Consider the following 72,089-nt stretch of genomic DNA (forward strand, 5'->3'; position numbering starts at 1 on the left):
GGCTATTACCAGACATACCAGAGATGACATGTTTTATGAAGGTAGAGAGAGATGATAACCCTGGTACAAGTCTGTGTCAGGTTAATTAGTAAAACCGTTATGGAAAAGCATCAAAAACTAGAAACAGAATTATTACATGATCTTCAAGCACCATTGCATGGTACAATGAATATGAAATCCCAGGGAGGTGTCCACGGGATCTACAGTCACTGTAGCAAACACCTCTGCAGTTCCTTGTTCATTTAAAGCACCGTCATTCAAAAGAGTTCACACATATGATCCAGTGACATCTCATGAAAGCAAGAATGGAAAATGAAAGAAATGGCCAAAGTTACATTTTAAAAGGAAGTTTAAGCCGGCACCACGGCTCAATAGTCTAATCCTCCACCTTGCGGTGCTGGCACACTGGGTTCTACTCCCTGACGGGCGCTGGATTCTGTCCCGGTTGCCGCTCTTCCAGACCAGTTCTCTGTTTTGGCCCGGGAGTGCAGTGGAGTTTGGCCCAAGTGCTTGGGCCCTGCAACCCATGGGAGACCAGGAGAAGCATCTGGCTCCTGCCTTTCGATCAGCGTTGTGCACCAGCCACAGCATGCCAGCCGCGGCGGCCATTGGAGGGTGAACCAACGGCAAAAGAAGACCTTCCTCTCTGTCTCTCTGTCTCCCTGTCCACTATGACTGTAAAAAAAAGGAAGTTTATAAGCAGTACAGAGTAAGAAATTCTGTAATTTTGGACAACTTGCATGATCCTGGAGAATAATATGCCTAGGATAATATGTCAGCAAAAGTACACTCTGCTAACCATCCAGGCCAGGAAGACACATAATATGTGATGCTACCTGCGTGGGATAAAAGCATGAACAATGGTCAATCATGAAGATTCAGATCTCTGAATACTGGTGTTGTGTTTGCCAATGTTTTATGGAGATGATTAATGAAGGCAGTGCACTCAAGGCTTGGCAGCTAGAACCCAGGAGCATGGAACTGCATCAGTGTTCCCACCTAGGAGATGGGGCCTCATAACAGATCCATCATCTACTGTCTTCCAGGGTTCATTGTCAGTACAAGTGTGGTGAATGTGTAAATGGGCTCCATCGAGCACTGTGATATGCAGCCTGGGTGTCTCCCTCTCTAAAACTGATCTAAGACTGCAAATGGATTGATGACGCCAGTTAGTACAGACTTGGAGTGAAGAGTAGGGACACTGGACACATGGTCTCTGGGACTGGCTCTTCCTGCAGCTGTGATTCAGCCTCAGGACACTGGTCATCATGCTGGAGACACAGACACAGCTCCCCATGATGTGGACTCCAGCCCCAGAGTGCACAGCCACTGTGTGTCCCACTTTCTGCTCTCCCTCAACCACAGAGGTGCAGGGGGTCCCATGACACTGGAGCAGAACCAGATCAGCTGGAAGTGCACACCCAACACTTTACATTCAGTTATGACCTTGACTGCTGATGTCCAGTGCATTTCCCTCCTGAGTTCAGGCAGGGAGCCCCCCAGGAGGGTCCCAGGACCTAGAGGATGAGGAAGTCCCTGTAGGCTTCCCAGGTGCCTGCAGAAGCTCAGCCTGAGACACAGCTGAGCTGCAAGTACATTCCTGAGTGCTGTGACATTCACACAGGGACCACAGACTGTTCCAGGATTAAAGGGAAAATGGAGATTGGGTATAAAATCTTAGAACGTGAGGTTAGAACACCCACAGTTAAAATAAGACAGTTGGTTCAGGACAGCACACGTGCTGCTCTGACAGGAGGAGTGGGACGACTTATAAAACTGAGGTAACAAATCAAGACTTTGTCTCGGGTCTGTCTGGGTTTGAAGGAAAACTAAAATTGTGCTAAAGTCGGCAGTGCCCTGAGAACGCTGTCCTGAGTCAGACAGGCAAACACTCACGAGGTCCCCAGATAGTCCTGCATCTCTGACCCTGGTGACCACTGTCATCATTCAAGAACCTGAATGTGTCCGTTTAGGACTTCTTCCTGTTCACATCAAGCTTCTCTATGTCAGTGACGTCAGTGGAAAGGACAGAATCAGGAAGTAGATTCTTGCCGCAAACCTACAGGGGAACAAACACCAATTCCATGACAGGAAATCAGGGCTTCATTTCCCTCTGATTCTGAGCGGACCAGAATTGGGCTCAGTACGTCTTTTGCGCCCCCTGGTGGAACCGCACTCCCGTGCAGGGAGGTTTGTGCCTGGGCTCAGCCTGAGGGCCCCTCCTGTGTCTACTGCACGGAAATACCTGGGCGTGTCCGGGGCAGTTAGACTGTTCATTTGCAGAGACACCATGTTCTGGGCGTTGTCTCTGGAGATGGTGAATCCGCCATTCACCCAGCTCGCGTACCATGTGCTACCACCACTACTAATCCATCCGATCCACTCCAGCCCTTCCCTGGAGCCTGGCAGACCCAGCTCATCCAGTAGCTACTGAAGTCGATTCCAGAGGCTTTGCAGGAGAGTTTCAGGGATCCCCCAGGCTGGACCAGAACCCCTGCGGACTCCAACAGCTGCTCCTGACACTGGACACCTGCAAACACAGACGTCCTGGTCAGGAAGCTGTCACTCACACTCTCTGTGTCTCTCACTCACATCCTCTCCCAGACTCAGTGCCCCACGTTCTCCATCATTACCTTTGAGCACAGCGACCAGGAGAAGCCAGCGCAGCCCAGTCTCCATGGTGAGCGTCTGTGTTGAGTGCGATCTCTGAGTGGACACCTGGGAGTCCTGGGGCTGGAGCTCCTGTGCCAGAGCTGCAGGGTGAGGGCTGGGCTGGTTTTCATGGGCAGAGTTAGGCCCTATTTGCATGTGCTGCCCCTATATAGCAGGCATGGTGTCAGATGCCTCAGACAGGAGAGAGCTCAGGGCAGACGTGGTGACCTGGGTGTGTAGGGTGATGGCTATGATACGATTCAGATCATGTGAATTTTTATGTTATCATTATTTTAAAAAGTTGAAGGCAATTTTCTCTCTTGGAAAGGATGAAGTACTGATGAGGACAGCCAGGGGGAGCCAGGGAGGGAGGAGCTGGGATTCTGGTCAAATGGTCCAGGGCTGGCTCATCACGCAGCACTGATTCAGCTCACCAGGTGGGTCAGTGTGTGGCAGGCCCTGGCACCCAGATCCCAGGGATGGGGACTCTGGCCCCGGAGTCAGGGCCCTGGACTGTCCCCCTCTGTTCACCCTGAGAGCACTGCAGTCAACGGATTCCACAACACTGGAGCAGAAACAGAACCTGTAAGTCCACACCACACACTTTCCAAACAGATTATTCCTTGAATACAAATGTCCACCTGTGCTTCCCATGAGTTCATGCAATGAGGTCATCTGAAATGTTTCAGGGAACTGAATGCGGAATTTCATGGTGTTGGGGAAACTTGAATGCACCTAAAATAATTCATCATGCTGTCATCTCACACCAGTATCCCAAAGAGAGTGAACAGGATGAAACTCTTAAAGGCAAGTCTCGAGACTATAAAGTTCTAGAGGAAAACACAGGACAAAAGCAAGTTCCCATTGGTTTGGGCAATGATAGTTTGATAATCTCCAAAGTACAGGCAACCAAGATACATGGACAAAGAATAATGAATCCAACTACAGATTCTGAGTAACAAAGACAAAGATTGAAGAACAAGGATATGATCACCGATGGGGAGGAAGTATTTCAGATGACACCCATGGGGGCCAATGTTGTGGCCCTGCATGTTATGCTGACATCTCTATGCATGCATCACACAGGAGCATGGGTTCAGATTCTGCTTGCTCCACTTCAAATCCAGCTCCCTGCTGGGATCCAGACCTGGGAACTCTGTCAATGATGACTCAAGTGTGTGTCCCCTTCAAGCCATGTGGAAAACTTTAGGAAGTTCCCAGCTCTTTGCATTAGGCTTGTCCAGCACCACCTTTGCTGACATATAGGAAGTGAACTAGTGGATGGTCTCTTCCTCTCTTGCTATAACACTGCCTTTCAAATAAAAAATAGATTTTTTTAAAATGGAAAGATTAATTATAAATATCATTAGGAGCCTATTTCCTAATGTTGAATGACCACAAACAACTGAATCCCAAGGGAAGAAATCAATTCTTTAAAAGCAGTGATGATAAGGTGGTGTCAGGTGCAGCACTGGAGTGAGCCTGTGGGATTGCTGCCTCCCGTGTCAGGATGCTGAGTGCTGTGTCCTAGTTTGGTTCCAGTGTCAGATTCCTGCCTAAGCCCCTCTGGGAGGCCATTGTGAAGTTCCAGTACTCACATGTGGATACCTGGACAGAATTCCAAAAACCTGGCTGTCACCTGACCTACCTGAAGCTTTTGTAGCCATCTGGGAAGTGACCCAGGAGTTAGATCACTGTCAGCCTCAGTCTCTCTGTGGTTTTGGACAAATACATACAGACAAGGTATTAATAAAATGATAAAGTTTAAAATTTATGTCATATCTATAAATTTAAAAAGAAATATAAAGGTAAACATATAAAATACACAGGTGCCTGGGAGACGTGGAATGGCATCGTCTCTGGGGAGTGCATCCAGTGACGACTCCATGCCATGAGTGGATTCAATGTCAGGGCCTCATGGACGAAGCTGAGGTCTCCAGTGCCCTGAACAGGACCACACGGAATGCTGGGAGCAGCCTGCTGGGGGTGGATGTGGTTTGTCCTCACAGCATCAGTGCTGAGCATGGCCCCAATGTGATAGCACTGGCAGGGGGTGCACGGTCTGGAAGTTTACATAAAAAGCATGGAATTAACCAGGATCTGATGTCAGATATAATGTCCTTGTAAAATTACCAAAGGAAACATAGGGCAAAATCTCCCTGATGTTGTTCTCGCCATGATTTCCCTTTCAGAATTCAAAATTCAAGCAACCTAAGAAAACATTCTCAGATGATGCTGCATAACTACAGAGCTTCTGCAGACTGACTGAGAAGTGAGCAGCCTACACACCGATTGGAAGTGACTATTCTCGTATCAAATGTATGATCCATAGCCTGTATCCCAAAGGAATAAAAAGGAACTGTCTGTCTGAGCCATGTTTAGAACTGGTTCTGAGTCTTCTGCAGTCTCAAAATAACTGTGATGCACAATTGGCTTCTTCATCCTGATTGACAGGTTCTGCATCATCAGGCCTACAATGGGTATAGAAGCAAACCTCTCTGATATGTGTGTGGCTCAGTGTTGCTATGGTTTTGTTATGAGAGGAGGAGTGTGGTGGGGGCAAGAGGTGCGGGGTCACCACCAGGACCCCAGGAGTTGGGTGAAAGCATGCCAGAGGCGAGCAGCCCGCAGACTCATTTGTTTCAGTAGGTAGAGCCGCTTATATAGCCGAGGCAGCCAATCTGGTCTAGGGGCAGTTTATGCCTAACCAATCACAGCCTGTTGCCAGGCAGTATCTGAAGCCATCCAATCACACCCTGTTGCCAGGCAGGCTCCATTGCCAGGTGGCATTGAAGCCATCCCTGAGTAACTGATGCTTGCTTGCTAGCAGCCATCTAGGCATGGCCTTCTCATTCCACCACAGCTCAGTGTGTCCCAAAGATGTTGTGTTTTAGATGTGCTCCCAGGAAGACCATGGGAGAAAAGATGGGAGTTCTGGGAGTGAGGCCTAGTGGGATTTGTTCATTCCTGGGGAATCTGCTATGGAGGAGATCACAGTAGATCTCCTGGGTCCCCAGCTTCAGCACAGAGCACAGTGCTGCTAGAATCAGCCCTGGTCTCGTCTGAAGTCCTGTGTGGGGATGGGGTCCCTCCCATCCATGTTCACAATATTAGCCTGAAGACTGCCATGCTCTTTACAATATTATCATGCCTGATGGCACAACATTCTGCAGTCACTATGAAAAACACCTCTGCAGTCCCATGTTCAATTAAAGCAGCATCATTCTCAAGAGTTCACACATATAATCCAGGAAAATTTGCATTTAAGAAGGAATGGATAATGGGACAAATGGACAGAGTTATATTTTAACAGGAAGTTTATATGGTTATAGTATAGAGGAAGAAATTCTGGTATCTTGGATAACATGGATGATCCTGGAATAATATCCAAGGATAATATGTCAGGATAAGTACACTCTGTTAAACTATCCAGGCCAAGAAGCCAAATAATATGTGATGCTACCTACGTGGGATTAAAGGATGAACTCACAAGGCAGAAGTTCAATGGTGAAGACCAACGTCTGAGGGAGGGGGTAACAGAGGAGGTGCTGGAGCAAGGTCAGAGTTTCAGTCCCACAGGATCCACACACTGAGGGATCTACTGTGCAGCATGGTGACAGAGGTTAAGAGAATATAGTGTCTGTAGAATACCAAGACATTAGACAAACTACATTCTACCATGAAAAATGTGGGTTTTGTGATAAACATGTCAGTAAGTCTGACTTCATTATTCCACTCAGTATGCATTCGTTTATTCAACACATATCACTGTACCTCATATGCCTATATTAAATATTATTTACCAAATATTTAATGATAATGAAATGGCCAAAATGGGAAATCATGAAGATTCAGATCTCTGAATCCTGGTGTTGAGTTTGCCAGTGTTTTATGGAGATGATAAATGAAGGCAGTGCACTCAAGGCTTGGCAGCTGGAGCCCCGGAGCATAGAACTGCATCACTGTTGCCTCATGGTGATGGGGCCTCATAACACATCCATCATCTACTGTCTTTCAGGGTGCATTGTCAGTTACAAGTGTGCGAAATGTGTAAATGGGCTCCATCCAGCACTCTGATATGCAGCATGGATGTCTCCCTCTCTAAATAGATGAAAGACAACAAATGGATTGATGATCCCAGTCAGCACAGATACAGAGTGAAGAGCAGAGACTTGGACAAATGGTCTCTGAGACTGGCTCTTCATGCAGCTGTGATTCAGCCTCAGGACACTGGGCATCATGCTGGAGCCACAGACACAGCTCCCTGTGATGTGGACTCCAGCCCCAGAGTGCACAGCCACTGTGTGTCCCACTTTCTGCTCTCCCTGAACCACAGCAGGTGCAGGGGGTCCCATGGCACTGGAGCAGAACCAGATCAGCTGGAAGTGCACATCCAATACTTTCCATTCAGTTATGACCTTGATTGATAATGTCAAGTGCATTTCCCTCCTGAGTTCAGGCAGGGAGCCTACAGGAGGGTCCCAGGACCTAGAGGATGAGGAAGTCCCTGTAGGCTTCCCAGGGGCCTGCAGAAGCTCAGCCTGAGACACAGCTGAGCTGCAAGTACATTCCTGAGTGCTGTGACATTCACACAGGGACCACAGACTGTTCCAGGATTAAAGGGGAAATGCAGGTCGGGTTAAAGTCTGCAGAAAGTGAGTGTGGATCACCCACATGTAAAGTCAAAGGTTGGTTCAGTGCACACTTGCTGGTTGTGGCAGGAGTGGGATGAGTGGAATAGTTGCTGTTTAACAGATCACGGCCCTGTCTCAGCTGTCCCTGGTTATACAGGGAAAACTGAAACTGTCCAAAGCTTTCAGTGCCCTCAGGGTGCTGTCGTGAGTCAGGTTGGAAGAGACTCAATAGTGTCCTCAATATTCCCACATCTCTGATCCTGGTGAGCACAGTCGCTGTCCATGAACCAAATTGTTCATTTAGGACCTCTTCTTTTACATCAAACTTTCTCCCCATCATTGAAGTTGGGAGGGACAGAATCAAAAGTAGAATTCTTCCCTCAAAACTGTCCCCTGACAGGAACCAGGGATTCATCTCCCTCTGCATCTGTGCAGGAGCAGAATCTGGGCTCAGTGTGTCTAGTGCGCTCCCTGGTGGAGCCGCGCGCCCCTGCAGGGAGCTTTGTGTCTGGGCTCAGCCTGAGGGCCCCTCATGTGACTCTGGCACAGAAATAGGTGGCCGTGTCTGAGGCTGTCAGACTGGTAATTTTCAGGTCCACCGTGTTCATGTTGGTGTTTCTGGTGATGGTGGATCGGCTTTTCGCCCAGCTCGCGTAGTATGTGCTACACTACTACCAATGGTTGCGATATATTCCAGCCATTTCCCTGGAGTCTGCAGTACCCAGTTTATTGCATTGCTACTGAGGGATAATCCAGAGACTGTGCAGGTGAGTGTCAGGGTTCCTCCAGGCGTGACCAGGCCTCCCCCGGAATCCTTCAGCGACTGACACGGGACACCTGCAAACACAGACGTTGTGGTCAGGAAACTGTCACTCACACTCTCTGTATCTCTCACTCACGTCCTCTCCCAGACTCAGTGCCCCGGGTTCCCCATCATTACCTTTGAGCACAGCGACCAGGAGAAGCCAGCGCAGCCCAGTCTCCATGGTGAGCGTCTGTGTTGAGTGCGATCACTGAGTGGACACCTGGGAGTCCTGGGGCTGGAGCTCCTGTGCCAGAGCTGCAGGGTGAGGGCTGGGCTGGTTTTCATGGACAGAGGGAGGCCCTATCTGCATGAACTGCTCCTATATAGCAGGCATGGGTTCAGATGCCTCAGACAGGACAGCGCCCAGGGCAGATGTGGTTGTCCTGGGTATGTAGGGTGATGGCTATGATAGGATTCAGATCATACGAGTTTTTATGTTATCATAATTTTAAAAAGTTGAAGGCAAATACATTGTTTCATCTTAATTCAGTGTGTACCCTTAATATCCAGTGTTAGCAATGTCATGTTCCTCATTTATTTAAATACCCATTAGTTCCTTTTCATCTGTATGATAGACATTGGGACAGTGATAGAAAGAGAAGGAGTGAGAGTTACAGAAATGTAGAGATGGACAGAAAAGGTGACAATGGGAAATTTCTGCCTTTGGGTTGACAGCCCCAGACATCCCAAATGCCTATGACATCTAGGAGTTAGTCTTTCTGAACCCTGGAGCAAGAAAATGTGACTGTAATTCCAACGTCAGACAGGGGTTCATTTGCTTGTAGCATCACCTACAGTTTCCCATGATGCATTATGAGGGAAAAGTGTGGGAAGCCGTGAGGCTGGACTCAGTCAGTTCTCTCACGGGAACACAGGTGTCCCTACTGGGGACTTAGCCAATTTTGTCCTAATGCCTGCTTCCCACTTTTAAACAGATGAAAGACTGCAAGTGTATTTTTTAAGGTTAACTATGTTTTGTTTCCTTATTCATCCATTGCCTTAGTTTAAAACTGTTCCTGAACACAGAACACTGCACATGGTAGTGGGGTGTAGTGTGCTATTGGAATCTGTGTGTCATAGAAATGGGTACAGATCAACTCACTGTTGTTCACATTTCCACCTCCTTTCAATCACTCTGAGTTGGGCAGCCCTGAGGCCCCAGTTCTAGCTATTTGTGAAAAGTGATGTGTGTTCTAGTGAACTGGTCTGCCCACTGTGGTGTGGAGCAGAGTTATTCCTCTTGTGAGTGGTGCTTTGTGCCCTGGTATCAGCTGCCCTGTGTTCCCCCCTCTTCCCTGTTCTGTAACCATGACTCTGAGTTCAACTCAAGCACTGGGTACTCACTGTGTCACAATTCACCTGCAGTCCTGCGTTCAGGTAATGCAGCTGTGTTCCCAATAGTTCAGTCTACAAAGAACAAGTGCGCATAAAACAGTGAATGGATTCTTTCCCACTTGGACATGGATATTATTCAGTGTTAAGAAGGAGATTGTTCTGTCATTAGGAAATGTGGGTCAGCCTGGAACATACATACTAAAAGATATAATCCAGGTAGATGTGGACACATAGTATGTGACATTAGTTATATATGCAGTCCACAAGCTTGAACTCACAGATGTAGGCAGTGCAATGGTGATCACTGTGTACCATGACCCAAGTGTTTGTCCCCTTCCAGCCCCGTGGGAAACTGGAGGAAGTTTCAGGCTCCTGGCTTCAGGCTCAGACATCATAGCTTTTGAGCCATTCACGAAGTGAACCAGTGGACGGAAGCCTCACTCTACATCCGTTGGTCTCTCCCTCTCTTGCTATAACACAGTCTCTAAAATAAAATAGATACTTAAAATAAATTGAAGATTAATTATACATATGATTAGGAGCCTATTTCCTAATGTTGAAAGATCTCAAGCCACTGATCCAAAGGGAAGAAATCAATTGTTTAAATGCAGTGATGATAAGGTGGAGACAGGAGCAGCACTGGAGTGAGCCTGAGGGATTCCTGCCTCCCATGTCAGGATGCTTAGTGCTGTGTCCTAATTTGGTTTCAGTTTCAGAGTCCAGCCTAAGCCACTCTGGGAGGCAATAGGTGAAGTTCCAAGTACTCCCACGTGGGAACGCTGGACAGATTTCCAAGCACCTGGCTGTCACCTGACCAAGCTGAATCTTTGGTAGCCATTGGGGAAGTGACACAGGAATTAGAAGATCACTGTCAGTCTCAGTCTCTCTGTGGTTTTGGACAAATACATAAAGACAAGGTCTCAAATAAAATGATAAATTTTAAAATTTATATCATTTCTATAAATTATTAAAAGAAGATATATAGACAGACATATAAAATGCTATCAATTTGGGACCATCATGTATGTCCATGTTAGAAGCACAACGAGACATCCCATCACTCCTGTTAGAATGGCTATTACCAGACATACCAGAGATGACATGTTTTATGAAGGTAGAGAGAGATGATAACCCTGGTACAAGTCTGTGTCAGGTTAATTAGTAAAACCATTATGGAAAAGCATCAAAAACTAGAAATAGAATTATTACATGATGTTCAAGCACCATTGCATGGTACAATGAATATGAAATCCCAGGGAGGTGTCCACGGGATCTGCAGTCACTGTGGCAAACACCTCTGCAGTTCCTTTTCATTTAAAGCACCGTCATTCAAAAGAGTTCACACATATGATCCAGTGACATCTCATGGAAGCAAGAATGGAAAATGAAAGAAATGGACAAAGTTACATTTTAAAAGGAAGTTTATAAGCAGTACAGAGTAAGAAATTCTGTAATTTTGGACAACATTGATGTTCCTGGAGAATAATGTGCCTAGGATAATATGTCAGTAAAAGTACACTCTGCTAACCGTCCAGGCCAGGAAGACACATAATATGTGATGCTACCTGCGTGGGATAAAAGGATGAACAATGGCCAGTCATGAAGATTCAGATCTCTGAATACTGGTGTTGTGTTTGCCAATGTTTTATGGAGATGATAAATAAAGGCAGTGCACTCACCCTTGGCAGCTGTAACCCAGGAGCATGGAACTGCATCAGTGTTCCCACCTTGGTGATGGGGCCTCATAACACATCCATCATCTACTGTCTTCCAGGGTGCATTGTGAGTTACAAGTGTGGGAAAGCGTGCAAATATGCTCCATCCAGCAATGTGATATGCAGCTTGGGTGTCTCCCTCTGTATATTAAAGAAAGACTCCAAGTGGATTGATGACTCATCAGCATAGCCATGGAGTGAGGAGCAGGGACTCTGGACACATGGTCTCTGGGACTGGCTCTTCCTGCAGCTGTGATTCAGCCTCAGGACACTGGGCGTCATGGTGGAGTCACAGACACAGCTCCCCATGATGTGGACTCCATCCCCAGAGTGCATAGCCACTGTGTGTCCCACTTTCTGCTCTCCCTCAACCACAGCAGGTGCAGGGGGTCCCACGACACTGGAGCAGAACCAGATCAGCTGGAAGTGCACACCCAACACTTTCCATTCAGTTATGACCTTGACTGCTGATGTCCAGGGCATTTCCCCTCCTGAGTTCAGACAGGGAGCCCACAGGAGGGTCCCAGGACCTAGAGGATGAGGAAGTCCCTGTAGGCTTCCCAGGGGCCTGCAGAAGCTCAGCCTGAGACACAGCTGAGCTGCAGTACATCCCTGAGTGCTGTGACATTCACACAGGGACCACAGACTGTTTCAGGATTAAAGGGGAAATACAGGTCGGGTTAAAGTCTGCAGAAAGTGAGTGTGGATCACCCACATGTAAAATCAAAGGTTGGTTCAGTGCACACTTGCTGATTGTGGCAGGAGAGGGATGAGTGGAATAGTTGCTGTTTAACAGATCAACGGCCCTGTTTTAGCTTTCCCTGTTTGTGCAGGGAAAACTGAAACTGTCCAAAGCTTTCAGTGCCCTGAGGGTGCTGTTGTGAGTCAGGTTGGAAGAGACTCAATAGTGTCCTCAATATTCCCACATCTCTGATCCTGGTGAGCACAGTCGCTGTCCATGAACCAAATTGTTCATTTAGGACTTCTTCCTTTTACATCAAACTTTCAATCCGCCATTGAAGTTGGGAGGGACAGAATCAAAAAGTAGAATTCTTCCCTCAAAACTGTTACAGGAGAGGAAACCCCAATTCCCTGACAGGAAACCAGGGCTTCATCTCCCTCTAGCTTGTGTAGGAGCAGAATCTGGGCTCAGTGCGTTTTATGCGCTCCCTGGTGGAGCCGCGGGCGCCTGCAGGAGTTTTGTGTCTAGGCTCAGTGTAAGGGCCCCTCACAGTGTCTCTGGCACATAAATAGGTGGCCGTGTCCGCGGCTTTCAGACTGGTCATTTTCAGATCCACCGTGGTCGAGGTTTTGGAGATGGTGAATCGACCATTCACCCAGCTCGCGTAGTATGCGCTACCACCATAACTAATGTATCCGATCCATTCCAGCCCCTTCCCTGGAGCCTGGTAGACCCAGCCAATGCTGCAGCTACTGATGTCGGATCCAGAGGCTGTGCAGGTGAGTGTCAGGGTTCCTCCAGGTGTGACCAGGCCTCCTCCCGACTCCTCCAGCGACTGACACTGGACACCTGCTAACAGAGACGACATTGTCAGGAAGCTGTCACTCACCCTCTCTGTGTCTCTCACTCACGTCCTCTTCCAGACTCTGTGCTCCGTGTTCCCCATCATTACCTTTGAGCACAGCAACCAGGAGAAGCCAGCGCAGCCCAGTCTCCATGGTGAGCGTCTGTGTTGAGTGCGATCACTGAGTGGACACCTGGGAGTCCTGGGGCTGGAGCTCCTGTGCCAGAGCTGCAGGGTGAGGGCTGGGCTGGTTTTCATGGGCAGAGGGAGGCCCTATCTGCATGTGCTGCCCATATATAGCAGGCATGGGGTCAGATGCCTCAGAGAGGACAGTGCCCAGGGCAGACGAGGGTGTCTGGCATCTTAAGTAGTTGATTAATGCCATGAGACCTGGAAATTGTTGTGAGATTATGCACAGAAAAGCATTTCTTTCATCTTTACAAAATTTATATAAATATATATTTATTTATTTGGAGGTAGAGTTATAGATAGTGAGAGAGAGACACAGAGAGAAAGGTCTTCCTTCTGTTTATTCCCTCCCCAAATGGCAGCTACAGCCAGCGCTGTTCCAATCCGAAGAGATGAGCCAGGTGCTTCTTCCTGGTCTCCCATGTGGGTGCAGGGGCACAAGCACCTGGGCCATCCTCCACTGCCCTCCTGGGTCACAGCTCAGAGCTGGACTGGAAGAGGAGCAACTGGGACTAGAACCTGGCACCTGTATGGGATGCCGGCACCACAGAGAGAGGATTAGCCAAGTGAGCCCTGGCTCGGGCCCTTAATTTATATTTTGAACATTTATTTATTTATTTGAAAGTCAAAGTTACACACAGAGAGAAGGAGAGGCAGAGAGAGAGAGAGAGAGAGATGGATAGAGACACACAGAGAGAGAGCGCAATCGTCTTTCCTCTGTTTCACATTCCAATTAGTCGCAACAGCTAGACCTTAGCGACTTGGAAGCCAGGAGCCAGGAGCTTCTTCCAGATCCCCATGCAGGTACAAGGAACCAAGGACTTGGGCCGTCTTCTACCACTTTCCCTGGCTGTAGCAGAGAGCTGGATTGGAAGTAGAGCAGCTGGGACTTGAACCGGTGCACTGTGGGACGCCAGTACTGCAGATTTGGTCTGCAATATACTATGTCCCAGCACTGGCCCCACCTTTACGTTTTTACCCTTCGGACACAGGGCCTGAGGTGGAGAGGCTGGTTTTTGAGCCATCACTCCAACACAGGGTGTGGGCTCCCAACAAGGGCTCAGCTCACTGCACAACAGTGCCTGCCCCTGTGTTGTGTCTGCACAAGCACAGAAATGTGATATTGGCATGAGTGATACCTCCCTTGAACACGTGCACAGTTACTGAAGGAATCACAGACAGGCTGTGCTGTGTCCAGGGGCTCCAGTCTGGTAGGAGGCACCTCCACACTCTACACCTCTGTTCATCACACAGGACTTCCCACTCCACCTAACAGCTCCAGGAGCGATGTGCGCTCTGTACCGTCATTGGTTGTGGTTGTCCAGTTTACCTAATGAATTTGTTAATGTGCTGTGAAGGGTTGAAATAGTGAGTTTTTCATTTATATGATGTTAAATTCTGACTGGGTAGGATTTATGTAAGAGCAGTCTTTGAAGATAGTGGCACATGAATGTGTTTCTTCCAAATTTGAAGTCGAATGTCATTAAAATAACTTTTTTTAAAAAAGCAATTCATGGCTTTTTAGGTTTTAGTGTGTGTGTGTTAAGAATTGAGTACACATCAAAACACCTGTGTGCTGGATATTAACACCAATGAAATATCAGTTATGGACCAAAAAGTGCCAGTCCGTGAACTCCCACCCCAAAAGTTCACCAATCTCATACTTTAGCTGGTGTGTGGCACATTGGGTTAAAGCCCTGGCCTGAAGCGCCGGCATCTCAAATGAGGGCCGGTCTAGTCCTAGCTGCTCCTCTTCCCATCCAGCTCTCTGCTATGGCCTGGGAAGCAGTAGAAGATGGCCCAAGTCTTTGGGCCCCTGAATCTACATGGGAGACCCCAAGAAGCTCCTGGCCCTTGCCTTCGGATCGGAACAATTTTGGCCATTGTGGCCAACTGGGGAGTGAACCAGCGGATGGAAGACCTCTCTCTATGTGTCTCTACCTCTTTTTGTAACTTTGTCATTTAAATAAATAAAATAAATAAAATCAATCTTTTTAAAACAAATCCTGCTGTTGCTTACAGGGAATATGAAGTCTGAGGGATGTGTCCAAGCGATCTGAGGGCGCCATGTCTAGACATTTGCAGTCCCATCTCCAACTACATTGACCTCCATCACAACAGTTAGCTCATGAACATGGAGCACTTTGGCTGGATTCTGTTTTTGATAGAAAGATGCACAGGTGACCAGGTTTCACGCAGGTGCATCTGAGTGTGGTGTTCCACATGCTGGTGTCTGTCTGTTCTTCACAATTTCTCTGCTGGGCAATTTGCTTCCCAATGCTGTCAGGTTGTGATAGATACAGAGGCAGCCCCACATGTTGAAAGTGTGTGGTGAGTGCGATGCGACTCACCTGTGCCTCTCTCACTCCTCATCACAACTACGCCAAGAGCAAATGTCACATCCCACGGTCCTGCCCACTGTCCCTGTGTCACCCTGCCCTGGCCCACCTCCTCCAGTCACATTAAGGCCTGAGCCCCTCTGGGCTCCTTCACAACATATTTCATCCAGTTCAGCGCTGAGCATCATGTAGGTTTCCAGGGGCAGAAGTCGAAGGCCCTGAGTTTGCAAGCCTGTGGGGCACAGGTGAATGAGGGTTTCTTAGTTTTTAACCAAAATATCTGAAAATCTGATAAGAGTAAAACTGAAATAAATTAGAGAAAGTATATTGTATTTGGCACAAATGTGCAGCACATTAATCTTACCTCTGTTAGCAAATTTCATGGATATAAGGTAAATAATAAAATGAAAGTTGCATTGTTTAAGATGTGCACCTCTCCCAAGGGAGTGCAAGGGTCTCACATGTGATTCCCGCACCCAATACCAGATTCCTGGTTTTGCAGCCCCAGGAACCACAAATGTATGGGAGGGTCTCTCTAAGGTTCATAGACCCTTCAATGCAGGCAGAACTTTCATGGACTTGTCCCTCCTTAGAGCCCCTCTCAATGGGACCACTGGGTGGTGAGGTCCCCACATGCATGATGGGAGGCTCCGTGCATCAAGTATGGAGGGTAAGTTCCACCTAACATGCAGCCTTCAGCTGCTCAGTTGGAGAGACCACACACGCACACCAAGCAGTGCTGGCTCTGCTCACGGCTCTGCAGGAACAGCATCCTCAGCCTCAATACCCCAGACCCTGCTCCTCTGTGTCCACTGAGTAGGAAAGTGATTCACCTGCAGGAGGAAACCATCATGACCCATGTCCTGGTGGAATCCTGTAGAAAATGTTCGTGAGCAGAGTCCACCCCAGACACTGTGCCAGCACTGATCCCCCAAGACACAGAAGTCTGCATCTTCAGGGTATGGCTCCACCCCCAAAGCTGAGGACTGGGGAGCAGAACCATGGCACATGGGGAAGTGACAGTCGGGGACAGGGTCCAGCAGCAGAGGGAGAGGACCTGGTGGAGGGGTGGGCTCTGCTGTGCAGGAGGGTAAGACAGGTGGAAGGGCCAAACTGCTGGGACCCACTGCCTGCAGGAGAACACTGAGTCAGGAGGTCTGATGAGGTTCCTTCACCCCGGCAACCCCCACACTGACCACCACTGAGTAAAACTAGCACAGGTGCCTGGGAGACGTGGAATGACATCGTCTCTGGATAGTGCATCCAGTGACGACTCCCACCATGAGTGGATTCAGTGTCAGGGCCTCATGGAGGAAGCTGAGGTCTCCAGTGCACTGACCAGGACCACAGGGAATGCTGAGAGCAGCCTATGGGGGTGGATGTGGTTTATCCTCACAGCATCAGTGCTTAGCATGGGCCCAACATGATAGCACTGACAGGGGGTGCATGGTCTGGATGTTTACATAAAAAGCATGGAACAACCAGGATCTGACATCAGATGCAAAGTCCATTTTACAACTACTAGAAGGAAACACAGGGCAGAATCTCCCTGATAGTTGTCTGTCCATGATTTCCCTTTTGGATCTCCAGAGTTCAGGCAACGCAAGAAAACCTTTTCAGATGATGCTGCATAAACTACAGAGCTTCTCTACTGCAAGTGGACCAATGAGACGTGAGCAGCCTACACACACATGGAAGTAACTATTTTCATATAGAACGTATGATCAGTAGCCTGTATCCCAAAGGAACAAAAGGACTGTCTGCATGAGCTGTGTTTAAAACTGGCCCTGAGTCTTCTAACGTCTCAAAATACCTGTTTTACACAACTGGCTTCATTATGAACAACAGGTTCTGTGTCATCAGGCCTACAATGCGTGTGGAAGGAAACCTCCCTCCTCTGCCTGTGTCAGAGTGTGTCCTCAAAGTGTGCGTGTTTTGGAGTGATTCCAGGGTGACCGTGGGAGAAGTGGGGGAGCTCTGCGAGTGAGGCCTAGTGAGATTTGTTCATGTCTGGGGAATCTGCTATGGAGGAGATCACAGTAGATCTCCTGGGTCCCCAGCTTCAGCACAGAGCACAGTGCTTCTAGAGTCAGCCCTGGTCTCATTTGAAGTTCTGTGTGGAGATGGGGTCTCTCCCATCCCTGTTTACACTATTAGGATGCCTGAACACTGTATGATGTTCACAATATTAGCATGCCTGATGGCACAACATTCTCACTGTCTGATCCTGGACGTAAGCCTCTACAGCTGTGAGCTCCACACACCTCCCCTCTGGGGTACTACATTATGGAACCAACATGCGGAAAAAAAAAAAAAACGGGTGCATAGCAACATACTAGCAACTCATCTGTTCCCACCTGAAAGAGAGACTCTCCTTTGTCTCCAAATTTAGACAGAGCCACTCAGAATTAGTCATTTCTACATCAGCTGAGAGAATTGCTTCAGTTTCTGTAAGATTCCTACATGAGAGAACAATTGCATTTTTGCAGGAGACATTTTGTAAACACATGGGTTGATACATTATCCTGGTGAAGAGCAGAAAATTTGTTCATTCCGGATGATGATAATGTTGAGAATTGCAAGGATAATTTTACTTCCACAGAAGGAGGAGCACGCTTAGAACAGGTGCGGGCAGTCATTGGAGGAAGGAGTCGGGGTCTCTGGACACACAGTCTCTGGGGCAGGCTCTTCATGCAGCAGGGATGCAGCTCCAGGGTTGGATCATTGGTGGGCTCACAGGGACACAGTCCAGAACCACCTGGACTCTAGTGCAGACTTCACTGGGCTGTCCCACCTGCTGGTCTCCCTGAGATGGAGACAAGGCCTGCAGAGTGTGGGGAACAAGACCTCTCCACACCCAGTGTTTTCCATGAGTCTGACCCCTTGCACTACCAACGGCCACCTCTGCCTGCAAATGAGAGCATGTTTGGGGATCCCAGGAGTGGTGAGTGAGGAAGAGCAAGCAGGAGTTCTAGGAGCCACAGCCTGAGCCACTCCTGAGCTGCAGGTTAATCCCTGACCTGGGGTTTGGACCACGTGGACCTCAACCTGTGAGTTCAGGGTGAGGAAGTGAAAGGGAGACGAGGGCACAGCTGCAGAGAATGGACATGGGAGCCCCAGGGACCAGGACCACGGGGTCAGCTCTGTCCCTCGGGGGCCCAGCTGTGCAGGAGTGGAGGGCATGGATGTGAAACACTGCAGCATCCATAGCCCCTGACCGGCTCCACACTGCCCCTGGGCTCTCAGCAGGGTCCCAGATGACATCATCAGAGAATTCCACGGAGATCTCCTCTTTGATTTGGACAGGAAAAGACTCCCCGGGTGCCCAGAGCTTAGTCAGATCTCAGATGCTGGGGACCCCAAAGATGTCATTCATTCTTCCAGAAATGACTCCATTTTCTTCATGTGACATCTTCCCGTGATACCAAAACTTCTGCTCAGTGATCGGTGTTAGGGACAGAATCACCCATCCAGATCGGAACGTAGGAAACAGTTATAGCACCGCAAACCCCAATTTCCTCAGGAGAATTAGGGATTCACCTCCCACTGCATCTGGGAATGGGTCTGAGTCTGCTCAGTGCATCTTGTGTACCCCCTGGTGGCGGTGCACGCCCCTGCAGGCAGGTTTGTGTCTGGGCTCAGCCTGAGGGCTCCTCACTGTGTCTCTGGCACAGAAATAGGTGGCCATGTCCGCTGTTGTCAGACTGTTCATTAGGAGATTCACAGTGTTCTGGGCGTTGTCACTGGAGATGGTGAATTGGCCATTCACCCAGCTGGCGTAGTCTGTGCTACCACTACCAGCATAAATGCATCCAATACATCCAGCCCCTTCCCTCGAGCCTGGCGGACCCAGCTCATCCAGTAGCTACTGAGGGAGAATCCAGAGGCTTTGCAGGTGAGTTTCAGGGATCCTTCAGGTTTGAGCAGGCCTCCCCCGGATTCCTCCTGTTGCTCCTGACATTGGACACTTGCAAACACAGACATCCTGGTCAGGACACTGTCACTCATACTCTCTGTGTCTCTCACTCGCATCCTCTCCCAGACTCAGTGCCCCGCGTTCTCCATCATTACCTTTGAGCACAGCGACCAGGAGAAGCCAGAGCAGCCCAGTCTCCATGGTGAGCGTCTGTGTTGAGTGCGATCACTGAGTGGACACCTGGGAGTCCTGGTGCTGGAGCTCCTGTGCCAGAGCTGCAGGGTGAGGGCTGGGCTGGTTTTCATGGGCAGAGGGAGGCCCTATTTGCATGTGCTGCCCCTATATAGCAGACATGGGGTCAGATGCTTCAGACAGGACAGGGCCCAGACTGATGAGAGTGTCCCGGGGCAGTCCTATATTATTCATATATGGGACAAGTGATATATTGTGTGCTCTCATTGCACAAAGAACCCTGTTTGAGTCCTTTTATGTGAATGGACCTACAACATGTTTTCATGGGTTCCCTGAGCTCTTGGCCCACGTCAACATTACAGGAGAAATCATCAGACTCTGGATGTGTCCCCAACTCCATGTGCTAAAAGGAGTCCAGCACCTGATCTGCCCCCTCACCAACAGGACTCAGCTCTGCCCCAGTCCACACTCAGTACTCACGGGGGCTTCTGGTGAGGTCTGCAGAACTCCCTGCCAGCAGCAGAACAAGGAGCACTTTTGCTGGATTCCGTTTTTGGCAGAGAGATGCACAGGGGACCAGGTTCCACGCAAGTGCATCTGAGTGTGGTGTTCCACGTGCCAGTGTCTGTCTGTCTGTCTGCTCTTCACAATTTCTTTCCTGGGAAATTTTGCTTCCATGGGCAATGCTGTTGAGCTTGATAGATACAGAGGCAGCCGCACATGTTGAAAGTGTGTGGTGAGTGAGACTCACCTGTGCCTCTCTCGCTCCTCATCACACCTATGCCAAGAGCAAATATCACATCCCACGGCACTGCCCACTGCCTCTATGTCACCCAGCCCCGGCCCACCTCCTCCAGTCACATTAAGGCCTGAAACCCTTTGGACTCCTTCACAACAGATTCATCCAGTTCAGCCCTGTGCATCATGCAAGTTTTGTGGCAGAAGTCGAAGGTCTTGAGTTTGTAGGTTCTGTGGGGCCCAGGTGAATGAGTTTTTATTAGTTTTTTACCAAAATATCTGAAAATCTTATACGAGTGAAAATGAAAGTAAAGCAGAGAGGATGGCGGAATAGTGAGGGCGCGCACCGATAGTCCGGGAAAATTTAGTTTAATAAAAGTGGAGTTACAGTAGCCTCAGAAAAAGGATCAGGAAAAAATTGCAGAGGAAACTCTTCTGGATCTAGTGGCTGTGACTCGGAGGACCTACTGGGAGAACAAGGTCGCCCACCGCAGGAACCGCAGGGTCTGTGGGCCAGTGCAGGAAGGGGAGTGGATGTCACATAGACACCAGCAGGGAGAGTTGGGACGCCCAGGGCTCCGAGTCCACACATCGGCCCTGGAAGGGGAGGTGAGCTCAGTAACCCATGACATTGACGGGGAAATGGCGGTCAGAATCTAGAGGGGAGTGGGAAAGTTCACCAGACTGACTACAGGAGAGAAGGAAAAAAGGTGGGGGGGTTCTCTCTCCGCCAACCTTGAAAAGGTTGCAAGGTTGCAAGGTTTGCAAGAGTTTGCAAGAGTTTGCAAGGTTTGCAAGAGACAAAGAGCAGGCCCCCTCTCTGGATTTACATAACAATAAGGGAGAGCTAAGGAACTGAGTCACTACAATTCAGTAGCCTAGGCAACCCAGTGGGAGTCCAGAGGAGAAACAGAGGCTGCACAGACTCTTTGGGTAGAAGCCAGAGATCGGAAGCTAAATACCATCAATTCTGCACAGCCTTGTGGTGCGATATTACTTACCTCCTGAATAAAATAAATAAATAAATAAATAAATAAATAAATAAATAGAGATTTACCACACATAAACTGAGGGTGTCACCTTTGCACACCCGTAACCCGGAAGAACCAAGCAGAGCTCTCAGGCCACACCCATCTCAAGCCTCCAAGGCTCCTCCAACAGCAGGCAGTCCACTTAATACAGACATAGTATAAAATAAAAAAAAAAATTAAAAAAAAGCACAGTGACGAAAGAAGAATTAACTATGCCAAGCAACAAACACAGAAATCGAGGAAACGAGATCAACGATCACACTATGATGCCTCCAAATAAACAAAACACCCCAAGCCAAGATTATGAAGATGATGAGATAGAAGAAATGCAAGATACGGATTTCAAAAAATTTATGATAAGAACATTTAGAAGTTTTCAAAAGCAAATCCTTGAACTACAGAAATCCTTATTGGACAGGATTGACAATCTCTCTCATGAAAATGAAATTTTAAGGAAGAATCAAAATGAAACGCAGAAACTAGTAGAACAGGAAAGTGTGATAGTGAAGAGAAATCACAATGAAATGAAGAACTCAATAGCTCAAATGACAAACACACTAGAAAGTCTTAAAAACAGAATGGGTGAAGCAGAAGAGACAATATCGGACTTAGAAGACAGAGCACAGTAAAACATACAGTCAAACCAAAGAAAAGAAGAGAAAATTAGAAATCTAAAAAATATTGTTGGGAATCTACAGCATACTATTAAAAAAAAAACAACATTCGAGTTCTAGGAGTTCCTGAAGGCATGGAGAGAGAAAAAGGATTAGAAGGCCTTTTTAGTGAGATACTAGCAGAGAACTTTCCAGGTTTGGAGAAGGACAGAGACATCCTAGTACAGGAAGCTCATAGAACCCCCAATAAACATGACCAAAAGAGATCCTCACCACGACACGTGGTAATTAAACTCACCACAGTGAAACATAAAGAAAAGATCCTAAAATGTGCAAGAGAGAAACGTCAGATTACTCTCCGAGGATCTCCAATTAGACTCACAGCAGACTTCTCATCAGAAACACTACAGGCTAGGAGGGAATGGTGAGACATAGCACAGGTGCTAAGAGAAAATTTGCCAGCCCAGAATATTATATCCTGCTAAGTTCTCATGTGTGAATGAAGGTGAAATAAAGACCTTTCGTAGCAAACAGAAATTGAAAGACTTTGTGGCCACTCGTCCGGCCCTGCAAAAGATACTTAAAGATGTGCTACACTCAGAAACACAGAAACATGGCCATCAATATGAAAGAAGGTAAAGGAAGAAAAACCACCAGTAAAAGAGCATGGGAAGCTCAAAGCATATACTAGAAAATATCTCTGGGAAAATGGCAGGTCAAAGTCACTACATATCAATAGTCACATTAAGCATTAATGGTCTTAACTCTTCAGTTAAAAGACACCGATTGGCTGATTGGCTCAAGGAATACAACCCAACTATTTGTTGCCTACAAGAAACACATCTCTCTAACAAAGATGCATGCAGACTGAAAGTGAAAGGTTGGAAAAAGATATTCCATGCCAACAGAAACAAAAAAAAGCAGGTGTAGCCATATTAATATCAGACAAAATAAACTTTAATACAAAAACTGTTAAGAGAGACAAAGAGGGACAATATATAATGATTAAGTGTTCAATTCAACAGGAAGATGTAACTATTATAAATGTATATGCACCTAATTACAGGGCACCAGTCTATTTAAAAGATACGTTAATGGACTTAAAGGAAGACTTAGACCCCAATACAATAGTACTGGGGGACTTCAATACTCCACTCTCAGAAATAGACAGATCATCCGGATAGAAGGTCAACAAGGAAACAGCAGATTTAATCGACACTATTGCCCAAATGGATCTAACAGATATCTACAGAACTTTCAATCCTACATCTAAAGACTTTACATTCTTCTCATCAGTGCATGGAACCTTCTCTAGGATTGATCACATACTAGGCCATAAAGCAAGTCTCAGCAAATTTAAAAGAATTAGAATCATACCATGCAGCTTCTCAGACCACAGCGGAATGAAGCTGGAAATTAGCAACTCAGGAAATCCTAGAAAGTATGCAAACACATGGAGATTGAACAACATGCTCCTGAATGAACACTGAGTCATTCAAGAAATCAAAAGAGAAATCAAAAACATTCTGGAAGTAAATGAGGATAACAACACAACATATCAAAACTTATGGGATACAGCAAAAGCAGTACTGAGAGGCAAGTTTATAGCAATAGGTGCCTATATCAAGAAATTGGAAAGGTACCAAATAAATGAGCTTTCAGTGCATCTCAAGGACCTAGAAAAACTGCAGCAAACCAAACCCAAATCTACTAGGAGAAGAGAAATAATTAAAATCAGAGAAGAAATTAACAGGATTGACTCCAAAATAACATTACAAAAAATCAGCCAAGCGAGAAGCTGGTTTTTTGAAAAAATAAACAAAATTGACACCCCATTGGCCCAACTAACTAAAAAAAGAAAAGACCCAAATCAATAAAATCAGAGATGAAAAAGGAAACGTAACAACAGACACCACAGAAATAAAAAGAATCATCAGAAATTACTACAAGCACTTGTATGCCAGCAAACAGGAAAATCTATCAGAAATGGATAGATTCCTGGACACAGGCAATCTACCAAAATTGAACCATGAAGACATAGAAAACCTAAATAGATCCATAACTGAGACAGAAATTGAAACAGTAATAAAGGCCCTCCCAACAAAGAAAAGCCCAGGACCAGATGGATTCAATGCTGAATTCTACCACACATTTAAAGAAGAACTAATCCCATTTCTTCTCAAACTATTCAGAACAATCGAAAAAGAGGGAATCCTCCCAAATTCTTTCTATGAAGCCAGCATCACCTTAATCCCTAAGCCAGAGAAAGATGCAGCACTGAAGGAAAATTATAGACCAATATCCCTGATGAACATAGACGCAAAAATCCTCAATAAAATTCTCGCCAATAGAATAGAACAACACATCAGAAAAACCATCCACCCAGACCAAGTGAGATTTATCCCTGGTATGCAGGGATGGTTCAACATTCGCAAATCAATCAATGTGATTCACCACATTAACAGACTGCAGAAGAAAAAACATATGATTATCTCAATAGATGCAGAGAAAGCATTTGATAAAATTCAACACCCTTTCATGATGAAAACTCTAAGCAAATTGGGTATAGAAGGAACATTCCTCAATATAATCAAAGCAATTTATGAAAAACCCACGGCCAGCATCCTATTGAACGGGGAAAAGTTGGAAGCATTTCCACTGAGATCTGGCACCAGACAGGGATGCCCACTCTCACCACTGCTATTTAACATAGTTCTGGAAGTTTTAGCCAGAGCCATCAGACAAGAAAAAGAAATTAAAGGAATACAAATTGAGAAGGAAGAAGTAAACTATCCCTCTTTTCAGATGATATGATTCGTTACTTAGAGGATCCAAAGAACTCTACTAAGAGACTATTGGAACTCATAGAGGAGTTTGGCAAAGTGGCAGGATATAAAATCAATGCACAAAAATCAACAGCCTTTGTATACACAAGCAATGCCACAACTGAGAAAGAACTGCTAAGATCAATCCCATTCACAATAGCTACAAAAACAATCAAATACCTTGGAATAAACTTAACCAAGGATGTTAAAGATCTCTTCAATGAGAATTAAAATCTCTTAAAGAAAGAAATAGAAGAGGATACCAAAAAATGAAAAAATCTTCCATGCTCATGGATTGGAAGAATCAACATCATCAAAATGTCCATTCTCCCAAGAGCAATTTATAGATTCAATGCAATTCCAATCAGGATACCAAAGACATTCTTCTCAGATCTAGAAAAAATGATGCTGAAATTCATATGGAGGCACAAGAGACCTCGAATAGCTAAAGCAATCTTGTACAACAAAAACAAAGCTGGAGGCATCACAATGCCAGATCTCAGGACATACTACAGGGCAGTTGTAATCAAAACAGCATGGTACTGGTACAGAAACAGATGGATAGACCAATGGAACAGAATTGAAACACCAGAAACCAACCCAAACCTCTACAGCCAACTTATATTTGATCAAGGATCTAAAACCAATTCCTGGAGCAAGGACAGTCTATTCAATAAATGGTGCTGGGAAAACTGGATTTCCACGTGCAGAAGCATGAAGCAAGACCCCTACCTTACACCGTACACAAAAATCCACTCAACATGGATGAAAGACCTAAATCTACGACCTGACACCATCAAGTTATTAGAGAACATTGGAGAAACCCTTTAAGATATTGGCACAGGCAAAGAGTTTCTGGAAAAGACCTGGGAGGCACAGGCAGTCAAAGCCAAAATCAACTATTGGGATTGCATCAAATTGAGAAGTTTCTGTACTGCAAAAGTCAGGAGAGTGAAGAGACAACCGACAGAATGGGAACAAATATTTGCAAACTATGCAACAGATAAAGGGTTAATAACCAGAATCTACAAAGAGATCAAGAAACTCCACAAAAATAAAACCAACAACCCAATTAAGAGATGGGCCAAGGACCTCAATAGACATTTTTCAAAAGAGGAAATCCAAATGGCCAACAGACACATGAAAAAATGTTCAAGATCACTAGCAGTCAGGGAAATGCAAATCAAAACCACAATGAGGTTTCACCTCACCCCGGATAGAATGGCTCACATACAGAAATCTACCAACAACAGATGCTGGCCAGAATGTGGGGAAAAAGCGATATTAATCCACTGTTGGTGGGAATGCAAACTGGTCAAGCCACTATGGAAGTCAGTCTGGAGATTCCTCAGAAACCTGAATATAACCCTACCATTCGACCCACCCATCCCACTCCTTGGAATTTACCCAAAGGAATTTAAATTGGCAAACAAAAAAAGTGGTCTGCACCCTAATGTTTATTGCAGCACAATTCACAATAGCCAAGACCTGGAACCAACCTAAATGCCCATCAACGGTAGACTGGATAAAGAAATTATGGGATATGTACTCTTTAGAATACTATACCGCAGTAAGAAACAACGAAATCCAGTCATTTGCAACAAAATGGAGGAAACTGGAACACATCATGCTGAGTGAAGTAAGCCAGTCCCAAAGGGACAAATACCATATGTTCTCCCTGATCGGTGACAACTGACTGAACACCAAAAAGGAAACCTCCTGAAGTGAAATGGACACTATGAGAAACAGTGACTTGATCAGCATAGCCCTGACTGTTAATGAACAACTTAATACATTATCCCTCTTAGTAGTTTTTTTTGTCTGTTCTACTTAACATGACTGGTTTAATTCTGTAATTAATACACAGTTATTCTTAAATGTTGAAATTTAACTGAAATGTGATCCTGTTAAACATAAGAGTGGGAATAAGAGAGGGAAGAGATGTGTAATTTGGGACATGCTCAAGCTGACTTGCCCCAAATGGTAGAGTTAGAAACATACCAGGGGACTCCAATTCAATCCCATCAAGGTGGCATGTACCAATGCCATCTCCCTAGTCCAAGAGATCAATTTCAGTTCACAATCTATCATAATGAAAGGACTAAGAGTCAAAGGGAGCACATAAACAAGTCTAGTACCTGCTAATACTAACCGATAGAATAAATAAAGGGGAGAGTGATCCAACATGGGAAGTGAGATACTCAGCAGACTCATAGAATGGCAGATGTCCTAAACAGCACTCTGGCCTCAGAATCAGCCCTAAAGGCATTCAGATCTGGCTGAAAAGCCCATGAGAGTATTTCAGGCATGGAAAGCCAAGACACTCTGGCAAAAAAAGGCCTAAATGAAAGATCTCTGTGAGTGAGATCCCAATGGAAAGAACAGGTTTTCAAAGAAGGAGGTACCTTTCTCTGAAGGGAGGAGAGAACCTCCACTTTGAGTATGACTTTGTCTAAACAAGATAAGAGTCAGAGAACTCAAAAGGCTTCCATAGCCTTGGAAACTCATGACTGGAGCATAGAGAGATTACTGATGCCATAAACAGGAGTGTCAATTTGTAAAGTCAACAACAGGAGTCACTGTGCACTTACTCCCCATGTAGGATCTCTGTCCTTAATGTGCTGTACATTGAGATTTAATGCTATAACGAGTACTCAAACAGTATATTTCATTTTGTGTTTCTATGGGGGTGCAAACTGTTGAAATCTTTACTTAATGTATACTAAACTGATCTTCTGTAAAAAGAAAGAAATTATCAATTCCCAACCTGACTCTCACTGGGATTAAACATGACAATAGGTCTGATCTGATTTCATCATCATTTAAAAAATCATCTATTATTTTTCACTTTATGTTTCTGTGTGGGAGCAAGCTGTTGAAATCTTTACTTAATGTATGCTAAACTGATCTTCTGTATATAAAGAGAATCAAAAATGAATCTTGATGGGAATGGAAGGGGAGAGGGAGTGGGAAAGGGGAGGGTTGTAGGTGGGAGGGATGTTATGGGGGGAAGCCATTGTAATTCATAAGCCGTACTTTGGAAATTTATATTCATTAAATTATAGTTAAAAAAAGTAAAGCAGAGTAAGAATATGATATTTTGCACAAATATGCAGTGTATTAGTCTTAACTGTGTCATCAAATTTCATGGAAATAAAGGAAATAATAAATTGAAAGTTGCAGTTTAAGATGCAAACATTACCCAGGGGAGTGCCAGGTTCTCATATGTGGTTCTGGGTCCCAGTACCAGATTCCTGCTCCTGCAGCCCCAGGAATCAGAAATTTATGGAAGATATTTGGACCCTGTCACTCTAGTGGATGCACCTGCTTCTTGTCCTGAAACTGGGCCAGGCTGGGAGGCAGACCTGGCCACAGCGACATTGGAGAAAGTGCAGTGAGTGGGAGCATCTCTCTCTTTTCCTTACTGACTCATGTATGAGAGTTAAACCTTGAGTTACTGAAGGGTCTTTCAAATGTCCTGTTCCCTTCAATGCAGGCAGCAACCCTCATGGCCTTGTCCCCTCCCTAGAGCCCCTCTCAGTGGGATCACTGGGTGGTGACGTCCCCACATGCATGATGGGAGGCTCCGTGCATCAAGTATGGAGGGTAAGTTCCACCTAACATGCAGCCTTCAGCTGCTCAGTTGGAGAGACCACACACACACACCAAGCAGTGCTGGCTCTGCTCACGGCTCTGCAGGAACAGCATCCTCAGCCTCAATACCCCAGACCCTGCTCCTCTGTGTCCACTGAGTAGGAAAGTGATTCACCTGCAGGAGGAAACCATCATGACCCATGTCCTGGTGAAATCCCTCCCCGGGTGCCCAGAGCTCCCTCAGGTCTCAGATGCTGGGGACCCCAGAGATGTCATTCATTCCTCCAGAAACGACTCCATTTTCTTCATGTGACGTCTTCCCATGATACCAAAACTTCTGCTCGGTGATCAGTGTTAGGGAGAGAATCATCCATCCAGATCGGAATGTAGGAAAGCTTTAGAGGACCACAAACCCCAATTTCCGGACCGGAGCCAGCGATTCACCTCCCACTGCATCTGGTCCTGGGTCTGAGTCTCTCGGTGCGTCTTGTGCGCCCCCTGGTGGAGCCACGTGCCCCGGCAGGGAGGTTTGTGTCTGGATTCACCCTCAGGGCCTTCACTCTGTCTCTGGCACAGTAATACAAGCCCGAGTCTGCGGCTGTCAGACTGTTCAGTTGTAGGCAAACTGTGCTCTGGGCGTTATCGCTGGAGATAGTGAATCGGCCATTCGCCCAGCTCGCGTACCATGTGCTACCACCACTACTAATCCATCCGATCCACTCCAACCCCTTCCCTGGAGCCTGGCGGACCCATTGCATGTTGTAGCTACTGATGGTGAATCCAGAGGCTTTGCAGGAGAGTTTCAGGGATCTCCCAGGCGTGACCAGGCCTCCTCCGGACTCCACCAGCTGCTCCTGGCACTGGACACCTGCAAACACAGACGTCCTGGTCAGGAAGCTGTCACTCACACTCTCTGTGTCTCTCACTCACGTCCTCTCCCAGACTCAGTGCCCTGCGTTCTGCACCATTACCTTTGAGCACAGCGACCAGGAGAAGCCAGCGCAGCCCAGTCTCCATGTGAGCGTCTGTGTTGAGTGCGATCACTGAGTGGACACCTGGGAGTCCTGGTGCTGGAGCTCCTGTGCCAGAGCTGCAGGGTGAGGGCTGGGCTGGTTTTCATGGGCAGATGGAGGCCCTATCTGCATGTGCTGCCCCTACATAGCAGGCATGGGTTCAGATGCCTCAGACAGGACAGGGCCCAGGGCAGACGTGGGTGTCCTGGGGGTTTAGGGTGATGGCTATGATAGGATTCTGATCAAGTCAAATTTTACATTATTAATATTTTTAAAAAGTTGAAGGCGAATGCCTCATTTCACTTTAATATGTGTGTACTCTTAATATGCAGTGTTAGCAGTTTCATGTCCTTCATTTTTAAAGTAACCGTTGGTTCATTATTAACTCTTCTAATGATATTGAAACAGTGACAGAGAGAGAAGGAGTGAGAGAAACATAAATGTTGAGACATCTAGGAGTTAGACTTTCTAAAACCTGGAGCAGAAAACTGTGTGTCCCACGTTGGCGGTAGGGTCTCATTCACTTGTAGGGTCATCTACAGTTTCCCATGATGCATTATCAAGAAAGAGTATTGGAATCTGTTAGGCTGGGCTCAAGCAACACTCTGATGGGAACACGGGTGTCTCTAGTGGGTACTTAGCCAATTTTGTCCTAGTGCCTGCTGCACACTTTTAAACAGATGAAAGACTGCAAGTGGATTCGTTAACTATGATTTGTTTCTTTATTCATCCATTGCCTTAGTTTAAAACTGTTCCTGAACACAGAACACTGTATGTGTTAGTGGTGTGTAGTGTGCTATTGGAATCTGTGTGTCGTAGAAATGGGCACAGATCAACTCACTGTCATGCACATTTCCACCTCCTTTCCATCACTCTGTGTTGGGAGGCCTGGAGGCATCAGTTCTAGTTATGATGATGAACATGATCTGGGTTCTAGTGAACTGAGGCAGCCCACTGAGGCACAGAGCATAATTATTCCTCCCTTTGAGTGGTGCTTTGTGCCCTGGTAACAGCCGTCCCCTGTTCCCCCCTCTTCCTCATGTCTAGTAATCATGACTCTGATTTGAGGTCAAGCACTGGGTATGAAGTCACTGTGCTACAATTCACCCACAGTCCTGCATTCAGGTAATGCACCTTTTTTTTTTTTTTGACAGGCAGAGTTAGACAGTGAGAGAGAGAGAGAGACAGAGAGAAAAGTCCTCCTTTTTCCCTTGTTTAACCCTCAATAGGCACTGCGGCCAGAGAGTTGTGGCTGGTGCACTGCGCTGATCAGAAGCCAGGAACCAGGTGCTTCTCCTGGTCTCCCATGTGGGTGCAGAGCCCAAGGACTTGGGCCATCCTCCACTGCACTCCCGGGCCACAGCAAAGAGCTGCACTGGAAGAGGAGCAACCAGGAGAGCATCCGGCGCCCCCACCGGGACTAGAACCCGGGTGCCGAGCTGCAGGAGGAGGATTAGCCTATTGAGCAGTGGCGCTGGCCTCAGGTAATGCAGCTTTGATTACAATAGTTCAATCTGCAAAAAGCAAGTGTGCATAAAACAGTGAATGGATTCTTTCACATTTGGACATGGAATATTATTCAGTACTAAGAAGGAGGTCATTCTGTCATTACAAAATCGTGGGTCAGGCTGGAGCCTAATATGCTAAAAGAAATAATCCTGGTACATGTGGACACACAGTATGTGACATTAGTTATATATGCAGTCCACAAGCTTGAACTCACAGAGGTAGGAAGTGCAAAGGAGATCACTGTCTACCATGACCCAAGGGTTTGTCACCTTCCAGCCCTGTGGGAAACTGGGGCAAGTTCCAGGGTCCTGGTTTCTGGCTGAGCCATCCCAGCCTATACAGCCATTCAGGAAGGAAATCTGTGGAAGGAAGATTCTCCCTCCATCTGTTGGTCTCTTCCTCTCTTGCTATAACACTGCCTTTCAAACAAAATAAATAGATATTAAAATAAATGAAAGATTAATTATCCATATCATTAGAAGCCTATATGCAAATGTTGAATAAACACAGACAAGTGAATCCCAAGGAAAGAAATCAATTGCTTAAATGCAGTGACTGATAAGGTGGTGACAGGAGCAGCACTGGAGTTAGCATGTGGGATTGCTGCCTCCCGTGTCAGGTTCTTTAGTGCTGCATCCTAGTTTGGTTCTGGTGGCCATAGGTGAAGTTCCAAGTACTCCCTTTTGGAGACCTGGACAGAATTCTAAGCCCCTGGCTGTCACATGATCCAATGAAGCAGTTGTAGCCCTCTGGGAATTGACCAGGAGTTAGAAGAATCACTGTCAGTCTCAGTCTCTTTGTGGGTTTAGACAAATACATAAAGACAAATTTTAAAATAAAATCTACAAATTTTAAATGTATATTACATCTATAAAATTTAAGAAATGATATAAAAGCAAACATGTAAAATGCCATAAATCTCAGATCATCATGTATGTACATTTTAGAAGCACAATGAGATGTCCCATCCTTCATGTTAGAATGAGTATTACCAGACAAGCCAGAGCTGACAATTCTTGTGAAGGAAGAGAGATGACCACTCTGGTTGCACAAGGCTGGAGTCGGGTAAATTAGTAAATCCATTATGGAAAGTCATCAAAAACTGAGACATACAGTTATCACAGGATCTTCAAACAGCATTTTGGGTAGCAGGAATGTGAAACCCCAGGGAGATGTGCATGGGATTCACAGTCTCTATAGAAAATACAACTGCAGTTCCATGTGCAATTAAAGCAGCGTCGTTCACGAGTGTTCACACATATAATCCAGTGAAATTTTCATGGAAGAAGGAATCAATAATGGAAGAAAAGGGCATGGAACAGAGGAGACGTTGGAGCAAGGTCAGAGTTTCAGTCCCACAGGATCCACACACTGAGGATCTACTGTACAGCATGGTGACAGCAGTGAAGTGAATATTGGGTCTACTGAATTCCAAAACAGGAGACAACTGGGCGGTGCCACAGCTCACTAGGCTAATCCTCCACATGCAGTGCCAGCACCCTGGGTTCTAGTCCCGGTCGGGCGCCGGATTCTGTCCCGGTTGCCCCTCTTCCAGGCCAGCTCTCTGCTGTGGCCAGGGAGTGCAGTGAAGGATGGCCCAAGTCCTTGGGCCTGCACCCACATGGGAGACCAGGAGAAGCACCTGGCTTCTGCCTTCGGATCAGCGTGGTGCGCTGGCCTCAGCGCACCAGCCATGGTGGCCATTAGAGGGCGAACCAACGGCAAAGGAAGACCTTTCTCTCTGTCTCTCTCACTGTCCACTCTACTTGTCAAAAACAAACAAAAAAAACAAACAAAACAAACAAACAAACAAACAAAAATAAAAACAGGAGACAACTGACATCCTAGCATGGAAACATGTGGATTTTGTGATGAACATGTCAATAAGAATGACAACACATAATTGTACCTCATATGTATATATCAAATTAATATTTATCAAACATTTATAAAAATAAAATGGCTAAAACGGAAAATGCTGGTGTTGTGCTTCCCAATGTTTTATGGAGATGATAAATAAAGGCAGTGCACTCAAGGCTTGGCAGCTGGAACCCAGGAGCATGGAACTGCATCAGTGTTCCCACCTTGGTGATGGGGCCACATAACAGATCCATAATTTACTGTCTTCCAGGTGCACTGTCAGTACAAGTATGGGAAAGCGTGCAAATGGGCTGTGTCCAGAATTTTGATATGGAGCCTGGGGGACTCCCTCTGTATATTAAAGAAAGCCTCCAAATGGATTGATGATGCCAGTCAGCATAGACATGGAGTGAAGAGCAGGGACTCTGGACACATGGTCTCTGGGACTGGCTCTTCCTGCAGCTGTGATTCAGCCTCAGGACACTGGTCGTCATGCTGGAGCCACAGACACAGCTCCCCATGATGTGGACTCCAGCCCCAGAGTGCACAGCCACTGTGTGTCCCACTTTCTGCTCTCCCTGAATCACAGCAGGTGCAGGGGATCTCACGACACTGGAGGAGAACCAGATCAGCTGGAAGTGCACACCCAACACTTTCCATTCAGTTATGACCTTGACTGCTGATGTCCAGTGCATTTCCCTCCTGAGTTCATGCAGGGAGCCCACAGGAGGGTCCCAGGACCTAGAGGATGAGGAAGTCCCTGTAGGTTTCCCAGGTGTCTGCAGAAGCTCATCCTGAGACACAGCTGAGCTGCAGTACATTCCTGAGTGCTGTGATGTTCACACAGGGACCACAGACTGTTCCAGGATTAAAGGGGAAATGCAGCTCGGGTTAAAGTCTGCAGAAAGTGAGTGTGGATCACCCACATGTAAAGTCAAAGGTTGGTTCAGTGCACACTTGCTGGTTGTGGCAGGAGAGGACTGAGTGGAATAGTTGCTGTTTAACAGATCAACGACCCTGTCTCAGCTGTCCCTGGTTACACAGGGAAAACTGAAACTGTCCAAAGCTTTCAGTGCGCTGAGGGTGCTGTCCGGAGTCAGGTTGGAAGAGACTCAATAGTGTCCTCAATATTCCCACATCTCTGATCCTGGTGAGCACAGTCGCTGTCCATGTACTAAATCGTTCAATTAGGACTTCTTCCTTTTACATCAAAGTTTCTCCCCGTCATTGAAGTTGGGAGGGACAGAATCAAAAAGTAGAATTCCTCCCTCAAAACTGTTACAGGAGAGCAAACCCCAATTCCTGACAGGAAACCAGGACTTCATCTCCCTCTGCGCCTGTGCAGGACCAGAATCTGCGCTCAGTGCGTTTTGTGCGCCCCCTGGTGGAGCCGCGCGCGCCTTCAGCAGTTTGGTGTTTTGGCTCAGTGTGTGGGCCCCTCACTGTGTTTCTTGCACAGAAATAGGTGGCCGTGTCCGAGGCTGTCAGACTGGTCATTTTCAGATCCACCGTGGTCGAGGTTTTGGAGATGGTGAATCGACCATTCACCTAGCTCGCGTATATGCGCTACCACCATAACTAATGTATCCGATCCATTCCAGCCCCTTCCCAGGAGCCTGGCGGACCCAGCTCACTCCATAGCTACTGAGGGAGAATCCAGAGACTGTGCAGGTGAGTGTCAGGTTTCCTCCAGGCGTGACCAGGCCTCCCCCGGACTCCTCCAGCTGCTCCTGACACTGGACACCTGCAAACACAGACGTCCTGGTCAGGAACCTGTCACTCACACTCTCTGTGTTTCTCACTCACGTTCTCTCCCAGACTCAGTGCCCCGCGTTCTGCATCATTACCTTTGAGCACAGCGACCAGGAGAAGCCAGCGCAGCCCAGTCTCCATGGTGAGTGTCTGTGTTCAGTGTGATCACTGAGTGGACACCTGGGAGTGCTGGGGCTGGAGCTCCTGTGCCAGAGCTGCAGGGTGAGGGCTGGGCTGGTTTTCATGGGCAGAGGGAGCCCTATTTGCATGTGCTGCCCATATATAGCAGCCCTGGGGTCAGATGCCTCAGACAGGACAAGGCCCAGGGCAGACGAGGGTGTCCTGCGTCTTAAGTAGCCGATTAATGCCATGCGACCTGGAAATTGTTGTGAGATAATGGACAGAAAAGCATTTCATTCATCTTTTTAAAATTTATATAAATATATATTTATTTATTTGGAGGTAGAGTTATAGACAGTGAGAGAGAGACACAGAGAGAAAAGTCTTCCTTCTGTTTATTCCCTCCCCAAATGGTAGCTACAGCCAGCGCTGTTCCAATCCGAAGAGATGAGCCAGGTGCTTCTTCCTGGTCTCCCATGTGGGTGCAGGGGCACAAGAACCTGGGCCATCCTCCACTGCCCTCCTGGGCCACAGCTCAGAGCTGGACTGGAAGAGGAGCAACTGGGACTAGAACCTGGCACCTGTATGGGATGCCAGCACCGCAGAGAGAGGATTAGCCAAGTGAGCCCTGGCTCGGGCCCTTAATTTATATTTTGAACATTTATTTATTTATTTGAAAGTCAAAGTTACACACAGAGAGAACCAGAGGCAGAGAGAGAGAGAATGAGAGAGAGAGAGAGAGATGGAGAGAGACACAGAGAGAGAGAGCGCAATCGTCTTTCCTCTGGTTCACTTTCCAATTAGTCACAACAACTAGACCTTAGCGACTTGGAAGCTAGGAGCCAGGAGCTTCTTCCAGATCCCCATGCAGGTACAAGGAACCAAGGACTTGGGCTGTCTTCTACTGCTTTCCCTGGCTGTAGCAGTGAGCTGGATTGGAAGTAGAGCAGCTGGGACTTGAACCGGTGCACATGTGGGACGCCAGTACTGCAGATTTGGTCTGCAACATACTATGTCCCAGCACCGGCCCCACCTTTACGTTATTACCCTCCAGACACAGGGCCTGAGGTGGAGAGGCTGGTTCTTGAGCCATCACTCCAACACAGGGTGTGGGCTCCCAACAAGGGCTCAGCTCACTGCACAACAGTGCCTGCCCCTGTGTTGTGTCTGCACAAGCACAGAAATGTGATATTGGCATGAGTGATACCTCCCTTGAACACGTGCACAGTTACTGAATGAATCACAGACAGGCTGTGCTGTGTCCAGGGGCTCTAGTCTGGTAGGAGGCACCTCCATACTCTACACCTCTGTTCCTCACACAGGACTTCCCACTCCACCTAACAGCTCCAGGAGCGATGTGCGCTCTGTACCGTCATTGGTTGTGGTTGTCCAGTTTACCTAATGAATTTGTTAATGTGCTGTGAAGGGTTGAAATAGTGAGTTTTTCGTGTATATGATGTTAAATTGTGACTGGGTGGGATTTATGTAAGAGCAGCCTTTGAAGATACTGGCACATGAATGTGTTTCTTCCAAATTTGAAGTCGAATGTCATTAAAATAACTTTTTTTAAAAAAGCAATTCATGGCTTTTTAGGTTTTAGTGTGTGTGTGTTAAGAATTGAGTACACATCAAAACACCTGTGTGCTGGATATTAACACCAATGAAATATCAGTTATGGACCAAAAAGTGCCAGTCCGTGAACTCCCACCCCAAAAGTTCACCAATCTCATACTTTAGCTGGTGTGTGGCACATTGGGTTAAAGCCCTGGCCTGAAGCGCCGGCATCTCAAATGAGTGCCGGTCTAGTCCTAGCTGCTCCTCTTCCCATCCAGCTCTCTGCTATGGCCTGGGAAGCAATAGAAGATGGCCCAAGTCTTTGGGCCCCTGAATCTACATGGGAGACCCCAAGAAGCTCCTGGCCCTTGCCTTCGGATCGGAACAATTTTGGCCATGGTGACCAACTGGGGAGAGAACCAGTGGATGGAAGACCTCTCTCTGTGTGTCTCTACCTCTCTCTGTAACTCTGTCATTTAAATAAAGTAAATAAAATAAATCTTTTTTTAAAAATTGCCAAATCCTGCTGTTGCTTACAGGGAATACGAAGTCTGAGGGATGTGTCCAAGCAATCTGAGGGTGCCATGTCTAGACATTTGCAGTCCCATCTCCAACTACAGTGACCTCATTCACAAGTTAGTTCATGAACATGGAGCACTTTTGCTCGCTTCTGTTTTTGACAGAGAGATGCACAGGGGACCAGGTTTCATGCAGGTGTATATCAGTGTGGTGTTCCACGTGCTGGTGTCTGTCTGTCTGTTCTTCACAATTTCTCTGCTGGGCAATTTGCTTCCCAATGCTGTCGAGTTGTGATAGATACAGAGGCAGCCCCACATGTTGAAAGTGTGTGGTGAGTGTGACTCACCTGTGCCTCTCTCACTCTTCATCACAACTATGCCAAGAGCAAATATGACATCCCACAGTGCTGCCCACTGTCCCTGTGTCACCCTGCCCTGGCCCACCTCCTCCAGTCACATTAAGGCCTGAGCCCTTTTGGGCTCCTTCACAACAGATTTCATCCAGTTCAGTGCTGAGCATCATGTAGGTTTGCCAGGGGCAGAAGTGGAAGGCACTGAGTTTGCAGGTCCTGTAGGGCACAGGTGAATGAGGGTTTCTTAGTTTTTAACCAAAATATCTGAAAATCTGATAAGAGTAAAACTGAAATAAATTAGAGTAAGTATATTGTATTTGGCACAAATGTGCAGCACATTAATCTTACCTCTGTTAGCAAATTTCATGGATATAAGGTTAATAATAAAATGAAAGTTGCATTGTTTAAGATGTGCACCTCCCCCAAGGGAGTAAAAGGGTCTCACATGTGACTCTGGCACCCAATACCAGATTCCTGTTCCTGCAGCCCCAGGAACCACAAATGTATGGGAGGGTCTCTCTAAGGTTCATAGTCCCTTCAATGCAGGCAGAACCCTCATGGCCTTGTCCCCTCCCTAGAGCCCCTCTCAATGGGATCACTTGGTGGTGAGATCCCTACATGCATGATGGGAGGCTCCGTGCATCAAGTATGGAGGGTAAGTTCCACCTAACATGCAGCCTTCAGCTGCTCAGTTGGAGCGACCACACACGCACACCAAGCAGTGCTGGCTCTGCTCACGGCTCTGCAGGAACAGCATCCTCAGCCTCAATACCCCAGACCCTGCTCCTCTGTGTCCACTGAGTAGGATAGTGATTCACCTGCAGGAGGAAACCATCATGACCCATGTCCTGGTGAGATCCTGTAGAAAATGTTCGTGAGCAGAGTCCACCCCAGACACTGTGCCAGCACTGATCCCCCAAGACACAGAAGTCTGCATCTTCAGGGGATGGGTCCACCCCCAAAGCTGAGGACTGGGGAAAAGAAGCATGACACGTGGGGAAGTGACAGTCGGGGACAGGGTCCAGCAGCATAGAGAGAGAGGACATGGTGGACAGGGTGGGCTCTTCCTCTGCAGGAGGGTAAGGGCAGGTGGAAGGGCCACACTGGTGGGACCCAGTGCCTGCAGCAGAACACTGAGTCGGGAGGTCTGATCAGGTCTCCTTGCCCCAGGGACCCCCACACTGACCACCACTGAGTAAAACTAGCACAGGTGCCTGGGAGCTGTGGAATGGTGTCACCTCTGGGGAGTGCATCCAGTGATGACTCCCACCATGAGTGGATTCAACATCAGGGCCTCATGGAGGAAGCTGAGGTCTCCAGTGCCCCTAACAGAACCACACGGAATACTGGGAGCAGCCTGCTGGTGGTGGATGTGGTTTGTCCTCACACCATCAGTGCTGAGCATGGCCCCAACATAACAGCGCTGGCAGGGGGTGCACGGTCAGGATGTTTACATGAAAAGCATGGAATAACAGGATCTGACATCAGATGCAAAGTCCATTGTACAACTACTGGAAGGAAACACAGGGCAGAATCTCCCTGATAGTGGTCTGTCCATGATTTCCCTTTTAGATCTCCAGAGTTCAGGCAACGTAAGAAAAACTTTTCAGATGATGCTGCATAAACTACAGAGCTTCTCTACTGCAAGTGGACCGATGAGACGTGAGCAGCCTACACACACATGGAAGTAACTATTTTCATATGGAACGTATGATCAGTAGCCTGTATCCCAAAGGAACAAAAGGACTGTCTGCATGAGCTGTGTTTAAAACTGGCCCTGAGTCTTCTAACGTCTCAAAATACCTGTTTTACACAACTGGCTTCATTATGAACAACAGGTTCTGTGTCATCAGGCCTGCAATGCTTGTGGAAGGAAACCTCCCTCCTCTGCCTGTGGCAGAGTGTGTCCTCAAAGGTGTGTGTGTTTTGGAGTGATTCCAGGGTGACTGTGGGAGAAGTGGGGGAGCTCTGCGAGTGAGGCCTAGTGGGATTTGTTCATTTCTGGGGAATCTGCTCTTGGAGGAGATCACAGTAGATCTCCTGGGTCCCCAGCGTCAGCACAGAGCACAGTGCTTCTAGAGTCAGCCCTGGTCTCGCATGATGTCCTGTGTGGGGATGGGGTCCCTCCCATCCCTGTCCACAATATTAGGATGCCTGAACACTGTATGATGTTCACAATATTAGCATGCCTGATGGCACAACATTCTCACTGTCTGATCCTGGACTTCAGCCTCTACAGCTGTGAGCTCCACACACCTCCCCTCTGGGGTACTACATTTGGAACCAACATGCGGGAAAAAAAAAAAAAAAACAGGTGCATAGCAACATACTAGCCACTCATCTGTCCCCACCTGAAACAGAGACTCTCCTTTGTCTCCAAATTTAGACAGAACCACTCCAAATTAGTCATTTCTACTTCAGCTGAGAGAATTGCTTCAGTTTCTGTAAGAATCCTACATGAGAGAGCAATTGCATTTTTGCAGGAGACATTTTGTAAACACATGGGGTTGATGCAGTTATCCTGGTGAAGAGCAGAAAATTTGTTCATTCCTGATGATGATAAAGTTGAGAGTTGAAGGACAATTTTGCTTCCACAGAAGGAGGAGCATGGCTGAGAACAGGTGCGGGCAATCCCTGGAGGAAGGAGTCGGGGGTCTCTGGACACACAGTCTCTGGGGCAGGCCCTTCATGCAGCAGGGATGCAGCTCCAGGGTTGGATCATTGGTGGGCTCACAGGGACACAGTCCAGAACCACCTGGACTCTAGTGCAGACTTCACTGGGCTGTCCCACCTGCTGGTCTCCCTGAGATGGAGACAAGGCCAGCAGCGTGTGGGGAACAAGACCTCTCCACACCCAGTGTTTTCCATGAGTCTGACCCCTTGCACTACCAACGGCCACCTCTGCTTGCAAATGAGAGCAGGTCCGGGGATCCCAGGAGACGTGAGTGAGGAAGAGCAAGCAGGAATTCTAGGAGCCACAGCCTGAGCCACCCCTGAGCTGCAGGTTAATCCCTGACCTGGGGTTTGGAGCACGTGGACCTCAACCTGTGAGTTCAGGGTGAGGAAGTGAAAGGGAGATGAGGGCACAGCTGCAGAGAATGGACAGGGGAGCCCCAGGGACCAGGACCACGGGGTCAGCTCTGTCCCTCGGGGGCCCAGCTGTGCAGGAGGGGAGGGCATGGATGTGAAACACTGCAGCATCCATAGCCCCTGACCGGCTCTACACTGCCCCTGGGCTCTCAGCAGGGTCCCAGATGATGTCATCAGAGAATTCCACGGAGAGCTCCTCTTTGATTTGGACAGGAAAAGACTCCCCGGGTGCCCAGAGCTTAGTCAGGTCTCAGATGCTGGGGACCCCAAAAATGTCATTCATTTTTCCAGAAACGACTCCATTTTCTTCATGTGACATCTTCCCGTGATACCAAAACTTCTGCTCAGTGATCGGTGTTAGGGACAGAATCATCCATCCAGATTGGAACGTAGGAAACAGTTACAGGACCACCAACCCCAATTTCCTCAGGAGGACCAAGGATTCACCTCCCACCACATCTGGGAATGGGTCTGAGTCTGCTCAGTGCGTCTTGTGCGCCCCCTGGTGGCGGTGTGCGCCCCTGCAGGGAGGTTTGTGTCTGGGCTCAGCCTGAGGGCCCTCACTGTGTCTCTGGCACAGAAATAGGTGGCCATGTCCGCTGTTGTTGGACTGTTCATTTGCAGATTCACCGTGTTCTGGGCGTGGTGAATTGGCAATTCACCCAGCTCGCGTAGTCTGTGCTACCACTACCAGCAGAAATGCATACAATCCACTCCAGCCCCTTCCCTGGAGCATGGCGGACCCAGCTTACTCCAAAGCTACCGAGGGAGAATCCAGAGGCTTTGCAGGTGAGTTTCAGGGATCCCCCAGGCAAGAACAGGCCTCCCCCGGATTCCTTCTGTTGCTCCTGACATTGGAAACCTGCAAACACAGATGTTCTCGTCAGGACACTGTCACTCACACTCTCTGTGTCTCTCACTCACGTCCTCTCCCAGACTCAGTGCCCTGCGTTCTCCATCATTACCTTTGAGCACAGCGACCAGGAGAAGCCAGCGCAGCCCAGTCTCCATGGTGAGCGTCTGTGTTGAGTGCGCTCACTGAGTGGAACCCTGGAGTCCTGGGGCTGGAGCTCCTGTGCCAAATCTGCAGGGTGAGGGCTGGGCTGGTTTTCATGGGCAGAGGGAGGCCCTATTTGCATGAGCTTCCCCTATATAGCCAGCCCTGGAGTAGACGTCTCAGACAGGACAGGGCCCAGGGCAGATGTACATGTCCTGTGGGTGTAGGCTATGATAGGATTTGGATCATATGAATTTTTTATGTTTTATTGTTTTTTTTTTTCATTTTAGTATGTGTGTACCCTTAGTATCCAGTGTTAGCAGTATCATGTCCTTCATTTTTTAAATAACAATTGTTTCATATTATCTATTGACATCTATATCATCGATATGAAAGACATTGGAATAGTGATAGAGAGAAGGGGTGAGAGAAACACAAGTGTAGTGATGGACAGCAAAGATGAAAATGGGAGATTTCTGCCTTTGGATTGACAGCCCCAAACTCCCCAAATGCCTACAACATCTAGGAGTTAGCCTTTCTAAAACCTGGAGCCTAGAACTGTGTCTGTGTTTCCTTTGTCGGTTGTAGGGGCTCTATCGCTATAGCGTCATCTGTACTTTACCACGATGTGCTATCAGGAAAAAGTGTAGGAAGCCGTGTGGCTGGGCTCAAGCAGCACTCGGATGGGAACACGGGTGTACCTAGTGGGGACTTTGCCAATTTTGTCCTAATGCCTGCCGCCCATATTTACACAGATGAAAGACTGCAAGTGGATTCATTTAAGGATACTATGTCTTGTTTCCTTATTCATCCATTACCTTATTTTAAAACTGTTCATTAACACAGAACACTGTGCATGTTAGTGGGGTGTAGTGTGCTATTGGAATCTGTGTGTTTTAGAAATGGGCACAGATCAACTCACTGTCATTCACATTTCTACCTCCGTTCCATCACTTTGTATTGGGAGACCGGGTGTCCTCAGTACTGCTTATTTGTGGAACATGTCATGGGTTGTAGTGAACTGAGTCAGCCCACTGTGGTGGGGGCAGAATTATTCCTTCCTTTGAGTTGTGCTTTGTGCCCTGGTATCAGCCATCCCCTATGTTCCCCTTCTTCCCTGTTCTGTAACCATGACTCTGAGTTCAGCTCAAACACTGGATAGAAGTCACTGTGTCACAATTCACCCACAGTCCTGGGTTCAGGTAATGCAGCTGTGTTCACAATAGTTCAGTCTACAATAAAGCGAAATGTGCATAAAACGGTGAATGCAGTCTGTTACATTTGACATGGAATATTATTCAGTGTTAAGAAGGAGGTTGCTCTGTCATTAGGAAATCATGGGTCAGCCTTGAGCATAATATGCTAACAGAAATAATGCAGGTACATGTGGACACATAGTATGTGACATTAGTTATATATGCAGTCCACAAGCTTCAACTCACAGAGGGAGGAAGTGCAATGGAGATCACTGTGTACCATGACCCAAGTGTTTGTCTCCTTCCAGCCCTGTGGGAAACTGCAGGAAGTTCCAGGCTCCTGACTTCATGCTTTTGCAGCCCCAACATTGTAACCATTCAGGAAGTGAAGCAACGGATTGAGATTCTCTATCTGTTGGTCTCTTCCTCTCTTGCTATAACACTGACTTTAAAATAAAATAAATAGATACTTAAAATAATTGAAGATTAATTATACATATGATTAGGAGCCTATTTGTTAATGTTGAATGATCTCAAGCAACTGAATCCCAAGGGAAGAAATCAGTTGTTTAAATGCAGTGATGATAAGGTGGTGACAGGAGCAGCACTGGAGTGAGCCTGTGGGATTCCTGCCTCCCCTGTCAGGATGCTGAGTGATGTGTCCTAGTTTGGTTCCAGTTTCAGTTTCCTGCCTAAGCACACTCTGCGAGGCCATAGGTGAAGTTCCAAGGACTCCCACGTTGGACACCTGGACAGAATTCCAAGCACCTGGCTGTCACCTGACCCAGCTGAATCTTTTGTAGCAATCGGAGAAGTGACCAGGCATTGGAAGATCACTGTCAGTCTCAGTCTCTTTTTGGGCACATACATACATACAAATTTTAAAATAAGTGAAATAATATCTATAAACTTTTAAAGACGTTATATAAAGGGAAACATACAAAATGCTGTAAACCTAGGAACAGCATGCATATCCCTGTTAGAAGCACAATGAGACATCCCATCCCTCCGGGTAGAATGAGAATTATCAGACAATCCAAGGGTGACAATTCTTGGGGAGGCAGAGTGAGACGACAACCCTGGGACAAGGCTGGGGTCAGGAAAATTAGTCAAAATGTTATGGAAAATCGTCAAAAACTGACAAGTACAATTACCACAGGATCTACAAACACCATTTCTGGGTAGAAGGAATATGATATCCCTGGAGGTGTCCAGTGGATCCACAGTCACTGTGGCAAAGACATCTGCAGTTCCATGTTCAATTAAAGCAGCGCCAATCTCAATAGTTCACACATATAATCCATGGAATTTTCATGGAAGAAAGAATCAACAATGGAACAAATGTACAAAGCTACATTTTACCAGGAGTTTATATGGCAGTAAAGTGGAAGAAATTCTGTATTTTGGACAACTTGGATGATCCTAGAGTTTAATGTCCAAGGATAATGTGTCAGGAGAAGTACACTCTGAAAACCATCAGGGCCAAGAAGACAAATAATATGAGATGCTGGTTACATGAGATAAAAAGGATGAACTCACAGAGGCAGGATACAATGGTGAGACCAAAGTCTGAGCGAGGGAGGAGCAGAGGAGACGCTGTTCAAGGTCAGAGTTTCAGCCCGACAGGGTCCACACATTCAGTGATCTATTGCACAGGATGGTGACAGCAGTGAGGGGAATATTGTGTCTGTGGAATTCCAAAACAGGAGACAAATGCCATTCTACCATGGAAACATAGGGTTTTCTGATGAGCTTGTCAATAAATCTGTGCTCTGGGCGTTGTTTCTGGAGAACATGAATCGGCCATTCACGGAGTTTACATAGTATGTGCTACCACCATTATAACTATTAGCTGCGATCCACTCCAGCCCCTTCCCTGGAGCCTGGCGGACCCAGTCCATTGCATGGTTAGAGTGTGAATCCAGAGGCTTTGCAGGAGACTACTAACAGAAACAAACTGCCAACTACAGGGCTCACAGCACGTGCAACAAATAATGGAGAAAAATATACTCCACTACTACATGCCATTTATGAAAAATCACTGGTGCATTTATACACTGAGAACAAATTTGTAGAAAATGGAGAAAACATCACAGTGGTTTAGCATGTGAATCTTCCGCCTGTGATGCCTACATCCCATACTGCTGTCTGTTCTTATTCCAGCTGCACTTCCAATCATCTCTTGTTGATGCACCTGGGAAAGCAGACAAGCATGGTCCAAGTGATTGGGCCTCTGCACCCATGTGGGGACTGGGAAGAAACTCCTGGCTCTAGGTGTCAATGTCATTTGGGGGAGTAAACCAGCAGATGGGAGAATTTGTCTCTGGGTCTTTCCCTCTCTCTGTGTAACACTGACTTTCAAGAAGTAAATAAATTTTTTCTAAAAGATTGCATATGTAGTATCAACAAACTTTTAAAGTCCTGGAGGAAATTTATCAACAGGCTGAATGATGTCCACATAACAATATTATTGTATTTCAATTTTGAATTTATTTTGTATTTTTTAAAATTTATTTTTAAGGAATAAAAATGTCATAGTACAACTTTAGGAATATAGATATTCTTCCCAGCATTTCTGCCCTCCCACTTACATTCCCACCACCTTTCTCATCCCTCTCGACTTGTCAGTTCAGTTTTCCAATAAGACTCACTTTAAGTTGGTACACAGATTCAAGATCAAGATCCATCATCAAGATTCACTTGTATTGCTACACAGAAAACCAGCTCTGTACTATGTAAAGATTTAAACACACACACACACACACACACACACACATATCCAAGAACTGTTTGAGAACTGGTTTACAGTTAACTCTCATAATAGAACTCATTGAGGATGGAGGTCCTGCATGGGGAGTTAGTGCACAGTGAGACCAGTTGTTAATTTAACAATAAACACTCTTACATATGATCTCAGTGACCACCTGAGACTCTTGACATGAGCTGCTTAGGCCATGGAAGCCTTTTGAGTCCACAAACTCTGATAGTATTTGGACAAGGCCATGAGCAAAATGGAAGTTCTCTCCTCCCTTTAGAGAAAAGTACCTCCTTCTTTGAGGCCACTTCTACTGCCTGAGGTCTCAGTCACAGAGATCCTTTAGGCAGAACATTTTTGCCACAGTGTCTTAGATTTCATGCCTGAAATGTTCTCATGGGCTTTTCAGCCAGACCAGAAAGACTGAATGGCTGATTATCAGGTCAGAGTGTTACTTAAAGCGATTATCATTCTATGAGTCTGCTGTGTAGACTTCGCCTCATGTTGGAACATGCTCTCCTTTTAAATTCTATCTCTTCTTATTACCAGGCACTTGATCCTATTTATATGATCACTTTAACACTTAATCCTATCTATGTGTTCACCTTACACTTAATGTGATCACTTTAATTAAGTTTCATGGGACTTGGAGTCCCACAACAAAATTTTAAATTGTGTGTTTAGAAGTAAGTCCATAGGAATATATGCACTTTACAGTTAAAAAATTCCTCCTCCTGCTCTTATTCCCATTCCTATTTTTTACTGAGATAAATTTTCAATTGACTGTATGTGCATACGATGGACTGAATGTTATGTAAATTCTTCAACAAATAGGAAGAAAAATAAACAAACAAACAAAAAACAAACAAACAAAAAACTGTCCCTCGACAGTCAAGAGAAGGGCAGCTCAAGTCTTCCCTTCTCGAAGTGTCAATTTCACTTACATAGGTTTCCTTTTGGGTGCTCTATTAGGTCTCACCTATCAGGAAGAACATGTGGTATTTGTCCCCGGGGTACTGGCCTTTTTCACAAAGTATGATCTTTTCCAGATTCATGCATTGTGTTGCGAATAACCGGATCTTATTGTTTTTACCACTGTGTAGTATTCCATAGTGTACACATCCCATAATTTCTTTATCCAGTTTTGGTTGATGAGCATTTAGGTTGAATCCATGTCTTAGCTATTGTGAATAGAGCTGCAATAAGCATGGAGGTACAGGTATCTCTTGTGTGTAGTGAATTCATTTCCCTTGGGTAAGTTCCCAGGAGGGGGATTCCTGGGTCATATAAGGTAGGACTATATTCAGATTTTTGAGATATCTCCGTAGTGTCTTCCATAGTGGCTTTACCAGTTTGCATTCCCACCTACAGTGGATTCAGGCACCTTTCCCCACAACCTCGCCAGCATTTGATGTTTGTTGATTTCTGTATGAAGCCATTCTAGCTGGGGTGATATGAAACCTCCTTGTGGTTTGATTTGCATTTCCCTGACAGCTAGTGACGCTGAACATCTTTTCATGTGTCTGTGTTGGCCATTTGGACTTCCTCTTTTGAAAAATGTGTAAGTCCTTGGCCCATCTCTTAACTGGGTTGTTTGTTTTGTTTTTGGAATTTCTTCATCTCTTTGTAAATTCTGGTTATTAATCCATATCCGTTGCATAGCTTGCAAATAATTTCGCACATGCTGTCAGATGCCTCTTCACTTGCCTGAGTGTTTCTTTTACCACACAGAGAATTCCCGATTTGATCTAATCCCATTTATTAATTTTGGCTTTGACTTCCTATGTCTCTGAGGTCTTTTCCAAGAACTCTTAACGTGTGCCAGTGTCTTCAGGGCTTCCCTAATGTTCTCTACTAATTGGATGGTGTGGGATCATAGGTGTTTATCTTTAATCCTTGTTGAGTGGATTTTTGTATAAGGTGTAAGATAGGGGTCTTAGCCGGCACCGTGGCTCACTAGGTCAATCCTCTGTCTTGCAGCGCCGACACACCGGGATCTATTCCCGGTCAGGGCGCCGGATTCTGTCCCGGTTGCCCCTCTTCCAGGCCAGCTTTCTGCTGTTTCCAGGGAGTACAGTGGAGGATGGCCCAAGTGCTTGGGCCCTGCACCCCATGGGAGACCAGGAGAAGCACCTGGCTCCTACCATTGGATCAGCGCAGTGTGCTGGCCACAGCACGCCTGATGAGGTGGCCATTGGAGGGTGAGCCAACGGCAAAGGAAGACCTTTCTCTCTGTCTCTCTCTCTCTCACTGTTCACTCTGCCTGTCAAAAAAATAAAAATAAAAATAAAAATAAATAAAAAGTGAAAAGGAATCTGAAGATTACCTGTACATTTTAATGACATAGTTGTGGTATGAAAAAATGATCTTGCTAAAATAGCCAAGCTACCATGTGATTCACAGATTCAATGCATTTCCTGTCAAACACCCTGTATTCTTCACAGGAAGAGGAATAAAATTCTGGAATTCACAAGAAAATTTCAGGGTAATGATGACTGAACAGTCTTGAGAAAAATAGCAAATCAGGAGGCTTCATCCTAGCTGAGCTGAAATCAGACCTGGTGCTGAGATAACATAGACACCCACAGCCATGGAGCACAACAGAAACGTAGAAATAAAAAAACACATTCTCAGAAAACTGATTGCATGCATGGTGCCACACACAGAATGGGGGATGGGTATTCTGTCATACATGGGGTTGGGGAAACTTAAATGCACTTGAAAATAATTCAATTATGTGGTCATCTCACACCAGATACAGAAACAGAGTGAGCTTGAAAAATACCTAAAAAGCAAGACCTGAGACTGTAAAGTTCTAGAAGAAAACACTGGACAAAAGCAAGCTGACATTGGTTTGGGCAATGACATTTTGATAATCTCCAAAGTACAGGCAACCAAGCAAAAATAGGCAAAAGATAATGGATCCAACTACAGAGCTCCTGTGTAACAAAGAGAGTGATTGAAGAACCAGGAGTCGCCTGCAGTTGGGCAGAAAGTATTTTCCGATCACACCCATGGGGGCCAATGTTGTGGCCCTGCAGGTTAAGCTGCCATACCTACTATGCATGCATCACACAGGAGCATGGGTTCAGATTCTGCTTGCTCCACTTCAAATCCAGCTCCCTACTAATGGACCTGGGTCAAAGATGACCCAAGTGTTTGTCCCCTTCAAGCCATGTGGGAAACCTAGAGAATGTTCCTGGGTCCTGGCTTCAGCCTCAGCCATTTCCAGCCTTTGCAGCCATTCAGGAAGGAAACCAGTGGATGGAAGATTCTCTCTTCATCTCTTTGGGTGTTTCTCACTTGCTATAAACTGCCTTTGAAATAAAAGATATTTAAAGTAAATGACAGATACTTACACATATGCTTAGGAGCCTAGATCCAAATGTTGAATGACATCTTACAACTGAATCACAAGGGAAGAAATCAATTGTTTAAATGTAGTGACTGATTGGCCGGCGATGCAGCTCACTAGGCTACTCCTCCACCTGCTGTTCCGGCACTCCGGGTTCTAGTCCCGGTCGGAGTGTCAGATTCTGTCCCGGTTGCTCCTCTTCCGGTCCAGCTCTCTACTGTAGCCCGGGAAGACAGTGTAGGATGGCCCAAGAGCTTGGGCCCTGCACCCGCATGAGAGACTGGGAGGAGGCGCCTGGCTCCTGGCTTCAGATTGGCACAGCACACTGGCTGTAGCGGCCATTTGCGGGGTGAACCAATGGAGAGAAGACCTTTCTCTCTGTCTCTCTCTCACTGTCTAACTCTGCCTGTCTAAAAAAATGTAGTTACTGATAAGGTGGGTGACAGGACTGGCCTTGAAGGTATCACGTGGGATTCCTGCCTCCCATTTCAGGATGCTTAGGTTTATGTCCAAATTTTGGGTCTATTTCAGACTCTTGCCAATGTGCACTCTGGGAGCAGTACGAGAAGTCTGAGTTAATCCCATGTGTGAGACCTGCTCTGAAATCATGCACCTGGCTGTGATCTGACCGAATCCAGCTTTTATGGGAATCTGGGAAGTTACCCAGGATTCAGTAGATCACTGTCTGTCAGTCTCTGTTGCTTTGTCTTTTTGGACAAATAAACACATACAAGTTTTAAAAGAGGTAAAAGTATATCTGTAATTTTTTGAAGAAAATATACAAAGGCAAACATATAAAAATGCTTTAAATCTGAGATCATCATGCATGTCCATCTTAGAAGCACAATGAGACAGCCCACCCCTCCTGGTAGACTAAGTATCATCAGACATACCAGAGCTGACAAGTCTTGTGCAGGAAGAGAGAGAAGAAAACCCTGGTACAAGGCTGGAGTCAGGTAAGTTAGTAAAGCTTCCATGGAAAACATCAAAAGCTGAGAAATACAATTATCACAGGATCCTCAAACACTGTTTCCTGGTAGAAGAAACATGAAATCCCAGGGAGGTGCCCAGGGGATCCACAACCACTGTGGCAAACACCTCTGCAGTTCCATGTATAACTAATGCAGCATAATTCACGAGAGCTCACACATATAATCCAGTGAAATTTCCTCTGAAGATGGAATGGATAATGGGACAAGTGGAAAGGGTTATACTTTAACAGGAAGTTTATATTGCAGTAAAGAGTAAGAAGGACAGAGCTTCAGGCCGGCAGGATCCACACGTTGAGGGATCTGCTGTACAGCATGGTGACAGCAGTTAAGGGAATATTGTATCTACAGATACAAAACAGGAGACAGATGCCATTCTACATGAGACATGTGTGTGTGGGGAGCAACCGAGACTAGACTAAATTACTGGAACTGCTAAGACTAATTCTATGCATCTGATCTCCCACCATATGGCGCTGAGAGAGAATAAACAACTACAACACAGCTGCCTCACCAATTCAACTAACAAGCTGCAGAAGCTGATCCTGCTCCTGATTGGAGGAGAGCAGCATGCTCAGCGCGTGGGGAGAGAATGCCAGCAGAGTTGGGATTGGTGGAAGAGGACTATAAAGGAGGAGATAGAGACAACATGCAGGAGGAACATCTGAGCAACCCCTGAGAGAGCCAGCCAGCGGTGTGCTGCTCCTTCCTGGAAGCAGGGGGGAACGGCAGCAAACCCAGGAAGGGCCGGGCAAAGACAACAGCGCAGGGTCCGGTGCCATTCCTCCGCAAGTGGGGGAGCGACAGTGCGTTTTGCGATGAGCATGTCAATAACTATTACTTCATAATTCCACTCAATTTGATACATTCATTTTTCAACACATATCATTGTACCTCATATGTCTATATTCACTTATTATTCATCAAACAGTCATGACAGGAATGGGAAGAATGGCAAATAGTGAAAATTCTGTTCTCTAAAACTGAATCATCACCTACTGTCTTCCAGGGTGCATTGTCAGTACAAGTGTGGGAAATGTGTAAATGGGCTCTGTCCAGGACTCTGATATGCAGCCTGGGTGTCTCCCTCTCTAAAACTGATCTAAGACTGCAAATGGATTGATGACGCCAGTGAGCATAGACACGGAGTGAAGAGCAGGGACTCTGGACACATGGTCGCTGGGACTGGCTCTTCCTGCAGCTGTGATTCAGCCTCAGGACACTGGTCATCATGCTGGAGCCACAGACACAGCTCCCCGTGATGTGGACTCCAGCCCCAGAGTGCACAGCCACTGTGTGTCCCACTTTCTGCTCTGCTGAACCACAACAGGTGCAGGGGGTCCCATGACACTGGAGCAGAACCAGATCAGCTGGAAGTGCACACCCAGCACTTTCCATTCAGTGATGACCTTGACTGCTGATGTCCAGTGCATTTCCCTTCTGAGTTCAGGCAGGGAGCCCACAGGAGGGTCCCAAGACCTAGAGGATGAGGAAGTCCCTGTAGGCTTCCCAGGTGTCTGCAGAAGCTCAGTCTGAGACACAGCTGAGCTGCAGTACATTCCTGAATGCTGTGATGTTCACACAGGGACCACAGACTGTTTCAGGATTAAAGGAAAAATGGAGATCGGGTATAAAGACTGTGGAACCTGTGGAACAGCCACCTTTTAAAATAAGATGGTTGGTTCATTTTAGCACACAGTCTACTCTGACAGGAGCAGTTTGATGACATATATAATTGAGGTTAACAAATCAAGTCTCTGGCTCAGCTCTCTCTGAGTTTTAAGGGAAAACTAAAATTGTCCTAAAGTTGGCAGTGTTTGAGGGCACTGTCCTGAGTCAGACTTGAACACACTCACGAGGTCCTCAGAGAGTCCCACATCTCTGACCCTGGTCACCACTGTCATAGTTCACGAACCTGAATTTGTTCATATAGGACTTCATCTTGTCACATCAAACTTCTCTATGTCAGTGAAGTCAGTGGCGGGGACAGAATCATAAAAGTAGCAGTCTTCCCTCATAACTGTAGGAGAGTAAACCCCAATTCCCTGACAGGTAACCAGGGCTTAATTTCCCTCTGCACCTGTGCAGGACCATATTCTGAGCTTAATGCATCGTGTGCACTCCCTGGTGGAACCGTGCGTCCCTGCAGGGAAGTTTGTGTCCGGGCTCAGCCTGAGGGCCCCTCACTGTGTCTCTGACACAGAAATACATGGCTGTGTCCTCGTCTGTCAGACTGTTCATTTGCAGAAACACCGTGTTCTGGGCGTTGTCGCTGGAGATGGTGAATCGGGTCTTCACGGAGTTCGCGTAGTTTGTGATACCAAACCAAGATAAATGTATGCGATCCACTCCAGCCCCTTCCCTGGAGCCTGGCGGACCCAGCTCATGCCATAGCTACTGAAGTAGATTCCAGAGGCTTTGCAGGAGAGTTTCAGGGATCCTCCGGATGGACCAGATCCCCTCCGGACTCCTTCAGCTGCTCCTGACACTGGACACCTGCAAACACAGACGTCCTGGTCAGGAAGCTGTCACTCACACTCTCTGTGTCTCTCACTCACGTCCTCTCCCAGACTCAGTGCCCTGCGTTCCCCATCATTACCTTTGAGCACAGCGACCAGGAGAAGCCAGCGCAGCCCAGTCTCCATGGTGAGCATCTGTGTTGAGTGCGATCACTGAGTGGACACCTGGGAGTGCTGGGGCTGGAGCTCCTGTGCCAGAGCTGCAGGGTGAGGGCTGGGCTGGTTTTCATGGGCAGAGGGAGGCCCTATTTGCATGTGCTGCCCCTGTATAGCAGGCATGGGGTTGTGCACTTCAGAGAGCACAGGTTTCTGGCAGAGCACAGTGTCCCCTGGTGTTTGGTAGCACAGGTAACGACACAGAACATATGATTCTTTCCATGATTCTGTACAGTTATGATTTCAGGACATCTTTGTTTTGATGCAGGTCATTGTGCCTAGTGACATCAGCCAGGGCATGAAGGATGGGTGCCTATTGTGTTTCTCATGTGTGGAAGCTCACATGCAGGATAAGAAGTTGGTGTTGTATGTTCCTTGATGTAAGCACTGGGTCCTGGTGGCCATGATGGAATGTCGTGAAAGGGGGAAAGTTCTAGCAGTAACAAACTGCCAACTGCAGGGCTCACAGCACGTGTAAGAAATGATGGATAATAATATATTCCACCACTAGGTGCCATTTATGAAACATCGGTGCTGCATTTGTACACTGAGAATGAATGCACAGAAATGGAGAAAGCATCACTGTGGTGCAGCAGGTGAATCCATTGCCTATGATGCCTGCATCCCATAGTGCTGTGTGTTCCTGTTCCAGCTGCTGCACTTCCAATAGTCTCTTGCTGATACACCCGGGAGAGCAGAAAAGCATGGTCCTAGTATTTGGCCCCTGCACCCACGTGGGAGACCCCAAAGAAACTCCTGTCTCCTGGTGTCACTGTCATCTGGGGGATGAACCAGCAGATGGAAGAACTTGTCTCTGTGTCTTTCCCTCTCTCTGTGTAACACTGACTTTCAATAAATAATAAAACTTTTTCTTAAATATTCCATATGTAGTATCAACAAATCTTTTAAAATCTTGGAGAATATTTAGGAACATAACAATATTATTGTTTTTTAATTTATAATTTTTTAAAATTTATTTTTTAAGGAATACAAATTTCACACGTACAGCTTTAGGAATATAGTGATTCTTCCCAGCATTCCCACCCTCCCATCCACTCTCTCACCCCTCCTCCTCCTCCTCTCACCTTGCCATTCCCATTCTCCATTATGATTTATTTTCAATTAACTTTGTACAAAGAAGACCAACTCTATACTATGTAAAGGTTTAAACACACACACACACACACACAAATACAAGAACTGTTTGAGAACTGGTTTTACAGTTAACTCTCATAATAGAACTCATTGAGGATGGAGGTCCTGCATGGGGAGTTAGTGCACAGTGAGACCTGTTGTTAATTTAACAATAAACACTCTTACGTATGATGTCAGTGACCACCTGAGACTCTTGACATGAGCTGCTTAGGCTATGGAAGCCTTTTGAGTCCACAAACTGTCAGTATTTGGACAAGACCATAAGTAAAGTGGACATTTTCTTCTCGCTTTAGAGAAAAGTACCTCCTTCTTTGAGGCCACTTCTACTGCCTGAGGTCTCAGTCACAGAGATCATTTAGGCAGAACATTTTTGCCACAGTGTCTTAGATTTCCATGCCTGAAATGCTATCACGGCTTTTCAGCCAGACTAGGTTGACTTAAGGGCTGATTCTGGGTCAGAGTGTTACTTAAAGCGATTGTCATTCAATGAGTCTGCTGTGTGGACTTCTTCCCATGTTGGAACTTTCTCTCCTTTACAATTCTATTTATATTATTACCAGGCATTGATCCTATTTATATGATCACTTTCACAATTTATCCTATCTAAATCTTCATGTTAACACTTAATATGATCACTTTAACAATTATGATGACGTTTTTACAACTAAGCTATTGGGACTTGGAGTCCCACTCTTGTTTTTAAACTGCACCCTCAGAAGTAAGTCTATAGGAAAGTATGCAGAACTATACAGCTTTGCAGTTACCAAATTCCTCCTCCCATGCTTATTTCCATCCTTATTTTTTACTGGGATCAATTTTCAATTGACTTTATGCACGTATGATTAACTCTATGTTAAGTAAAAGTTCAAAAAATAGTAGGAAGAAAAATAACCAAAAACCAAAAAAAAAAACCAAAAACCCTGTTCCTCGACAGTTAAGACAAGGGACAAGGGCAGTTCTAGTTATCCATTCTTAAAGTATCTATTTCACTTCTCTAGATTTCCTTTTAGGTTCTCTGTTAGTTCTCACCTATCAGGAAGAACATGTGGTATTTGTCCCTTTGGGACTGGCTTATTTCACCAAGTATGAGCTTTTCTTGATTCATCCATTGTGTTGCAAATAACTGGATTTCATTGTTTTTACCACTGTGTATTATTCCAGGTATAAATATCCCATAATTTCTTTATCCAGTTTTTGGTTGATGGGCATTTAGGTTGATTCCATTTCTTAGTTATTTTGAATTGGTTGCAATAAACACGGAGGTACAGATAACTTACTTTGGGTAGTGAATTCATTTCCCCTGGGTAAATTCCCAGGAGTGGGGTTCATGGATCATATAGTAGGTCTATATTCAGAGTCTTGAGGTGTCTCTATACTGTCTTCCATGGTGGCTTTACCAGTTTGCATTCCTACCAACAGTGGATTAGGGCACCTTTTTCCACACATCCTCATCAGCATTTGTTGCTTGTTGATCTCTGTATGAAGCTGTTCTGGCTGGGGTGAGGTGAAACCACATTGTAGTTTGGATTTGCATTTCCCTGACAGCTAGTTATCCTGAACATTTTTTCATGTGTCTGTTGGCCACTTGGACTTCCTCTTTTGAAAAATGTGTAAGTCCTTGGCCCATCTCTTAACTGGGTTATTTGTTATGTTGTTGTGGAGTTTCTTAATCACTTTGTAGATTCTGGTTATTAATCTATATCAATTGCATAGCTTACAAATAATATCTCCCATTATGCAAGATGCCTCTTTACTTTCCTGAGGTTTTTTTTTTTTTGCTGTACAGAGACTTCTCAATTGGATGTAATCCTATTTATTAGTTTTGGTTTTGACTGCCTATGCCCCTGAGTTCTTTTCCAAGAACTCTTTGCCTATTCCAATGTCTTGCAGCATTTACCAAATGTTCTCTAATAATTGGATATTGTAGGGTCATAGATTTACACCTTTATTCTATGTTGAGTGGATTTTGTGTAAGGTGTAAGATAGGGGTCTGAAAATGTGATAAGAATAAAATTCAATGTAAAGTAGTGTAGGTATATAATATTTGACACAACTGTGAGTATATCAGTCTTAACTGTGTTATCAAATTTCATGGAAATACAGGAAATAAAAAATTAAAATGTGCACTGTTTAAGATGCGTTCATCCACCAAAGGAGAGCCTCTGTCTCATGTGTGTCACTGGCTCCCAATACCACTTTCCTGCTCCTGCAGCCCCAGGAATCAGAAGTTTATGGGAGGACATTTGGGGCCTGTCACTCTTGTGGATGTGCCGGATTGTTGTCTGGAAACTGGGTGAGGCTGGGAAGCAGAGCTGGCCAGAGTAACACTTGGGAAAGTGCAGTGCATGGGAGTGTCTCTCTCTCTTTTTCTTTGCCTCATATGGGAATAACTGAAAGTTAAAACTTGAGTTACTGAAGGGTCTCTCTAGAGGTCGTATTCCCTACATGCAGGCAGCAACACTCATGGCCTTGTCCCCTCCCTAGAGCCCCTCTCAGTGGGATCACTGGGTGGTGAGATCCCTACATGCATGATGGGAGGCTCCGTGCATCAAGTATGGAGGGTAAGTTCCACCTAACATGCAGCCTTCAGCTGCTCAGTTGGAGAGACCACACACGCACACCAAGCAGTGCTGGCTCTGCTCACGGCTCTGCAGGAACAGCATCCTCAGCCTCAATACCCCAGACCCTGCTGCTCTGTGTCCACTGAGTAGGAAAGTGATTCACCTGCAGGAGGAAACCATCATGACCAATGTCCTGGTGGAATCCTGTTTAATATGTTCGTGAGCAGAGTCCACCCCAGACACTGTGCCAGCACTGATCCCCCAAGATACAGAAGTCTGCATCTTCAGGGGATGGCTCCACCCCCAAAGCTGAGGACTGGGGAGAAGAAGCATGACATGTGGGGAAGTGACAGTCGGGGACAGGGTCCAGCAGCAGAGGGAGAGGACCTGGTGGAGGAATGGGCTCTGCTGTGCAGGAGGGTAAGACAGGTGGAAGGGCCACACTGGTGGGACCCAGTGCCTGCAGCAGAACACTGAATCAGGAGGTCTGATCAGGTGTCGTTGCCCCTGGCAATCCCCACACTGACCACCACTGATTAAAACCAGCACAGGTGCCTGGGAGATGTGGAATGGTGTCGCCTCTGGGGAGTGCATCCAGTGACGACTCCCACCATGAGTAGATTCAATGTCAGGGCCTCATGGAGGAAGCTGAGGTCCCCAGTGCCACTAACAGAACCACACGGAATGCTGGGAGCAGCCTGTGAGTGTGGATGTGGTTTGTCCTCACCCCAACATAACAGCACTGACAGGGGGTGCATGGTCTTGATGTTTACATAAAAAGCATTGAACAACCAGGATCTGACATCAGATGCAAACTCCATTGTACAACTACTGGAAGGAAACATAGGGAAAAATCTCCCTGGTAGTAGTCTGGCCTTGATTTTTCTTTTAGATCCCCAAAGTTCATGCAATGTAATAAAACATTTTCAGATGATGCTGCATAGACTACAGAGCTTCTGCACTGTAAGTGGACTGATGAGAAGTGAGCAGCCTACACACAAGGGAAGTAACTATTTACATACCATATGTATGATGAATAGCCTGTATCCCAAAGAAATAAAAAGGAAATCTCTGTAAGCACTGGATAAATAAAATGAGCTGTAAAAATAAAATGAACCGTCTGTATCAGCTGTTATAAATATAAATAAAAAAATTGTCTGTGTGTTTAGAACTGGTCCCAAGTCTTCTGCAGTCTCAAATAACTATGATAGACAATTAGCTTCTTTATCCTGAATGACAGGTTCTGTGTCATCAGGCCTACAATTGGTGTAGAAGCAAACCTCTCTGATCTGCTTGTGGCTGAGGTGTGTGTTTTAGGTGAGCTCCCAAGATGACCTCAGGGGAAGTGGGGGGAGCTCTGCGAGTGAGGCCTAGTGGGATTTGTTCATTTCTGGGGAATCTGCTATGGAGGAGATCACAGTAGATCTCCTGGGTCCCCAGCTTCAGCACAGAGCACAGTGCTGCTAGAGTCAGCCCTGGTCTCGTCCTGTGTGGGGATGGGGTCCCTCCCATCCCTGTTCACAATATTAGGGTGGCTGATGACTGCATGATGTTCACAATATTAGGAAGCCTGATGGCACAACATTCTCACTGTCTGATCCTGGACTTGCACCCTTATAGCTGTGAGCTCAATAAACCTTTTTGCTCCATACACCTCCTTTCCGGGGTACTCCATTATGGAATCAACAGGTGGAATAAAACAATCGAAGAGCCACACACTAGCCAATGCTCTGTTCCTACCTGAAACAGAGACTCAGCTGTGTTTACAGAATTAGACAGAGCCACTCAGAAATCGTCATCTCTATATCAGCTGAGGGAATTGCTTAGGTTCTGTAAGAATCCTACATGAGAGAACAATTGCAATTTTGCAGGAAACATTTTGCAAACACAAGGGGTTGATGCTGTTATTCTGGTGAATGACAGAAAATTTGTTTACTCATGGTGATTATGAAGCTGAGAGAAAGCAAGGACTGATTTTTCTCTTTTGTATTCTTTTAAAGACTTGGTTATTTATTTGAAAGGCAGAAATACAGAGTGGCAGATGCAGAGAGAGAGAAAGTGGTCTTCCATCTGCTGCTTCTATACAAAGCTGGGCACCAGGGCAGGGATGGGCCAATCGGAATCCCGGAGCCAGGAGGTTCTTCAGGTTCTCCCATGAGGAAGCAGGGGCACAGGAACTTGGGCCACCTTCTGCTGTTTCCAAGGCCAGAGCAAAGCCCAGGATTGGGTGTCTCATCCAGGATTTGAAACAGCACACATATTGGAAGATGGAAACGAGGACTATTTTGTGTTGGAGGAAGGAGTCGGAGTCTCTGGACAAACAGTCTCTGGGGCAGGTGCCTCAGGCAGCAGGGATGCAGCTCCAGGGTTGGAATATCCTGCTGGACTCGCAAGGACACAGTCCAGAACCACCTGGACTCTAGTGCAGACCTCACTGGGCTGTCCCACCTGCTGGTCTCCCTGAGATGGAGACAAGGCCAGCAGAGTGTGGGGAACAAGACCTCTCCACACCCAGTGTTTTCCATGAGTCTGACCCCTTGCACTACCAACGGCCACCTCTGCTTGCAAATGAGAGCAGGTCCGGGATCACAGGAGACGTGAGTGAGGAAGAGTAAGCAGGATTTCTAGGAGCCACAGCCTGAGCCACCCCTGAGCTGCAGGTTAATCCCTGACCTGGGGTTTGGAGCACATGGACCTCAACCTGTGAGTTCAGGGTGAGGAAGTGAAAAGGAGACGAGGGCACAGCTGCAGAGAATGGACATGGGAGCCCCAGGGAACAGCAGCACGGGGTCAGCTCTGCCTCTCAGGGGCCCAGCTGTGCAGGAGGGGAGGGCATTTATGTGAAACACTGCAGCATCCATAGCCCCTGACTGGCTCTACACTGCCCCTGGGCTCTCAGCAGGGTCCCAGATGACGTCATCAGAGAATACCACGGGGCACACTCCAGAGACTCAGACCCCGAAAAGCCTCCCCACGTGCCCAGAGCTCACTCAGGTCTCAGATGCTGGGGACCCCAGAGATGTCAATCATTCCTTCAAAACGACTCCATTTTCTTCATGTGACGTCTTACCATGATACCAAAACTTCTGCTCGGTGATCGGTGTTAGGGACAGAATCATCCATCAAGAATTGGAACGTAGGAAACGGTTACAGCAAACCCAAATTTCCTGAAGGAATCAGCGATTCACCTCCCACTGCATCTGGGCGCGGGTTGAGTCTGCTCAGTGTGTTGTGCGCCCCCTGGTGGAGACGCGCGCCCCTGCAGGGAGGTTTGTGTCTGGGCTCAGCCTGAGGGTCCCTCACTGTGTCTCTGGCACAGAAATAGGTGGCCGTGTCCGCGGCTGTCAGACTGTTCATTTTCAGATCCACCGTGTTCTGGGCGTTGTGGCTGGAGATGGTGAATCTGTCATTCACCGAGCTCACGTAGTCTGTGCTACCATAATCAGGATAAATGCATCCGATGCACTCCGGGCCCTTCCCTGAGCATGGTGGACCCAGCAAATCCAGTAGCTACTGAAGGTGAATCCAGAGGCTTTCCAGATGAGTTTCAGGGATTCCCCAGGCTGGACTAGGCCTCCCCCGGACTCCTCTAGCTGCTGACACTGGACACCTGCAAACACAGACGTCCTGGTCAGGACACTGTCACGCACACTCTCTGTGTTTCTCACTCACGTCCTCTCCCAGACTCAGTGCCCCGCGTTCCCCATCATTACCTTTGAGCACAGCGACCAGGAGAAGCCAGCGCAGCCCAGTCTCCATGGTGAGCATCTGTGTTGAGTGTGATCACTGAGTGGACACCTGGGAGTCCTGGGGCTGGAGCTCCTGTGCCAAATCTGCAGGGTGAGGCCTGTGCTGGTTTTCATGGGCAGAGGGAGGCCCTGTTTTCGTGTGCTGCCGCTAGATAGCAGGCATGGGGTCAGACGCCCCAGACAGGACAGTGCCCAGGGCAGATGTGGTGTCCTGTGGTGTAGGTTGATGGCTATGATAGGAGTCAGATCATATAAATCTTTACATTATCATTGTAGTTTAAGCAATTGAAGGCAATGACCTTGTTTCATTTTAATATGTGTGTATCCTTAATAATCCAGTGTTAGCATGTCCTTCATTTTTAAAATAACCATTGGTTCATTTTTAACTATTTAAATAACATTGGAATAGTGACAGTGAGAGAAGGGGTGAGAGAAAGAGAAATGTAGAGATGGACAGAAAAGGTGACAAAGGGAGATTCCCACCTTTGATTGACAGCCCCAGACATCCCAAGTGCCTACAACATCGAGGACTTAGCCTTTCTAAAGCCTGGAGCCCAAAACTGCAACTTTGTTTCCCACATCAGTGATAGGGGCTCATTCACTTGTAGTGTCATCTACAGTTTTCCAAAATGCATTATCAGAAAAAGTGTGGGAAGTCGTGTGGCTGAATGATTCATTCTGATGGGAACACGGGTGTCTCTAGTGGGGACTTTGCCTATTTTGTCCTAATGCCTGCCTCCCACTTTTAAACAGATAAAAGACTGCAAGTGGATTCTTTTAAGGTTAACTATGTTTTGTTTCCTTGTTCATCCATTGCCTTATTTAACACTCGTCATGAACACAGAACACTGTGCTTGCTAGTGGGGTTTGTGTGCTATTGGAATCTGTGTGTTGTAGAAATGGGCACAGATCAACTCAGTGTCATTCACATTTCCACCTCCTTTCCTACACTCTGAGTTGGAGGGGCCTGGAGGCCTCAGTTCTCATTATTCATGGAACCTGTCGTGGGTTGTGGTGAACTGAGTCAGCCCACGGTGGTGTGGGCAGAATTATTCCTTCCTGTGAGTGCTTGCTGCCCTGGTATCAGCTGCCCTGTGTTCCCCCTCTTCCCTGTTCTGTAACCATGACTCTGAGTTCAGCTCAAGCACTGGGTATGAAGTCACTGTGTCACAATTCACCCGCAGTCCTGGGTTCAGGTAATGCATCTGTGTTCACAATAGTTCAGTCTACAATAAAGTAAAAGGTGCCTAAAACAGTGAATGCAGTCTGTTACATTTGACATGGAATATTATTCAGTGTTAAGAAGGTGGTTGTTCGGTCGTTAGGAAATCATGGGTCAGCCTTGAGCATAATATGCTAACAGAAATAATGCAGGTACATGTGGACACATAGTATGTGACATTAGTTATACATGCAGTCCACAAGCTTGAACTCACAGAGGCAGGAAGTGCAATGGTGATCACTGTCTACCATGACCCAAGTGTTTGTCCCCTTCCAGCTCTGTGAGAAACTGGGGGAAGTTCCAGGCTCCTGGCTTCAGGCTCAGCCATCCCAGCCTTTGCAGCCATTCAGGAAGAAAAGCAGTGAATGGAAACTTCTCTCTCCATCTGTTGATAGCTTTATCTCTTACTATAACACTGCCTTTCAAATAAAATAAATACTTAAAATAAATGAAAGATTAATTATACATATGGTTAAGAGCCTATTTCCAAATGTTGAATGAACTCAAGCCACTGATCCCAAGGGAAGCAATCAATTCCTTAAATGCAGTGATGATAAGGTGGTGACAGGAGCAGCACTGGAGTTAGCCTGAGGGATTCCTGCCTCCCGTGTCAGGATGCTAAGTGCTGTGCCCTAGTTTGGTTCCAGTGTCAGATTCCTGCCTAAGCCCTTCTGGAAGGCAGTAGGTGAAGTTCCAAGTACTGCCATGTGGACACCTGGACAGAATTCCAAGCACATGGCTGTCACCTAACCCAGCTGAAGCTTTTGTAGCCATCTTGGAAGTGACCAGGAATTAGAAGATCACTGTCAGTCTCAGTCTCTTTGCCTTTTTGAAAAAATATGTAAATACAAATATCAAAATAAGTGAAATAGTATCTTTAACTTTTTAAAAAAGATATAAAGGCAACATATAAAATGATATATTGGGCCCATCATGCATGTCCATAATAGATGCACAATGAGACATCCCATCCTTCCTGTTAGAATTAGTATTATCCTACAATCCAGAGCTGACAATCCATGTGGAGGAAGCTGGAGATAACCCTGGTGCAAGATCGGAGTCAGGTAAATAAGTAAAATTATTATGGAAAATCATCAAAACTGAAACAGAATTATCACAGGATCTTCAAACACGATTTCTGGGTAGAAGGAATATGAAATCCCAGGGAGGTGTCCAAGTGTACCGCAGTCAATGTGGCAAACACCTCTGCTCTTCCATGTTCAATTAATGCAGCGTCATTCACGAGAGTTTACACATACAATCCAGTGAAATATTCATGAAGAAAGAATCAACAATGGAACAAATGGACAAAATTATATTTAACAGGAAGTTTATATGGCAGTACAGATGAGGAAATTCTGTATTTTGGACAACTCGGATGATCCTGGAGAATAATGTCCAAGGATAATGTGTCAGGGTAAGCACACTCTGCTAACCATGCAGGACAAGGAGACAAATAATACGTGATGCTGGATACATGGGATAAAAGGATGAAGTCACAGAGGCAGGAAGTACGATGGTGAAGACCATGTCTGAGCAAGGGAGAAGCAGAGGAGACGCTGGAGCAAGGTCAGAGTTCCAGTCCCACAGGATCCACACACTGAGGATCTACTGTACAGCATGGTCACAGCAGTGAAGGGAATATTGTGTCTACAGAATTCCAAAACAGGAGACAACTGGCATTCTACCATGGAAACATGTGGTTTTCTGATGAGCATGTCAATAAGTCTGCCTTCATAAAAACTCAATTTGATACATTTATCTATCAACACATATCATTGTACCTCATATGTCTATGTTTTGGTATTATATATCAACACTTATGTAAAGGAAATGATTAAATGATCAAAAATGGAGATTCAACACTCTGAATACTGGTGTAGTGCTTTCCAGTATTTTCCAATATTTTATGGAGATTATAAATAAATTCCAGTGGAATCAAGCTTGGCAGCTAGAACCCAGGAGCTTGGAACTGCATCAGTGTTCCCACCTTGGTGATGGGGTCTCATAACACATCCATCATCTACTGACTTCCAGGGTGCACTGTCAGTTACTAGTCTGGGAAAGTGTGCAAATGGGCTGTGTCCATCACTCTCATATGCAGCCTGGGTGTCTCCCTCTATAATACTGATGGAAGTCTCCAAATGCATTGATGAGCCCAGTCAGCATAAACATGGAGTGAAGAGCAGGGACTCTGGACACACGGTCTCCGAGACTTGCTCTTCCTGCAGCTGTGATTCAGCCTCAGGACACTGGGCATCATGCTGGAGCCACAGACACAGCTCCCCGTGATGTGGACTCCAGCCCCAGAGTGCACAGCCACTGTGTGTCCCACTTTCTGCTCTCCCTGAACCACAGCAGGTGCAGGGAGTCCCACAACACTCAACAGAATCAGATCAACTGGAAGTGCACACCCAACACTTTCCATTCAGTGATGACCTTGACTGCTGATGTCCAGTGCATTTCCCGTCTGAGTTAATGCAGGGAGCCCCCCAGGAGGGTCCCAGGACCTAGAGAATGAGGAAGTCCCTGTAGGCTTCCCAGGTGCCTGCAGAAGCCCAGCCTGAGACACAGCTGAGCTGCAAGTACATTCCTGAGTGCTGTGACGTTCACACAGGGACCACAGACTGTTCCAGGATTAAAGGTGCCCACATTCTGTGGAAAGTGAGTGTGGATCACCCACAGTTTAAAATAAAATGTCAGTTCAGTCCGCACACAGGCTACTTTGACAGGAAGAGAAGGAAATAGTTGAGGTTTAACAGACCAGAGATCCTGGCTCAGCTGTCTCCAGGATATAAAGGGAAAAAATTGTCCTAGAGTCGGCAGCACCCTGAGGACACCAGCACGAGTTAGACTGGAAAAGACTCACGAGATCCTCACAGATCCCCATGATATCTGATCGCGGTGAGGATAGTTGTCAGTCATGAACCCGAAATTGTCACGTAGGACTTCTTCCTTCTATTCAAAGTTTCTATCCGTCAGTGCAGTCAGTGGCAGGGACAGAATCATAAGAGTAGAACCATTTCTTCAAATGCGTTAGAGGAGAGGAAACCCCAATTCCCTAACAGGAAACCAGGGCTTATGGTCCCTCTGCACCTACCCATGACCAGAATATATATTCAGTGCGTTTTGTGCGCCCCCTGGTGGAGCCGTGCGGCCCTGCAGGGAGGTTTGTGTCTGGACTCAGCCTGAGGGCCCCTCACTGTATCTCTGGCACAGAAATAGGTGGCCATGTCCGCGGCTGTCAGACTGTTCATTTCAAGATCCACCATGTTCTGGGCGTTGTTGCTGGAGATGGTGAATCAGCCATTCACCCAGCTTGCGTAGTTTGTGCTTCCGTAACTATCAATACATGCGATCCACTCCAGCCCCTTCCCTGGAGCCTGGTGGACCCAGCACATTGCATTGCTACTGAGGGTGAATCCAGAGCCTTTGCAGGAGAGTTACAGGGATCCCCCAGGCTGGTACAGGCCTCCCCCGGACTCCTTCAGCTGCTTCTGGCACTGGACACCTGCAAACACAGACGTCGACTCTACTGTTCAGGAGGTAAGGACAGGTGGAAGGGCCACACTGCTGGAGCCCAACTGCCTGCAGGAGAGCACTGAGTCAGGAGGTCTGATCAGGTCTCCTTGCCCCCGGCAACCCCCACACTGACCACCACTGAGTAAAGAAGCACAGGTGCCTGGGAGACGTGGAATGACATCGTCTCTTGGGAGTGCATCCAGTGACGACTCCCACCATGAATAGATTAAACGTCAGGGCCTCATGGAGGAAGCTGAGGTCTCCAGTGCCCTGAACAGGACCACACAGAATGCTGGGAGCAGCCTGTGGGGGTGGATGTGGTTTGTCCTCACAGCATCATTGCTGAGCATGATTCCAACGTAACAGCACTGACTGGGGTTCACGGTCTGGATGTTTACATAAAAAGCATTGAATTAACCAGGATCTGATGTCAGATATAAAGTCCTTGTAAAACTACCAAAGGAAACATTGGGCAAAATCTTCCTGATATGGTCTGTCCATGATTTTCCTTTCAGATCTTCAAATTTCGAGCAACCTAAGAAAACATTTTTAGATGATGCTGCATAACTACAGAGCTTCTGCATTACAAACAGACTGACTGAGAAGTGAGCAGCCTACACACAGATTGGAAGTGACTATTCTCATATCAAATGTATGATCAATAGCCTGTATCCAAAAGGAATAAGAAGGAACTATCTGTATGAGCTGTGTTTAGAACTGTTCTGAGTCTTCTGCAGTCTCAAAATAACTGTGATACACAGTTGGCTTGTTCATCCTGATCGACAGGTTCTGCGTCATCAGGCCTACAATGGGTATAGAAGCAAACCTCTGTGATATGTGTGTGGCTCAGTGTTGCTATGGATTCATTCTGGTGGGGGCAAGAGGCGTGGAGTCACCACACAGACCCCAGGAGTTGGGTGAATGCAGGCCAGAGGCAAGCAGCCCACAGACTCATTTATTTCAGTTGGTACCACAGCTCATATAGCTGAGGCAGCCAATCCGGTCAAGGGGCGGTTTATGCCTAACCAATCACAGCCTGTTGCCAGGCAGTATCTGAAGCCATCCAATCACGGCCTGTTGCCAGGCAGGCTCCGTTGCCAGGTGGCATTGAAGCCATACCTGAGTAACTGATGCTCGCTTTCCAGCAGCCATCTTGGCATGGCCTTCTCATTCCACCACAGCTCAGTGTGTCCCAAAGGTGTTGTGTTGTAGATGTGCTCCCAGGGTGACCATGGGAGAAGCACTGAGTGCTCTGGGAGTGAGGCCTAGTGGGATGTGTCCATTTCTGAGGAATCTGCTCTTGGAGGAGATCACAGTAGATTTCCTGGGTCCCCAGCTTCAGCACAGAGCACAGTGCTGCTAGAATCAGCCCTGGTTTCATCTGAAGTCCTGTGTGGGGATGGGGTCCCTCCCATCTGTGTTCACAATATTAGGATGCCTGAAGACTGCCATGGTGTTCACAATATTATGATGGCTGACAGCACATCTCACTGTCTGACCCTAGACTTCTAGCCTCTACAGCTATGAGCTAATAAACCTTTTTGCTCCATACACCTCTTATCTGGGGTACCTCATTATGGAGCCAACAAGCAGAATAAAACAGTTGATGAGCCCCACTCCTTTGTTCCTACCTCAAAGAGTCACCTGTGTCTCCAGATTTAGTTGGAACCACTCAGAATTCCAAGCACCTTGCTGTTTCCTGACCCAGCTGAAGCTTTTGTAGCCATGTGGGAAGTGACCAGGAGTTAGAAGATCACTGTCAGTCTCGGTTTCTTTGTGTTTGTGGAATAATATGTTAATATAAATTTTAAAATAAGTGATATAATAATATAAATGTTTAAAAGAAGATATGAAAGTAAACATGCAAATGCTACAAATCTGGGATCACCATGCATGTATATGTTAGAAGCACAATAAGATATCCCATCCCTCCTGTTAGTATGAGAATTATCAGACAAGCCAGAGCTGACAATTCTTTGGGAGGAAGCAAGAAATGACAACACTGGTACAAGGCTTGAGTCAGGTAAATTAGTAAAACCATTATGGAAAATCTTCAAAAACTGAGAAATAGGATTATCACAGGATCCTCAAACACCACGTGTGGGTAGAAGGAATATGGTATCCCAGGGGTGTGTCCACAGGATCTGCAGCCACTGTGGGAAACACATCTGCAGTTCCTTGTCAGTTAAGAAGCGCCATTGTCGCTCCCCCTCTTCACGGAGGAAGGACACTAGACCCTGTGCTGTTCTTTTGTCTGCTCGGCCCTTCCTGGGTTTGCTGCTGGTTCTTCCCGGGTTGGCTGCCGATCCTCCCACCTCCGTGGAAGGGCGGTGCCCCCTGCCACTTTCCCCACTTCCGTGGGGGAGTGGCACACCGCTGGCCGGCTCTCTTGGGGGCTGCTCAGCTGTTATCCGGATGTTACTCTTAGATGTTCCTGGTGCATGTTGTCTCTCTTCTCCTTTATAGTCCTCTTCCACCAATCCCAACTCTGCTACCCACACACCGAGTACGCTGCTCTCCTGCAATCAGGAGCAGGATCAGCTCCTGCAGGTTATTGGTCAAACTGGAGGCAGCTGTGTAGAAGTTGTTTACTCCTCTCCCAGCGCCATATTGTGGGAGAGCAGATGCATAGAATAAGTCTTAATTCCAGTAACTTAGTCTAGTCCGAGTTGCTCCCCACAGATCCCCCTTTCTTTTTATTTTTTGGCATTGATACACACCTGTCTTCGGTGCCCCACGGCACACACTCTGCTCTGCTTGCTAGAGTTGCCCACAGGTGCTTACAAGCCCTACCAATCAGGCAAACCAAATCCAGGTCCTCTCTTCTCCATGTTGTGAGGAGGTTTTTAGGCACTGATGCGTGCCTGTGTTTGGTGCCCTGCAGTGCACGCTCTGCTCGAGCTGCCTGCAAGTGCTTATTGCCTATTCAGGCAGACTGAATCCAAGCCCTCTCATTGCCGTGTTGTGGGGAGACTTATTGGTGTTGATAACGTGCCTGTCTTCGGTGACCTGCGGCGCATAAGCTGCTAGCTGCCCGCAGGTGCTCACCGCCTCACTAATCAGGCAGACAGAACCCGAGCCCTCTCATTGCCATGTTGTGGGGAGGCCTTATTTTTCTCTATTTCTCTGTCTCCGGGCATTCCTATCTCTCCTATTTTACTTCTATCTGCCAGCATTCCTATTTCTCTCATTTTACTTCTATACTTCTGTTTCTCTTATCCCCGGGCTTTCCGGTGCCCACCCCAAGGCGGCTTCTTGGCACCTCACCCCGTGGTGGCTTCCCAGCTCTGTGCGGCTTCAGCCCACGCCTCTCTCATCTCTGCAGCTTCCCGGCTTCGCACGCGCTCCACGGTCTCCGTGCCCTTCGCGCCTGCACCACTGCCTCTGCGCCAGCCCCACACTTCCTATCTACTCGCGCCCTGTGCGCTCTTTCCGCTTGTGCCCCGCGCGCTTTCTCTGCACGCAGCGGCTTCCGTGAATCAGGGCCTAGCTCACGTTTCCGCTTCTCGGTTTTCAGTCTAAGTTCCCTGGGCTAACCTGACGAAATCCAACCTAACTTACGTCTCCGCCTTTTGGTTTGGCTTCCCGTCTTTTGCTCCCCGGGCTAATCTGACGGATTCCAACCTAGCTTACATCTCCGCTTCTGGTTTTAGTTTTTCGCCTTTTGCTCCCTGGGCTGACTTGACGAATCCCACCTAGCTTACGTCTCTGCTTTGGCCTGCCCCCGCGGCTTCATCCTCCCTAACATATTTTTCTCTACCCGGTATGTTTCCTAACTTTTCTTCCAAAAATATTCCCCTCTCATTTCTCCTGGCTTCTCCCCACAGTCCGTATCCGAGTCTAAGTTTCTTCTAGCTTTCACTTTCGCTTTCAATCCTAACTTCTTCTGGCACTTTTTCCATCTGGCTTTTCCCTAGGCTCTCTCTAATCTCTCTCCAGTATTTTCCCACTTTTTCCTGCTTCTTCCCTCCTAGGTTTCCTATCTGAGTCAAGGCACCATTATGTCGCCTAGGCTTCCTATCCGAGTCACAGCAACATTATGTCACTCCCCCTCTTCATGGAGGAACGACACTAGACCCTGCGCTGTTCTTTTGTTTGCTCGGCCCTTCCCGGGTTTGCTGCTGGTTCTTCCTGGGTTGGCTGCCGATCCTTCCACCTCTGTGGAAGGGCAGCTCCCCCTGCCACTTTCCACACTTCTGTGGGGGAGCGGCACACCGCCGGCCGGCTCTCTTGGGGGCTGCTCAGATGTTATCCGGATGTTCCCCTTAGATGTTCCTGGTGCATCTTGTCTCTCTTCTCCTTTATAGTTCTCTTCCACCAATCCCAACTCTGCTACCCACATGCCGAGTACGCTGCTCTCCTCCAAACAGGAGCAGGATCAGCTCCTGCAGCTCAGTCAATCAAATTGGCAAGAAGCAGCTGTCTAGAAGCTGTTTACTCCCTTCTCAGCGCCATATTGTGGGAGAGCAGATGCATAGAATAAGTCTTAATTTCAGTAACTTAGTCTAGTCCGAGTTGCTCCCCACACGCCATTATCAAGAGTCCACACATATAATCCAGTGAAATCTTCATGGAAGAAAGAATGGATAATGGAACCAATGGAAAAAATTATAAATCCAAAGGGAGTTTATATGGCAGTAAAGTGGAGGGAATTCTGTTATTTTTACAACTTGGATGATCCTGGAGTATAATGTCCAAGGATAATGTGTCAGGATAAGTATACTCTGCTAACCATCCAGGCCAAGAAGACAAATAATATGTGATGCTAGTTATGTGGGATAAAAGGATGAACTCACAGAGGCAGAAGTACAATGCTGAAGACAAAAGCCTGAGTATGGGAGGAACAGAAGAGACACTGGAGCAAGGTCTGAGCTTCACTACGACAGGATCCACACGTTGAGTGATCCACTGTACTGCATGGTGACTGCAGTTAAGGGAATATTGTGGGATCAGCAATGTGGTGCAGCGGATTAAAGCACTGGCCTGAAGTGCCGGCATCCCATGTGGGTGCCAGTTCTAGTCCTGGCTGGTCCTCTTCCAATCCAGCTCTCTGCTACGGCCCTGGAAAGCAGTAGAAGAGGACGAAGTGCTTGGGGCCCTGTACCCATGTGTGGGACCCGGAAGAAGCTCTTGGCTCCTGGCTTCAGATGTGCGCAGCTCAGACACTTATGGCAATCTGGGGAGTGAACCAGCAGATGGAAGAACTCTCTCTCTGTCTCTACCTCTTTCTGTAACTCTGTCCTTCAAATGAATAAAATAAGTCTTTAAAAATAAAAGAGAAAGAATATTGTGTCTATGGAATTCCAAAACAGGAGAAAATTGACATTCTACCATGGAAACATGTGGGTTTTGTGATGAGCATGTCAATAACTCTGACTTCATATTTCCAATCAATTTTTTATCAATTTGATATGTTAATTTTATCAACACATAACATTGTAAATCATATGTTTATGTTCAGATATTATTTATCAAACATTTATGAAGGGAAAATGACAAAAATGACCAGTTGCAGATTCAGTTCTCTGAATACTCGTGTTGTGTTTGCCAATGTTTATGGAGATGATAAATAAAGGCAGTGTACTCAGGCTTGGAAGCTGGAACCCAGGAGCATGGAACTGTATCAATGTTCCCACCTTGGAGACGAGGCCTCATAACACATCCACCATCTACTGTCTTCCAGGGTGCATTGTCAGTTACAAGTGTGTGAAAGCGTGTAAATGGAATTTGTCAAGAACTCTTATGCAGGCTGGGTGTTTGCCTCTCTAAATAGAGGAAAGACTAAAAGTGGATTGATGACGCTGATCAGCACAGCCATGGAGTGGAGAGCTGGGATTCTGGAAAAATGGACTCTGGGACTGGCTCTTCCTGCAGTGGTGATCCAGCCTCAGGACACTGGTTATCATGTTGGGCCCACAGACACAGCTCCCCGTGATGTGGACTCCAGCCCAAGAGTGCACAGCCACTGTGTGTCTCACTTTCTGCTCTCCCTGAACCACAGCAGGTGCAGGGGCTCCACGACACTGGAGCAGAACCAGATCAGCTGGAAGGGCACACCCAACACTTTCCATTCAGTTATGACCTTGACTGCAGATGTCCATTGTATTTCCCTCCTGAATTCATGCAAGAGCCCACAGGAGGGTCCCAGGACCTAGAGAAGGAGGAAGTCCCTGTAGGCTCCCCAGGTGCCTGCAGAAGCTCAGCCTGAGACACAGCTGAGCTGCAGTACATTCCTGAGTGCTGTGACGTTCACACAGGGGCCACAGACTTTTCCAGGATTAAAGGGAAAATGGAGTTGTGGGAACAATCTGTAAAAAGTGAGTCTGGATCACCCACAGATTGAAAAAACTGTAGGTTCAGTTTGGTACACATGCTCGTTTTGACGGGAGGAGAGGGATGACTTAAGTAGGTGAGGTTTAACAGAACAAAGACCTTGTAAAATGATCTTTTAAGTGATTGGTTGGTCCTTATGTCCTGCCCCAATGACTCTGCAATTTTGTGTTTTAAAAGGCTTTGTTACAAGCACAATAAATGAGTTCTTGCTTGACTTGACTCCCCACTGCATCTGATTGTACCCAGGATCGCGAGGCTGGGAAAAGGGCGAGCAGAACACTTACCTTTCCTTGGGCCCAGTCTGTCCTTGTATGGGTGAAATGAGACCCTGCACAAGTGTACATGAAACAGTGAATGGATTATTTCGCATTTGGTCAAGGATGTTATTCAGTATTAAGAAGGAGGTTGTTCTGTCATTAGGAAATCGTGGGTCAGCCTGGAGCATAATATCATAACAGAAATAATCCCGGTACATGTAGACACATCATATGTCACAGTAATTATATATGAAATCCAGAAGCTTGAACTCACAGAGGCAGGCAGTGCAATGGAGATCACTGTCTACCATGACCCAAGTGTTTGTCCCCTCCCAGCCCTGTGGGAAACTGGGGGAAGTTCCATGCACTGGCTTTAGGCTCAGCCAACCCCCAGCCTTTAGAGTCATTCAGGAAAGAAACCAGTGGATGGAAGATTCTCTCTCCATCTGTTGGTCTCTTCCTCTTGGTCATAACACTGCTTTTCAAATAAAATAAATAGACACTAAAAATAAATGAAAGACTAATTATACATATAATTACTAGCCTAGATCCTTACGTTGAATGAACACAGACAACTGAATCCCAAGGGAAGAAATCAATTGTGTACATACAGTGATGATAAGGTGGTGACAGGAGCAGCACTGGAGTTAGCCTGAGGGATTCCTGCCTCCTGTGTCAGGATGCTGAGTGCTGTGTCCTTGTTTGGTTCCAGTGTCAGATTCCTGCCTAAGCCCCTCTGGGAGGCCGTAGTGAAATTCCAAGTACTGCCATGTGGACACCTGGAAAGAATTCCAAGCACCTGGCTGTCACCTGACCCAGCTGAAGCTTTTGTAGCCATCTGGGAAGTGACCCAGGAGTTAGAAGATCACTGTCTGTCTCAGTCTCTTTGTAAATGCAAATATCTAAATAAGTGAAATAATATCCATAAATGTTTAAAAAAGATATAAAGGCAACATATAAAATATCTGGGACCATCACGCATGTCCATATTAGATGCACAATGAGACATCCCATCCTTCCTGTTAGAATGAGTATTATCCTACAATCCAGAGCTGACAATCCATGTGGAGGAAGCTAGAGACGATAACTCTGGTACAAGATCGAAGTCAGGTAAACAAGTAAATCTATTATGGAAAATCATCAAAAACTGAGAAATAGAATTTTCACAAGATCTTCAAACACCATTTCTGGGTAGAAGGAATATGAAATCCCAGGGAGGTGTCCAGGGGAACCGCAATCAATGTGGCAAACACCTCTGCTCTTCCATGTTCAACTAATGCAGCATCATTCACAAGAGTTCACACATACAATCCAGTGAAATATTCATGAAGAAAGAATCAACAATGGAACAAATGGACAAAATTATATTTAACAGGAAGTTTATATGGCAGTAAAGATGAGGAAATTCTGTATTTTGGACAACTCGGATGATCCTGGAGAATAATGTCC

At 46.6% G+C, this 72,089-nt stretch overlaps 4 pseudogenes; all 4 read right to left on the reverse strand.

Moving 5' to 3' along the window:
* Positions 1 to 7,816: 7,816 nt before the first annotated feature.
* On the reverse strand, positions 7,817 to 12,821 carry LOC149120210 (uncharacterized; annotated as a pseudogene).
* Positions 12,822 to 20,656: 7,835 nt separating this feature from the next.
* Positions 20,657 to 34,380, reverse strand: LOC138847294 (uncharacterized; annotated as a pseudogene).
* Positions 34,381 to 51,269: 16,889 nt separating this feature from the next.
* Positions 51,270 to 51,811, reverse strand: LOC138847240 (immunoglobulin heavy variable 3-23 pseudogene; annotated as a pseudogene).
* A 6,893-nt stretch (positions 51,812 to 58,704) lies between these two features.
* On the reverse strand, positions 58,705 to 59,316 carry LOC149120211 (immunoglobulin heavy variable 3-74 pseudogene; annotated as a pseudogene).
* Between the last annotated feature and the right edge of the window lie 12,773 nt (positions 59,317 to 72,089).

The sequence above is a fragment of the Oryctolagus cuniculus genome, chromosome 20, assembly GCF_051225735.1.
Source record: "Oryctolagus cuniculus isolate XC-2025 breed Fujian yellow rabbit chromosome 20, ASM5122573v1, whole genome shotgun sequence".
NCBI lineage: Eukaryota > Metazoa > Chordata > Mammalia > Lagomorpha > Leporidae > Oryctolagus > Oryctolagus cuniculus.